Source organism: Ictalurus furcatus, chromosome 1, assembly GCF_023375685.1.
Source record: "Ictalurus furcatus strain D&B chromosome 1, Billie_1.0, whole genome shotgun sequence".
NCBI lineage: Eukaryota > Metazoa > Chordata > Actinopteri > Siluriformes > Ictaluridae > Ictalurus > Ictalurus furcatus.
This window is the reverse complement of record NC_071255.1, coordinates 14,778,211-14,850,299: the sequence shown is the minus strand read 5'-3', so window position 1 is coordinate 14,850,299 and position 72,089 is coordinate 14,778,211. Positions and strand designations below refer to the sequence as shown.

The following is a 72,089-nucleotide window of genomic DNA, read 5'->3' as shown; positions in this document are numbered from 1 at the left end:
TCCTAAATCACATGCTGAGCGTTGCGGGACTAGGCTAATTACAGCGCGGGCATGAAGCCTCTTTAAGTAGCAGCGATGACTGAGCTCTTCCGCTGAACAGACTCCAGGCTGTGTGTAAACGACACTTGCCACTTCTTAACTCCCCACCTCATCAGAGCGCCTCTTTAGAAGCCAGCAGAGAGCAGCTGCCTCTTTGTGTCTGGCCAATCATTTATTCATTCACTTTCCACGCACACGCACACCAAGAGTGACGCATAACCTACACACACCCATCCACAGCCGTGTATCGCTTTTGTTTGAAGCGTAAATCTGGACTAAATTAGCACTGAGTCATGTCTTGGGCATTATGGTTAAGATGGTAAATAATAATGTTATGTTTCAGTTGTAACAATACTCCAGGAAAACCTTGAATTTACTTGAATCGACTATGTGAGAAATAACAGGGGTAGAAATATTGAACCATTCCAGAGATTAAGTGTAAAGGTTGACAATCTCACAGCCGGTGCAGATAAAAGATTTATACAGGCTCAAGGCAAATCTGACTCATCATCAGGACCTCCAGTACAGGCCATTAATTATACACACAGACATGACAACAAAGCAATACTCATTCTTTCCCCTCCTGCACTCACACATTAATTTAGTATTTCTACTAAAACCCTGTGAGGAAAACGAGCACAAATAAAAACAAGTGTGTCCAATAACATAAAAAGGAGAAAATTAGATTTAAACCCAGATTTTCAGCGCAAAATTAAAGAACAGCACCAATGAAAAAAAATATGCAAAGCTTGACAGTATGAATGGTCTATAATTTGATGTATAGCGGAAATAATGGATTGAGGTGACAAACATCCTATTAAAGGTTAAACACAGATTAAGTGGAGCGCAGAACATGTTGCTGACACAGCTCCACAGGTCGTGGCTCTCATCTTTTCTACATCAGTGGAGACCTGAACCCCTCACAGGCCGAGCCACCGGTGTAATTACAAACTCAACTAAAGCTGACAGCTCTGGTTTGCATCTGTCACTCTGTAATTCAACCTCTCCATCCGTCACAGATAGCAGGTAGGGTTTGTGTCTTTTCAGAAAGGAAGCACCATGAGAACCATTCTAAAAATAACTGGCACAAAGCCGTGACTAAACAGTAGCAGGAGCGGCAGCGGGATGAACACAGGAGGAGCTAGTACAATGTTCCGGAAGATTAGAGCCATGTCAAAGAATCGCTGTTAAAACAAGTCGCTCAATTAGGGGTTTGAACCAAAATCTCTTTTAAACACTCCCATTTTAGGATTTTTCAGAATGTTTTTATGCTTCTGATTTTTTATTATTATTATTTTTTATTATTCAAAACAACATTTTTACATTCTACAGGGTGTCCCAAAAGGACATTGTTTTAATCTTGATGATTACGGCTAACAGCTCACAGAAATTAAAAATCCAGTATCACAAAATAATAGAATAAAGAATTTATAATACAGAAATGTCGACCTGAGAAAAGCTCTAATCAGCTAATTATCTCAAAACAGCTGCAAAGCTTTCCTGAGCCTTTAATCGCTCAGTCTGGTTCAGTACACACAACCACAGTCAGTTTTCAGATGAAAGTAAATGTTGCATTTCATTTGGAAATCAAGGTCCCAGAGTCTGGAGGAAGAGTGGAGAGACACAGAATCCAAGTTGCTTGAAGTCCAGTGTGAAGTTTCCACAGTCAGTGATGGGGGCCATGTCATCTGCTGGTGTTGCTCCACTGTGTTTTCTCAATTCGAGAGTAGATGCAGCGTTTACCAGGAGATTTTAGAGCACTTTATGCTTCCATCTGCTGATGAGCTTTATGGAGATGCTGATTTCCTTTTCCAGCAGGACTTGGTACCTGCCAAGTGTCAAAGTGCCAAAACTACTAGTAACTGGTTTGCTGACTGTGGTATTACTGTGCTTGATTGGCCAGCCAACTCGCCTGACTCGAACCCCATGGAGAATCTATGAGAGACACCAGACCCAACAATACAGATGAGCTGAAGGCCGCTATCAGAGCAACCTGGGCTTCCAGAACACCTCAGCAGTGCCACAGGCTGATTGCCTCCATGCCACGGCACATTGATGCAGTAATTCATGCAAAAGGATTAAAGCCCCGACCAAGTATTGAGTGCATAAATGAACATACTTTTCAGAAGGTCGACATTTCTCTATTATAAATCCTTTATTCTAATATTTTAAGATACTGGATTTTTGATTTCCAATCATCAAGATTAATCATCAAGATAATCATCAAGATTAAAACAAAAAAGGCTTGAAATATTTCACTTTATGTGCCATGAATCTAGAATATATGAAAGTTCCACTTTCTGAATTAAATTATGGAAAAAAACGAACTTTTCCACAATATTCTAATTTCCTGAGATGCACCTGTTTAATATAAACTAAGTGTGAAAAATTTTGTAAGTCATTTTGCTAAAAAGTGTTAATTTCCCCAATGTATAGAGACTTTTGGGACACCCTGTATTACATTAAAAGGGTTGATCATGTCTTTATTTTTGCAGAATGTTATAAATTATTGTGTATAAAATAACTGTTCCAAGACAAAAAATAATAATAATTAAAATGACCAACTCTGATTCATTCAGCCCATGCTCGAGCAGAGTGATGACTTTCTCAGTTTGTTTGTTTTGATGTCTTTCATTTACATGTTGAAAGCTTTCTTATGTACCAGGAAAAAACCCCCACAACCACTATATTTGCCTGTGTGGAGCTAAATATAACAATAGTAGTTTTATTACACGCTAGTCAAATTCACTGTCACTGTACCAAATACAGTTTACAACTTAAGCCCATAAATGAAACAGATACATCGCAAAACATTATGGTAACATAACACCACACTTGGACTACTTGTTTATGTCAGAACCTTGACCAAGATTGACAATACAATTATAGACAAATGTAATACTATTATTAATCTTATTGATAAACCATTTTTAAAACACATATACACCATTCATGTTTATCATAATGAGAACAACTGATACAATAATCTTATATATGTTGTACTATAATATCAGTGAAGTCTGAAATAGTCGTAAACCAGTAATAGTGAAAAAATGATTTCAGATGTTAGCATTGCATAAACTAGTAGACATTTATTGATGGTCAAATTTCAAATGCTAATCTGCAGAAACAGGAGTAATATCAGTCATCGTGACAAGTGAGATTGAAATGTATGCCAGCACAAATTTTCAGTGCTTCCTAGCACAATTTTGTGCAAGATGTTTGCACAGAAATGATGCTCACAAATGAATTCTGTGTAATCCTCCATGATTCAGTGACAACAGAATCCATAAGGCCAATACACACACACACACACACACACACAATTACTGATGAATAATCATATTATTACCAAGCATTTCTTGATATTGCATAAGAGTGGCTGAGAGTTTTGTAACAGATGGACCAGATGGATGGATATTTTTCATTTTTTATTTAGAATGCATGATTGCTGGAATGCAAACTTCTTCAATCTTCAACAAGAAACTTACATCAGGTCTGCCAGGATTGTGACATTTGATCTGGCTATTAATTGTCATACATGATTGAAATTAAATTATTAAGGATTTGATTGTCTTTTCTGTTGACTTTATGCCACATTTATAATATAGGTTGAAGTAGTGTAATAATGAAGCTACACAGCGATTTATTAACACTGTGCATATGAGCGCTTTTACTTCTAAGTATATGGAAGAAAATTTGCATATAAAAGAAAAGTTCATCTTTATAAAAAAAAAAAAAGCAAAGGGGCGACACGGCACAAATAATACACAAACTGGTTAACGGAAAGCAAAATAATGTACACCATCAAAAACTGCAAATAAATTCTGTACTAATGCACTGTTATCTACAACACTACAGTACATATTATTGTCTTCCATAACAAAGCATAGTTAACAATAGTTCAAACAATGAGAATTAGAATATGATTTGGTTGCAATTTGATTACATCAAGAAATTAGTTATGCATAAATGTGTTTACTGATTGCTGTCAGGTGGCAGAGATGTCATGCATGGAAATTACAAGACTACAGTAGGTTACAAGGCTTTCAGTGACGATGCTTCATTGTCATGTGACCTTTGACATCATCATAAACACAAAAATCTTAACGGGATCAACAGATTAAAGCAAGCGCACATCAGGAAATGCACATCAGGAAAGTTAACTGAATTAGTAATGTAATGTGGGTGGAGTTAACAGGCTGAGATAAATTCGTTGCCGTTAGCTTGGCTGGGTAATGCATGATAGAGATCAAACGCTGTGACAACTGTTTTTTATGTTTAAATCTTCAACAAGTTAACAATGTATTCAGGATTTGTTAAGCAAGTAATGTTCAACCAAAGTTTAATACATAAAAAGAGCTGAAGCGCTCTCTTTCGCGATTTTTTTTCTGAGCGCATCTGCACCAGTCCCGTTGCATTATGGGGCACTGACTAGCGTAGTGTCCATCGGTTGCATACTGCAAAATCTCGCTGGAAGCAATACGCCATCCAGGTATTTCTCGCCTAGTGTTTCTCGCCTACTGAGAATTCGGATGCTACCCCTCTGGCGTACTGTTTGTCGCCTACTACTAGTAGGATAGTATTTGATTTCGGACGCAGCCATAGTATAAGTATGACAATTGGGACGCAGGGTGGGTTTTTTTTTTATAGTGTGTGTGTGTGTGTTTGCATGTGTGTCCATGAGTGCGTGTGATTAAGTCCGGGTGCAAACAGTCAGTAATCAGGTGACATGGAGTGTGTGTGTGTGTGTGTGTGTGTGTGTGGGTGGGTGTGTGTGTGTTTGCGTTGGGAGGTGTAGTCCGTAGTGACCATGTTTGTAGGCCATGATGCATTTTGGGAAGCAGAGTTCAACGTCTCCTCAAATAACCAATTTAAATAATTGCATGTGACACGGTGAGTACTGTTATAATGTTATAATTAATACATTTCACAAAAACAGCACTGCTTCACTTTACTTTTATTAATTCTGATATAATATTAGGTACAGTGTACAGTGTTGATCAGAACCTCAATATGCCATGCCACCCTATTAATGCATGAAGGAAAAGGGCTGTGAGTAAGTGGAAAAGCACAAGAGAGGCAGTCCACTGCTCATTAGCTATCTCTCTTAAACAGGCTAGATAATCAGAGCGAAGAGACAGGCCGCAGTAATTGCCAATATCACAGGGCAAAATCCACCACACTAACGAGCATGTGAACAAGCAGGAGCTTGTTAGCTTATCAGTTGCGATGGTGAGCTAATAGTCTGCTGCTCGCAGGCACAAAGTGTTAATGGAGCAAAATGAATGAAATGCAGTTACGCAATCAACTGCCTCAGTGTGTCTGTACACTGAGATTGAAGACTCGATTTCTTTATTTGCTAAAGCAAATGGCCTATGGCTCTTAATTATATCTACAGATGCCATGGGTACAGTGTGGCAGTTTAGAGACTGACCTGCTAAATCTGTTTCAAACAGCCATCAGTGCTGATCTGCTGATGTGAACAGTAGCACACTTGCCCCACTAGAAAAACAGACTGTCTTTCTATTCCTCATCACAGTCAGAGTCCTGTGCTTCCTTCTACAATATTCTCACTGTTACCCCTAAACTTTATATATACGTACATATATATATCTATATATATCTATATATATAGATATATATATATATATATATATATATATATATATATATATATATATATATATATATATAAAACTTGTGGTTTAGGGGAATTTATCTGAGTCTTTAAGAAACAGAGGGAGTTGAAAATTGCTCAGTGGAAAATCCTGACAGACTTGTGGCATTATGTCATAAAACATAAAATTATGTTCCGACACAGGCTTAACAGAGAATGAAGTGTGCAGGGTTGTGGGTATTTCCTATGTTCTTATTTGTAGAATTGGGATTTCTTAATGTGGGTGAATGTGTAGGTGTTCTTTTTCTTGTTGTTTCTATTAATTTAATACAGGAAAAAACAAACTTGGCTAACTTGTGCAGTGGAGGGTCACGCTGCTTAGCAGAGCATAGTTGGCGTTTCCATTAATAACAACCGAAAACAGGGGGAAAAAAAATCCCTGCACAGAATCTGCTGGTTATCTCATCCTTCTAATCACATGGGTGTGACTCATAGCTTTTTACTCTGTTAATGACAACTTCTCCAATTGTAGCTGAGGAACAACTGTGTTTACTGAGATGACAGTGTTTAAGAGGGAGACGGTGCTGCTCCAGATGGGGAGGACATGGTGGATGACCAGGGCTTAAATTATGTTTTCTCAACCAGTCACACTGCTCAATATGATTTAACAGCAAGCTAAAAGGCTTCACCAACAATCTAGCAACAATCAGTGGTTCAACAGATTTCATAAATGGCACATCCATTCTTTCTCTGCAAACAAATTCAGAAAATATTTTCCAATCATTTATTACTGACAAATTAATCCAATAAGGTGTTGTATTTAAAAGCAATTGCTGTTTAAAAACTATGCCCCAAATATTCAGAGTGTCATGAGACATCACAATCTTGAAGACATTTCTACAATACACAATATGCATCATGATATATAGGTTTGCTAACAAACTGACAGCAAAACTGTAGTAAAATGTAAGAAAAAAAAAGTTTAATAATACTTTAATGCTAACAGATTTAAAAAAAGAAGAAGAAATAAGAAAGGATAGAAATATAAAAATATTCACAGTTTACAATTTAAAATATTTATATCAGTACAAAACAAACATCTAATCCATCTACCGGTATACATTTTCCATGCCGCTTATCTAGGGCTATCATGATAAATGATTGCATGATACACTTTGCTGAGATATCGTTGGTATGGTGATGTATTTTTATGTTTTTAATACAAATTACAAATTTGTATTAAAGGGATAGGCCACGGGAGACTGGAGCCTATCCCAGGGAACTTGGGACACGAGGAGGGGGATACCCTGGACGGGGTGCCAACCCATCACAGGGTAAAATCGCACACACATTCACACACCACAGACAATTTCGAAATGCCAATCAGCCTACAGTGCAGAAAGAAACCGGATTACCCAGCAGAAACCCCTGAAGAATGGGGAGAACATACAAGCTCTGTGCGCACAGGGAACCCCGGAAGTGAAGATATCAAGATACACAATATCTCAGAAAAGTGTCCTGAGACAATTTATCACAACACTGATATTTTACTGTCATATCGCTCAGCCCTACTGAGGAGACAGGAACTGGTGAGTGATGGAGGGATGATGAGAGGGTGAAAAAATAGGAGAAGACAGGCAGACTGGCCCTGTGGAAGTTTAACCCTCAGACTCACTGTAGATTAGCAGCGATTGATGACAACCACTCAAAAACATTCTGTCGTCAGATCGTCACAATAGAATTTATTACATTGAGAAAACTCTCTGGCAGTTTGACAAGGCTTGATGCCTGAGGACAAGACCTCATTCTGATTATGCTCAATATCATTTCTCAACAAATGGGTTTTAAAATATTAAATGTGCAGTCATTTGGGAAAGGAGTATCATTACCACTCGCTTTTAATAAGTTCATAATAGTGGTAGCAGGCATATTTCTGTGAGGACATCTCTAAAGCTGAGGTCAGTATGTTTGTTCTTTGATATTCCAGTATTTGGCTGTGCAATGTGATATCAAAATGGGCCACAATATTCGGCACTTATTAAAAATAAGCACGCTAAAAAGAACACAATTTCCAGTGATTTGCTAGAACACACAGCAATTACATTTCTGGCGAGTGTACTGTCAAATCACCATTACGCTGAATTCTCCCTCTTAGCGTGGTGAGCGCTGCTTTCATGTTGCTTTCATGTGCTTCTCTTTGTTATGCCAAGTGCTTTTGTTTAGTTTTCTGTCCTGTCTCCACCCCTGTCTTATCATTAGTTTGTTCCCCTAGTGTGCACATGTTGTAAATTCAATCCTTGGTTAGTTTGGTTGTTTATACCCTCTCCCTCATCACAAACTCTTATCATGCATTTGGTTTCACATCGAGTCCATTCCATATTTTCCAGTTACACTGTATTCTGCATTTGTTCCCGTTTCTTGACACTTGACATTATTTCTTGATCTTTGATCATATTCTGGTGTAACATTGCTTACCTGTGTTTGGACCAATGATATCAAAAGTGACTATGATTCTTGGATTTATAGACTTGCATCCTAAATTGAATTTCAATTGTTCATGGATGTGTTTTGTCATTAACATTACCACATGACAACATAATGTGCCACTTGTGTACATAGACCTCCTGTCCAACCTGTTAGGAAGACAATATGCTCTGCATATTAATACAGCTGAGCTGAAACAGCCTTTTAGTGGAATACCACAAACCCAACATGGATACTCCCATGCCTTAGGGAGAGAACACCAAAGATTAAATATGCATGATTGTCTGGGTAGCGATGTAATAAAGAGAACATCCACTGAAAAGAAAAAAAACAGAGAGAGAGAGAGAGAGAGAGAGAGAGAGAGAGAGAGATCATTGGTACTATTCATTCATCACTACAGCTTCTTTATGACCATGCAGACAAAACTCGGAATTCCGTTGCCTCTTAAAGAGCTTTTAAAAGACTAACTAAATCCTGCCAAATCCTGCCACGCATGCAACCCTGTTCCCTGAGAAGGGAACGAGACGTTGCATTTAGCATAACAGTATGGGAAGCGCCCTTGCGTGCGTGACCGGTATCTGAAGCTTGTGTAAAATCATGCCTCTACTTATAAGCCTGCCATGATCAGGTGACGTGGCAATTAAGTATGTTGCATGATATATATGGCACCTGTGAACCACGCCGCCAGCCTCTATTATCTGAAGCGAAGACGCAATTCACAGGCCTGCCCTGGTATGACAAATCTATGCAACGTCTCGGTCCCTTCTCAGGGTACAGGGTGACATGCATAACCCCGACGTTCCCTTTCAAAGGGAACTTAGATGTTGCATTTAGCATAACAGTATGGGAACGGGAATACCCACTCCGTCATACCGAGGGTACGGCCTGTTCAAAAAGACCCAAGCCCGAGGGTCACTCGAGCCCGGGGTGGAATGAATATCCAGGCTGTAATAACGAATGAATGTGTGTGGCGTAGACCATCCTGCAGCAGCACACACGTCCTGCAAGGATACCCCTTTGGACAAAGCCTTCGAGGAGGCGACTGCCCTAGTGGAATGAGCTCTTATGCCCAGAGGCATGGCGAGACAGCGCGCCTCGTAAGCCATAGAGATTGCTTCCACTATCCAATTAGAGATGCGCTGCTTTGACACAGCATCACCTTTACTGTGGCCGCCAAAGCAGACCAGCAGCTGCTCCGACTGACGCCACTGGCCGCAGTACTGGACACAGCAGGTGCATCCTCTCTTGTTCCGGTGTGAGGAACGGAGGAGGGCAGAAAGCCTGCAACACCACAGGGTGGGCAGCCGAGGTAGGCACTTTAGGAATATAATCCGGTCTAGGATACAGGAAGGCCTTGGCTAATCCAGGGGCAAAGTTAAGGCAGGAAGGGGCAACAGAGAGAGCTTGTACATCTCCCACTCGCTTGAGAGATGTCAGGGCCAGTAGAAGAGCTACCTTTAGAGTCAGAAACTTCTCAGAGGCTGACTCTAAGGGCTTAAATGGGGCCCCTGACAGACCTTCCAAGACCACAGAAAGGTCCCAGGAAGGTATGCGCGGCCTGCAGATGGGCCTCAGCCGTCTGACACCGTGCATGAACCTCGAAGTTAGAGGATGTTGCCCCACAGAGGCTCCATCAACAGGGGCGTGGCTGGCCGAAACAGCGGCCACGTAAACCCTAATTGTAGAAGGAGCCAACCCTGCTGAGAAACATTCTTGTAAGAACTCCAGGACTGTAGCTATTGCGCAGTTCACTGGGTCTAGCTGACGTTCCTCACACCACAAGACAAAAAGCCGTCACTTGAGCACATACAATTTCCTTGTGGATGGTGCTCTAGCATTTAATATGGTCTCTACAACCTCAGTTTTGAGACCAGAATCTATGAGCTGGTGCCCCTCAGGGGCCAGACCCACAGTTTCCATAGTTCTGGCTGAGGGTGATAAATCAGCCCTCCGGCTTGAGACAGTAGATCCCTGCGGATGGGAATCTCCCAAGGAGTACCGTCGAGCAGGGAAATTATCTCCGAGAACCCTATTCGAGCTGGCCAATAAGGTGCTACTAGCAGCAGACGTAGACGGTCTTGGCGAACTCTCGCTAGAACTTGTCGGAGCAGAGCGATCGGGGGAAAAGCATATAGACGTGACCTCGGCCACGTGTGCACCTTGGCGTCCAGCCCCAGTGGTGTGGGAGGAGTGAGGGCAAACCACAGCGGGTAGTGTGTTGTCTCCTCGGAGGCGGACACGTCCACTTCCACTTGTCCGAACCTCCGCCATATGGACTCCACCACTTGTGGATGGAGCCTCCAACTCCCGGGCCTCAGCCCCTGCCTCGACAAGATGTCTGCCCCTACATTCCGGCTGCCCGGAATGTACATTGCACTCACTGACAAGAACTTTCCCTCTGCCCAGAGAAGGATTAGTTGCACCTGCCTCCCTGGTGGTTGATATATGAGACCACCGCTGTGTTGTCTGACACAACTAGCACATGTTGACCTCTCAACTGAGGAAGGAAGAATTTCAGTGCTAGGAATACGGCCCGCATCTCCAGGCGATTTATATGCCACTCCAGATGAGGGCCGCTCCAAAGACCGTGAGCTGGACAGCCATTTAAGACTGCACTCCAGCCCGTGAGAGACGCGTCTGTCATTACCGGCTTGCTGTAAGGAGACGCCCCTAGAGTGTGACCCGAGGCTAGAAACTGCGGGCACCTCCAAATACTCAGAGTACGTAGGCATCGCCGCGTGACACTGATTATTCTCAGAGGTTTCATCCTCGGATCCTCGGATGAAATCCCCGACTTTTCAGCCACCACTGAAACGGTCTCATGTGCAATCGGCCCAATGGTATGACGTTGGCTGCTGCTGCCATATGGCCCAACAGTCTCTCGTAGAGACCGGAGGGGATGCCCAGGCCTAGCTTTATCTTGCTCAAAGTTGATAGGATCAATCCTACGCGTGTTGGGGATAGAAACGCCCTCATCATAGTAGAATCCCATATAACCCCTAAAAAAGTTGTCCTCTGCACTGGAGAAAGCATACTTTTCTTGACATTCAACCTGAGCCCCAAGCTCCTCATGTGGGCGAGAACAACATCTCGATGTTGAACCGCCTGTTCCCTGGATCGTGTTAGAATTAACCAGTCGTCCAGATAGTTTAGTACACAGATGCCCTGGAGTCGCAAGGGAGCCAGAGCAGCATCCATGCACTTTGTGAAGGTGCGAGGGGATAAAACTAGCCCGAAGGGAAGAACCCGAAATTGGTATGTGTTGTCTCCAAACGCAAACCTCAGGAACTTCCTGTGACTGGGCGATATTCCTATGTGGAAATATGCATCTTTCAGATCTATCGTCACAAACCAGTCCTCGGACTGAAACTGTGGCACGATAAGTTTGAGCGTCAGCATCTTGAACCTGTATGTTTGAAGAGTATGGTTCAGATGACGCAGATCTAAAATTGGCTGCATACTCCCATCTTTTTTTGCGGACCAGGAAATAACGGCTGTAAAAACCTCCCTCCCTTAGGGAACAGGGTACATGTTCTATGGCCCCTTTGTCCAAAAGGGAACTTACTTCCTGCGATAACATTGGGCTCTGCTCTGTGCTGACAACTGTGGTGAGCACACCTCTGAACCGGGGGGGTCGAGCTCTGAACTGGACCCGGTAACCCTTTTCTATGGTAGACAGAACCCATGTAGACACATTTGGCAGTAGTTTCCACGCTGCCAAATGGTCTTTCAGTGATGTTAGCTTTTCCACATTTCGTTGGAGGGAAAGCATCAGATTTCCGTCGCCCTGTGACAGCTCGCTGACCAGAGAAGGCTGAAAACGTGGGATGGCCTTGGCCAGGGCAGGCCCTACAGTAGCACTGGGGGCTATCTGCCCTGACAACCTCATGTCCCCTGATACGTCCCTCCGTGGCTCATCAGGACCATTCCTTCCTTGCCTGCTTTGCATTTATGATCATTCTTAGATCAGGCCTCTTAGCAGGCTGTGGTTGTGGCCGCCCAATCCCCCTGGCTTTCTGCGGGGGGAGGCGAGCCGCCACACTCGCCTTCTGCAAATCCTTCGCACTAGCACTGACCCGGGCTCCACTCATGGAGGCCCGGGCGAACTCGAACTGGGAAGGAAGGAACTGGCTGAACGCCGCTGTTTGCTGTTTTGCCTCGCGAAACCTGTCGGTGATGGCATTAACCGCGCCACAAAACAGGCCGGAAGGTTTAACAGGGGCGTTCAGCAAGGAGACCTTATCTTTGTCCCCCATCCCTGAGAGGTTGAGCCATAGGTGCCACTCTGCCACAACCAGGCTACCCATTGAACGGCCGATATGACGGGCCATTTGTTTGGACACCCAGAGAGATAAATCTGTGGCGCGGCGCAGCTCTGCCACTGCCTCGGGCCCAATTCCCACCCCAGTATCGAGCTCACTCAGCAGGTCTGCTTGGTAGGCCTGCAACACTGCCATTGTATGCAGTGACCCACAAGCAAGACCCGCTGCCGCATAGGCTTTGCCCACCAACGTCGAGGTGGCCTTACATGGCTTAGAAGTTAAAGTTAACCTCTCTAAATTACCTGCCGTTGATGGAGAGAGGTGGCTCGCAAGCACCTCCTCCACCTTTGGCAGCGCTAAATAGACGTGCTGCTCACTCCCCATGACGGCTGAGTAATCAGACGTCACGGGGTTATAAACATGGCTAGTGTATGGTTTTCTCCAGAAGCATGATATCTCATCATGCACTTCAGGAAAAAAGGGGAGTTTTCTGCGGTGTGAGGGAGCTTTATATTTATTTTCACTGGAGAGGAAGCGCTCATCCCGCCTGCTACAAGCCACTTCCTCTTCCCCGGGCCAGTCTATATTCAACTTTTCAACTGCCCTAGTAACTGACCTAGTGGTTCACAAGTGCCATATATATATCATGCGACGCGCTTAATTGCCACGTCACCTGATCATGGCAGGCCTATAAGTAGAGGCGTGATTTTACACAAGCTTCAGATACCGGTCACGCGTGCAAGAGCGCTTCCCATACTGTTATGCTAAATGCAACGTCTAAGTTCCCTTTGAAAGGGAACTGCAGATTAAAAAGCCTTATACACACACAACTGCAAAAAAAACACATGCAAAGCAACACAAGCGCCATAACTGCTTCAGTATATCTTCATCAAGTTTAAATGGTTTGCAGGAGACGCCCTGCAAGGGACAATTGCAAAAGATATGGAAGGTAGTCAGTACTTCTCGAGTATGACTCACTGCAGTACAGTAACACCACAGGGAATGCTCAAGGGTGAATTTGTAATGGGTCCGCAAACAAATGACTGCATAAGACCAAAGAAGCCTCGTATACAGTTCTATCTCACTGAGAATAAACATCCTGAATGAAATCTACCAGCATCGCATATTTTCTTACCATCACACAAACATTCACAAATGTTAAACTGAGATAATAATGACATTAGCAATTTTGCTTGGACTGTGAGATAAAAAAATAAGTATAGTTGTAAGTGACCTTCCTGAACTATGTTTGGAAAATGAGGTTGGAGCTGAGAGTCATCGATACAGCACTAACCCACACCCAATGAATATGACTGACCACATGAGGATCTGCCAGCATGACTCTGGGGTATATTTTCTGTTAATAATATTATACCATAGTACAGACTGGGATGTCTTTAGCAAGAAAAAGCAGTGTATCTGAATTAACTGTAATGATTTACTTAATAAGGGGCACGGTGGCCTCACACCTCTGGGGCTGGGGTTTTGATTCCCGCCTCCGTGCGCAGAGCTTGCATGTTCTCCCCGTGCTTCGGGGGTTTCCTCCAGTACTCCGGTTTCCTCCCCAGTCCAAAGACATGCGTTGTAGGCTGTTTGGCATTTCCAATTTGTCCGTTGTGTGTGTGTGTGTGTGTGCAAATGTGCCCTGCATAGGGGTTGGCACCCCATCCAGGGTGTCCCCCACCATGTGCCCTGAGTCCCTTGGGATAGACTTCCTGTGTAGGATAAGCAGTACAGAAAATGGATGGATGGATGGATAGATGGATTCACATAATAAATGTGATAACTTACTTTGTTACTGTATTAACAATACTTAAGGATTAATAATGCTGAACTTTACTGTATGTTTACAGTAATTAATGCCATAAATAATGTCAGTTAAGGAATCCTTAATGGAAAGCATTGCCATCTAATTAATAAGCTTTTTTGTACTGCTGCATAAATTGTTCACTGATTTGACAATAAATAAAACAAGATAGTCTCTGTGTTACATGCTGTTTCTATCAGTTGCAGACTTTTCCACTGAATCCAGCAGAGCGTGGAAGATTTCATATGCACTCTGCTTCTTCAAGATAAAACTAATTATCTATAAGCAGTACAGGGAATCAGAAATAATCTAACTAATCTTGATGGATGAAATTTTACTGCATCACTAATTAGTTCTCATCCTGTCAACTCATATTCTACATATTCTACATATACATATTCTACATATTCAGCCAATTACAGTGGCACGGGTATCACCAGATATTCTGTTTGATCTTTCAGTATGAAAAAAAGTGCATGCAACTTCATTAAAAAAAAACTTCAGCAAATAATGACTGTAGGCTGTAGATATCACCATGAAGATGCAAGAGAGTGTGTAAAGTTAACCTTCAAGCGTCTTTTAAAGTTGACAGCTTGATAAAAGACTGGTTAGAACATCTCACATTTAGGTCACTACACTTGAAGTGATAAATAAGGCAATTTTTATCAGGTAATTTCATTTTGTGAGGAGCGATGCATTATGCAAGCTAAAATAATAAATGTAAAAATTAATGCTGGCTCCAGTCTAATTCTAGTTAAGAACACACAAACTCACACACCCTATATTTCTTGGAAATGGTAATTCATATACCTATCCACCTGCTTCTGCAGATTTAGGCCATGATGCAACGATGCATACAAGACTCCCAAAGTAGAACAAACCTCTCACATTGTGCTCTTCTCACACACTGCTGGGCCAAGGATAATAATAGGTTATCTGAAGAGAATTTACCTTTAACTCTCAATTTCACACAGTAACTCGGGTTTCTATCAGATTTCTATTGGGTTCTATAGCTTTGCATTAAAGGATGTAATAACTGAAACATCACAATTAATATCCTATATTGCACAATTTCTCATTTCAACATTCTTTCAATATCACTTCCCTATTATTGTTTAATATTAGGGCACATCTAGTTTCACTTCCCCAATAGTGAAGATCTACACCTGATAATGTCAGGTTTTGTTCATTATATATTCACAAAATGAAAATAAAAAAACTACTTTAAACTTCAAATTGCCTGTCAATTCCATATGATTTCAGAATCAGTCAGATGCACACATGCTTTAATGAGCTTATGGCCCACCTCTGTAAGCCCATCTCGATACAGAGTCTGAAACAGCTCCACCAGTATTGCTGATTTTAATGCTGAAAAGCATCTTATAGAAATAATACTGACACTGAATCTGTCTCCATGTTATGCACCGACCATGAATGGAAATGAAAATGAAAAACAACCCTACCATTTAACAGGGCACTAAAGCATTAATGCTAAATTACAGGCCTGTAGGCATGTGCAGTGCTTCAGGCCAAATGGGCTCACTGAGAGACCAAACAGATGGGCTCAAATTCTCGCAAGATACCAAAAAGCCTGCGTCGGAGTGTCTGCCAATGCAACAGTTAGCTCAGAGAGTAAGAGCATGCTATACGTGGTCCGAAAGCCCGTTTTTATATACAGATTAAGACAAAACCTGGTTTTCATGTTTAAAGTATGGGTAGACAAACTTTAATGAAGAAGGTTGAGATCTGATTAATCAGCAGACCAACAGTCTTGAATGGGTTCCTTAAAATACTGATGCAAACATAGCAGATTATGTACATACAATGTATTGAGCAGATGGATGTTTGGCAAAATCTCCTTAACCGTCTGATTCACTTTTGGCACTACAGCAAGCGAAAGACATGTTACTAGAACACATTCTAGCACTCAAATGCTTGCTTCATGCCTTCATTTGTTTCAAAAGCAATGAGTATTCTCAGTTGGTTAAAAGCCGTGGTTATTTGTTTTGCACCAAGCAAACATCTACTCCCATGCAGTGCATCCTGTGCATTAACCACATCCTCTTTCTTCCGTATCAACACTATATGTGTGTATGGGATTCATGGTGTCTCACAATCGACCCTTCATTAACGTTCCCCAACCTGACAGCCATATCTCAACACACTCACTGATTAGAGCAGCAACGGCAACACTGCCATCTCAGCAAACCCAAAGTGCCATGTCTCCATGATGTGAAGTTAAACTTTCACCAGCTTCACCACCTGCATCCTACAGAGAGCATGCTAGCACTCTGAGACAAGAAGATATGGTCACCTGCACCAAAAATATAGAAGAGCAACGTTAGTGAAACTATTTCTTGATGGCCACAGTGGTGCTACAGAGAGGAAAGAGAGTGTTGTAAATGTGAAACAGCTGTGACTGGCTGTATGACTGTGTCTGAGCAGAAGCACTTAACTGCAAGTAAAAGTAGGAAGGCACAAGCTCGGTTTCAGTGCCCTCCCCGAGGCCATGTTACATTCATCCTGCACTGACACCCTAACAGCCTGCACAACAACTATAAAGTTAATCCACAGCCATATGTTGGCATAGAACACTATTACACCCATCTATAATATAAATGTGCCTCAATAAGAATGATGGTGGCTCTGAATGATGGTAAAAGGAAACCAGGCACTTGTTACGTATGTTAGAGGAGGTAACAGGGCTAGCCAAGTATAGTACCAGAGGTTTTGTGGTTTTGTTTCGCAGAGGAGTGGCTGCTAACCATCATTTGGTTTCCATGCAAATGTAAACTTTTGGGAAGGGTTAATGTAGCATCTGCCAGCGCTCACCAAATGCATTTATTAAGGACTGCACTGAAGTCTCACGACTTTACCCTGCAGAAATACAAGGGCTAAATTTTATTTGCATTCTCAGTGCTAACTGCTCTCACAAACAACCTCCCCGCCCATTATAATGTTTTGAAACAGTCGTCACCTCAATCTTCCTGGCCACACTTCTATGCCTATTCAAGAAGGTCAAGTTTTGTAAAATTCCTTGCTTACAAAGGTCTGGATAAGCAACTAACATGAATTAATGGTGACAACTGTTACTTTTTAATGCCTAACCATAAAAAATTTGTTTATGGCTATTAATAAGACATTTCGTGGTTAAGTTTTGTTTCATAGTCGTATTTCACATTACCACTTTTAACTAATGTCATAAATTCTAAACAGACATTTGTTTTGGATTTTCTGTTTTAGACATCAATTTTTCTTTAAACAAGCCATCATGTCAGATCTGTAATCAAACCAGAGAAGGTTAAAAAAATCAATGAATTCTGTAAACAAATAGAAGAATTAATTAATTAAAAAAATAAAACTCTCCACTTTCCAGCTAAGGTCTCAAGCCCCGTAGCCTCTAGCCTCTGGTCTTATGAGCTGCCTTCAGCTAAATCATTTACATAAATTCATGTGACTGGATAAGTTGCAACAGAGAATTTTCTACAGAAGCCACAATGGTTCATGTCCCTGAAGGGCCTGAAATGAAACGGTCTGCTGAAATGATTTGCTGGGTTTTACACCCAGACTGAGGTCCACCAGCTGACGATCCCTGATCTACTTGTTTAAAGTGCAAGAATAGACAGTACATTCTAGGGCTGCACGATTAATAGTTTTTAAACCAAAATCGCGATTTGAAAGGGCACGATTTTCAAAAAACTTGCCCACCGCGGCGCCCTCCCCCCTCCCCCCCCCCCGGTTCAGAGTTCTGAAGTTTATATTTCTAACACTCAGTTTGTGGATTTTATTTTAAATATACGAAAAAAAAAGGGTACTGAAAGTTGCCCCCATCCGATTGATCGAAAAAATAATCGGCCAACTAATTGATGATTAAAATAATCGTTAGTTGCAGCCCTAATTAATTTAAATAAATAAATGCTGTAGTTATTTGCTTGATTTGTCATGACAGATGTTTGCATCATGACAGCTTTATTTGAAAAACAAAATTGCCACAGTGTTGAAGTGGCTTTAAATAAACAGTAGCACTAGAAATTGCATCGTTTTGTTTGTTCATTGTAGTGGTAAAAGATACACTTGTGATTATGCTTGGTCTTTCCCGAATTTCTCCGTCTGGGGATTAATAAAGTATTATCTTATCTTACTATCTTTTCTTATCTTTCTTTGATGCTGTGCAAACCACAACAACAAACCTGTAGCTCTTTTTTTTTAAATAAGAGAAAATTGCATTTTAAATCGCAAATTGCATTTTAAATCGCAAATTGCAATTTTGATCAGAAAAATCGCAATTACATTTTTTCTCCAAATCGTGCAGCCCTAGTACATTCCCATTCAATTGCCTTATGCAAAGCAAGTGGGATTAGGGTTAAGCCAGGGTGTAGTCCTAAAACACAGAGCTTGTATAATGAACAACATAGGACTGAAAATGAATAGAAGTCTGAGTCCAATTGTTGTTTCTGTAAAAGTGCTACTTCTCATTTTGAGAGAATGTACATGTTTTAATATTCTTTCCTTAAAAATGTGACCAGCTCAACCCCCAGGATGTGGTCAGCAAGGCCACATGCGCTCACTTTTAAAATCCCAGAATTGCTACAGTGCTGACACTAAATATATCAACATTTATCCCTTGTGATCTGCTGTCTTGTCATGCAGAGTACACATACACATATCAACTGCATGTCTTTCAGGAACTTTCACCTAGAGGAATCCCTTACAAAATTTGAGTGACTGGTCCCAAAATCCCACTGGCTCTGAAAAATAAACACAAAAATTCTATCACTTCCTTTCTGGAGTTGTAATTTATGTGCATGTTTGTTCAAAAAGGAAAAAAAAAGTGGAGATTTGGAGACAAGATACTACACAATTCTGACTGGTGTTAAATTGCTGATTTATGATCGATTCTTCATACATTATTGATTCCTCTCACATTATAACTGGCTATTAACAGTGCTGTTCAGCGGTGGACAAATCATTAGCCCGGACTTCTGGGATGAACAGATTTTGTGTCCAGACTATTTTTTTTTTTTATTCATAGTTGCCTTTTGGACAATTAGGTTAAAAAACAAAGAAAAGAGAGAGAGAAAAAAAACCCTGTCATTTTTTTGCATTGAAAACTTTTGACTTTTGCATTTGAAACTTTTCATATGTTATATATGTTTAAATGTAATGCGTTTCATAATGCATGGCAATGATGTAGCACAACATACATATTATAGTACTGCAATACACACATCAAATGAAGCAGATCTGTTTGTCAGTATGATGGTTTTTACTAGGTGGATTAATTGGCATGCACGCATGATAGATGATCTTTTCAGGAATCAGAAATGTGCTGGTACGTGGAAACACTAGAAACTAAACAAAATAAAAAGATTAAGATAACATATCAAGAGAACATAAAGACACTCACTAGACTCGTATAGCATGTTATATGTGTGATTACATATGACTTTTAAGATTATTACTTGTTATTCTGTATGATATATTGGCCAAATTCTACAACAAACTGTGCAATAATGTGTTCTTATATAATGTCAGTTCTCCCCCACCACCCAGCTCCCCTCATACAACAGCTACCAAGTGAGGAGAGTGAAGGTTAACACGAGTTTCCTCTGAGACACATGAAGCAGTCAAGTGCATCTTTTCAAACTGCTGCTCATGCTGTATCCGAGGGTAGTGTAACACACTCTAAGGAAGGCTCTATCGGCCCTCTTCCACATACATGAGCTCACAGATACCCATGGTTGGCTACTGTTTCTGTGATTGACAGGGGTGAGAGAGTATGGCATCTGTCCAACTCAGAGAGCACAGCCAATTTTTCCTCCCTTGGCTCCTGGCCACAGATGCCATCGTCTGGTTTTGAACTCATGATCTCCTGAAGATAGGGCAAACACTTTTTCTGGGAGAAATAGCTTAACTTGGTTAACCAATAACCAATAACTTGGTTGTTGGTGAGCATGTCACATTGTACATTCTAAGACCACACACACACACACAAAAAACTTTTTTCAACGTACATTTTTTTTAAAGATCTGCAATGATACAGGGTTGATGCCAAGCCAAATATAGCTAAAATCATGTGATAACAGCACAATAGGTGAGAGTATTAATAAGACACTGATTCACTTACCAGCAAATAAAACTAGAAGAAAAACCTTAAATGTAAATGACAAGGCTTTGTAATTCAAGCTAAATGCAGGAGGCTGAAAACAGAGCTGTACCTAAATAGAAAAGAGGCAGTATCTCGTAATGGTGTGATCATTTGAAAGACAGCGCACAGAGACAAATCAGACATCACATCTGCAACATTATTATCTGGAGGTAGATGATAAGGCTGTTTGTCTCAAAGGGCAGATGCATACATGTCACACTATAGCTGACATTAAGGGGCAGGAAAACTTAGACTGGCAGAAGATCATGTCATTTGGCATCTGAGATATTATTTCCCTTTTGAATTTTTGTTTTGGAAACCAGTGAAGCTGAACAGAACATGATGTCATGTCTCATACCTTGTACCTGTGCCTATAGTTGTGTTATGACTACAAGCAGAAAGACACAAACAACAGGTATAACACCTCTAAAGCAACACACCTAACCAACATATGCTTTCTTCTGTAATGGCTGTTCATAGCTGTGTCATTTCTCTGGTCAATAAAGATATATCACTTACTGTATTCAAAGTGAGAGGAACAGAGCATGCACACATTATGAATAGTGATAGTCCTTCAGAGATATTAGACATTATAGCCAACACAACAGAAAAAAACCCTCACCTTGTTGTTTAAAATGCAAAACCTCCTCTTTTGTGGACATGGCTGACAGACAGAGACAACACCCCGCCATGGGGGAATGAGCTCAACATCTGCTCACTGAATTCAATTTCACACAGGGAACCACATGTTCACACCAGCACAGAGGAATTCAGAGGAATGAGCTACAGTGATAATAAAACACAAGTCACATTCCCAAGGTCGGTTATCTAACAACACCTTGATAATTATTTTACTCAAGGGCAATGCTGCACAAAGGATTTGTGCAAACAAATCTGGTGTTAGTGCCAAAAATGTTAGAGCACAAGAGCTGGTAGTGGAATTCTTTCTGCTCTTGAGCGAGATGCGAGATTATTTTTCATATCCTACAACAACACATCGTTCGACTGCACGCATTTGATTGGCTCATACAGTATGTAGAGATTGCCAGTGCAGAACGGCACGTCGTACATTTTGCCCACTTAGAGTTCTGTTTAATGTTATGAATTGTCCGTGAAACAAGATAGTTCCTGTTTTTAACCTGTGTTATGGCAGCTATCAACAGTCGTTTAGAAACCAGCATCTCGTCTTCTAAAAAAAACTCAACAAAACCACAACTTGTCATGTTACCGAGAAACCAGAAAGTGAAAAGTCTTCCCTTTCCCAAGTCAAAAAACTTACAGCTATACCTCCAACTGTTACAAAGTGCTGACAATAGAGACTCCTACCAAAAATGCTAAATAAACGTCGCCTGAGAGAAAACCTCACCATATCAGCAATCACACATTTTTTAAAAAACCTGTTTAAGTCTCTGTGAATTAACTGTTACTGGAAGAAGATGAAGAAGAAGTAGAAGATGATGAAAGCCTGTATTTTTCACATATACATTACGGTAAATTGAATATATTTTCTTTGCATATCCCAACTTGTTAGACAGTAAAGAAATTATTACAAATTATTAGACAAAGTGCATTAAACCTATATAACCTATATAAGTGCAGACCATTTAAACCTGTGGTTTGCACTGTAGCTGACATTAGAAAATTGATCAAAACCTTCTGACTAGCAGATTTGAGAATTCAACAGTGCTGCGGTAAATAATTTTGTTATAGACAGCTACCAGAAACTTGAACAAGTCAAATACAACGTATATGATAAGAAGTCACAGGTAGATCATTTTTACCATCATCCCTGGCTTTAAGCCATGGTGTAACCCATAAATCAGGTCATGCTGTCATACAGGTCATTGTACGTGTGCAGCCTAAAACATTATTACTATAATTCAAGGCTAAGGCTTTAATATTGTGTACATACACACTAGCTAACAACTAACAATAACAATCTGTAACTAGACCGGTACATTTCCTGAAGAAAATGTGAGTGGTGCTTAGAAAATGCATACACATAGGAGGAAAACTATGCACTGAAATACCCCATCAGTATTGATGGCTCGAATGTTTCATTCTTGTCATATTTTAGATTTGTATTTGTGAGTGCAGTGTGAAGAGCTGAGGTGGCTGTCTGGATCTTTGAGTGACCACTTTGCATAATGGGATGCTTATTGCTAGTCCAGAACCCCAGAATGTTTGTAATTATTAGTGTGTAATTACTCTTTAATATTATTACAAGACTTATTCAGCATTTTGAAACTCTGCTTATTAGTACATCTGAAACCGAGGCTTAATAACTTGAGTTACATTCCAAAGTGTACATGTACAGATAAACCTTTCTATATAAAAATAAAAAAGAAAGATTTTTTTTTTTTTACCAATAAGATTAAACAACAGATTCTCATGGCATTAGGGAGATCTATTGGTGTTTACCATAAAGTGATAGATAGTATCTGAAATCATAAAATATCTTATATATGAAAATAAAATAATTACATTATTCGGTTAAATTATCCATATAAGTATAGACTACATATCCAAATGTTTGTGGGCACCTGACCATCACACCCATATATGCTTTTTGAGTCCCACCTTTGCTGTTTTAATATCCTCCACTCTTCTGTTAAGGCTTTCCACTAGATTTTATATATTGTATAAGGTGCTTTAGAAACACTTTAGAAACTTAGATACTCTTCACACATAAGCATATAAACTAATTACCCCTAACATTTATATTTATTTATTTGGCAGAAGATTTTGTCCAGCTTTCTAGCTAACACCTACAACATTTTCATTAGATCGACACACACACACAGTGCAACTGGGATGCTAGAATATTTATAAACTGTGTAACATGGATCATTGGTGTGATCACTAGCATTATATCAGAGATCACCTCTGCTGGGAGTTCTGTAAACATCAGCATGTTTCAATGCTATCCAGATCGCTGCCATAAGGAAAATTAACATTCATTAATGCAAAGATCAGACACTTTTTTCTTAATAGTTTTATTATTGTGCCTCACTGCTTTGTGCCATGGCTGTCTCGCTCTCACACAAACACACCCTGTGAAAAAAAAGGATCTGCCTCACAACTCCTACACCAAGCGGGTACGAAGTGAGATAACAGGCAACATGTCCAATTCAAAATACAAAAAAATACATGTTTGCCATAACAGTATTTAATTGTTCTGTTGATTGATGTACTAGCCCCCAAAATAATAATGAAGGTATTTCAGTGAGCCTCAAACAGATCTTTTTTTCTTGGCATGTGACTCTACTGCACATGCATTTCACAGTCTGCTACCATGGTGACAGAGAAATATTAAAGAACATTTTCCTAGACATACAGTATATTGTGATACATCCTAAGACTACTGGAATGTAAATAGTATTATGAACTGTACTATTCCAGAGACTGGACATGCAGTAGTTCTCTAAAATGTTTGTATTACTGGACTTCAAAAAGGACAAGAACATGCACTTCAGGCAAGGAGATCTTAAAATCATGTCACTGAAAAAAGCTACAGGAGTGTAAATGATTCCTTGACCTTCTCTGCACTTGTCACTTAATACATTGTCAGGAGTGATTACCCAATTTCCAACTGAAACATTAATGCTGCTATTTAGTGCAGAGTCGTATAACTCAGATCACAGAGAGACGGAGTCCAGCACTGTTCGTTCATTTGCCTGCTTTCAGTAGTGTGTCAGAAACTGAGGTCTACATTCTATCTGCTGACTCGCAATGACAGAACATCCTACTGCCCTGCTGCACTCTGAGCATGGCCCTCAAGTAGGAATCTTAGCTATATTACAATATATACAGTGCCCTCCACTAATATTGGCACCCTTGGTAAATATGAGCAAAGAAGGCTGTGAAAAATTGTCTTTATTGTTTAACCTTTTGATATTTTGTTAAAATAATTCACAAAAATACTCTGCTCTCATGGATATCAAACAATTTCAAACACACCATGGGTTATCAAAAAAAAACCTTTGTTAAATATAGGTGTGCAACAATTACTGGCACCCCTATAAATTCATATGAGAAAAATATATTTGAAGTATATTCCCATTGATATTTGACATTTTTTAGTACACCTGGGTGACTAGGAACAGGAAATTGTTCAACCATGACTTCCTGTTTCACAGGGGTATAAATATGAGGTAACACATAGGCCAAATTCCCTTAGTCATTCATAACAATGGGTAAGACCAAGGAATATAGCTGTGATGTGAAGTAAAAGGGTGTTGAGCTTCACAAAATGGGAAGTGGCTATACGAAAATAGCACAAGTATTGAAAATGCCAATTTCCACAATCAGGGTAAGAATTAAGTTCCAGTCAACTGGAAATGTTATGAATAAACCTGTAAGAGGATGTGCATTTATATTGCACTGTGCACTGTGAAGAGGATGGTTTGAGTGGCCAACAAATCTCCAAGGATCACAGCTGGAGAATTGCAGAAGTTAGTTGCGTCTTGGGGTCAGAAAGTCTCCAAAAATACAATCTGTAGTCACCTACATCACCACAAGTTTTTTAGAAGGGTTTCAAGAAAAAATCCTCTACTCTACTCTCATCCAAAAACAACTCAAACTCAAGCGTCTTCAGTTTGCCAGACACTACTGGAACTTCAAATGGGATCGGGTTCTATGGTCAGATGAAACCAAAATAGAGCTTTTTGGCAATAAACACCAGAGGTGGTTTTGGCACACACAGAGAGGTAGCCATATGGAAAAGTACCTCATGCCCACGGTTAAATATGGTGGGGGCTCTTTAATATTTTGGGGCTGTTTTTCTCCCAGATGACCTGGACATTTTGTATGGATACATGATATCATGCAATCTATCAAATATTAAGAGATATTAAATGAAAACCTGACTGTCTCTGCCAGAAAGCTTAAAATGGGTCATGGTTGTATCTTCCAGCAGAACAATGATCCAAAACATGCATCAAAATCAACACAAAGACGTCTTACTGAACACAAAATCAAGGTCCTGCCATGGCCATCCCAGTCCCCTGACTTGAACCCCATAGAAAACCTGTGGGGTGAACTGAAGAGGAGAGTCTACCAACCTCAAAATTTGAAGTATTGACTAAAAGGGTGCCAATAATTGTTGCACACATATTTAACAAATATTTGTTCTTGGATAAACCTGCTTGTTTGCAATTGTTTGATATCCATGAGAGCAGAGTATTTTTGTGAATTTATTGAACGAAAGATCAAAAGATTAAACAATAAAGACATAATTCTTTGCTCATATTTACCAATGGTGCCAATATTAGTGGAGGGCACTGTATATGGATGATCTGTACACCCTCTAAATATTTAATGATCACTGACTAACTGACTAACATTCTGCGAGCTATTCAAGCTAATCTAAGCTCAACTGGAACACTGTGTGAAAATAATAATATTAATAATGTACAACCTAAAGTATGAGTAACTACATGAATTTGACACCTGCTTTACCTGCCTCCTTCATTTTCTTAAAGCTGAGCAATCATCCCAGAAGTCGCATCTTGAATCAAGGGTTTAAATACAATATAATGTATAAAAATATCTCAAATAAAATGATAATGAAAACTATGGCACTGGACACGTTAGTATGTTTGCCTACAATTGTACTGTATTTAGAGTAGAAGTATGTAATAGACACAATGTGTATAACGAGAATTGACAGTAGGCTAGTTAAAGGTTTAGTCACTCACTTCAGTGTTCAGCCCTCTAAAGCCATGCATTCATGAGCATACTGTCTCAATTCCTTGTCCTGATTGATTGCATGTTGGTGGCCCACATTATTTTAATCCTCTTCTATTTGCAGATATTTTATTGAAGTAGGCTAATCTCAGCTGCCAACAACTGGACATCAATTTTCCATCTATTTTCTTTTGTGCACTTTTCTGGCTACAACCTACAAGACCTTCAACATTGTAATCTGATTGGCTTTCTGTACATCCATTTAAACACATTTCCTTGTGCTGCTTTCCAATGGGAAAACAAACTCTTTAACAGTGCCATGCATTGAGTGTTTTTGTTTAACACTTAAAATTATATAATAATATGTAGTATGTACTGTGAAGTGAAGATTTTTTTTTTTTTATATTGTGAGATGATATTTTTGTCATTTACCCCTCCTAGAAACATGTGTCCTGACACCAAACCACCTTATCTTAGTGGCATGAACACTTTCATTCCAAATCAGTGCGAAACATGAAACTTATCTTTGTACCTTCTGGTCTGAATTGTCTGACTCTTTGACAAGGTTGAGTTTTATTGCTTAATTAAATGTTTTCATTCATGAGTAAACTCTTAGAAGAACCCTTAAAGATTGTCTCTTTGGGAAACGCCCAAAATGTTCCATGCAACCCAACAAACAAAGACGGTTTTCCTAACATTACCATTTGGTTCTATTTTGTTTATTTTTCTGGGTAACATTTTCATAATGTTCAGCATTGCTCTTGAAACATTCTGGGAACTTTAAAACTGGATGTTCTCTTATTATTACGATTATGGTTATTCATTCATTCTTCTTCAATAACTGCTTTATCCTGATCAGGGTCATGGTGGTTCCAGTGCCTATCCTGAGGACACCGGGTGCAGTGCTGCAGAATTCACTTTGGATGGGACGCTCAAATTGATTGCAGAGCACTATGCACACACAGTTACAACTTGGGGCAATTTAATGTAGCAAATCCACAATCAGTACCTGCATGTTTTGGACAGTGGGAGGAAACCAGAGAGCCCAGAGGAAGCCCATGCAAACACACAGAGAACATGCAAAACTCCACACAGACAGTAACCCAAACTCAGGTTTGAACCCAGGACCCTTGAGCTGTGAGGTGGAAGTACTACACCCTTTGTGATGCATCATGATTATGAATATGATTATGATTAATATTATTGTTGTTATAAGACCATGTTGTTATGTTGCTAACATATGTTGTTATGTGGGTCCTGTTGTATTGTATGCAAAATTAATGGGAACCTTATGACAACCAGCCATGTTTATATCACTATAGTAACATGTTTGTATAGGGATGGTTCAGAGAATGTTAGAGGAACCATCCCAGGTTCACCGAGAGAGTCAAGTTATTGAAAAGTTAGGGGAACGTGAGGTGAACCATAACTCACAAGGACACGTGAACGTTAAATGTTAGTAAAAAAAATTCTAGAAAACCAAATGGGAACTCAAAAAAAAGTTTTCAGAACCAATAATAAACGTTCCCAGAACATTCCGGGGACCAAAAACGTGTAAGCTGGGAACCATTTTGAGGAAAAGTTCTCCTTTATGAAGCTCGGAAATTTCATCTGACTAAAGGAAACTTAGGAAACTTTTGGATCGCTTCATTTTCTACAGCTTCACACAGGGCTACGTTTACATGGCATGACTAGTCAGGTAATGACATGCCCGGCATGCTTGGATGCTTGTATTGCCTGGCACGCAGGCGCTGCACATGATAATCACTGCTTATGATTAAAGTGTAATGCTAAACATATCACTTACCCACTTGGACCCAAGCAGAAGGGTGTATCAGTTCCGATTTCCGGCAAAGACGAAAAGTGAACTGTTCTGCGTGTCGGATGTGAGGCTTTAAGGACTCGCAGGCAGAAACATAGACACGGAGTAAACAAAGTAAAAGTAGAGTATGAACGCTACTATTTCGCTACTTTGGATTAATCAGGTAATACAGGGGGAACTATCGCAATTCTCCCCACTATCGCAATTTCTCCCCACTAAGAAGCAGAGCTCAAAATATATACTAGAGTGAACATATATTTCCGTTCTTCTGGTGAGTCTCGCTCCAGCGGATCACCTACACACTAGTAGAGGATGTCATGTCCGATGAGCGCCTACTTTCAGAAAGAGCAGACAACAATTCAGGTAGGACTGAGCGTTCAGGGAGTGATTGACAGGACACCAAGGCAATAAGAAGAAGTAGGTTGGAAGAATGGGCGGGGCTACGCCACTCTGACCACGTCGTTCCGTGACGCAGGCGCAGCATCTCCCTGAAGCAGCCGCCCATTTGAATGAACTGCAAATGTGTTCTCATAAGAGAACAGCAGGGCTTCTCCAACTTTTCACAGCCAGGGACCCCATCAGTATCAGAGTCATTATTTAAATGTCTACAGTGATGTTTTTGGCTATGTATTATAGCCATTCTGAACCTTTCACACACACAGAACACATTTTATAGAAATTTTCATTAGATTTAAGTTAACATTATTTATAAGGTTACTTGTTTTTGTGGTATTGAGGTTTTGATTGAACCTATTCAATTCAAATGACTTGTCAAATTTACTAATAACTATAAGAACTCAATGATAACTATAATATATTGATTATAAGCATTGTGATTTCCACCACTGTAACTTAATAATAATAATAAGAAGAAGAAGAAGAGAAGAAGAAGAAGAAGAAGAAGAATGAAATTACTCCTTGGCTATGCTTTACAGACACCTGGACCCACTGGCACAAAGCACTTTGAGATTCTGTAAGTAAAATGAAAATAGTTGTATAAACAAAGTTTACATTTAATGTTATTTATTGTGACCTTACATTTGTGTTTGAGATATTAGGAAGGTGTCGGCTAGTATGGAGTACTGAAGCACCTGTGAGTGTGAGATTTTGAAAATTAGAACAAGGTGTGCTTTTTATTTCTGGACTCAGATCCCTGCACACAGAACTGCCCTTCTATGCACACAGAGCTGCCCTTCTTGAACTAACTGTGTACCTGAGGTTCTCATGATTAAATCTGATTAATTAATTATGATTAAATCATGATTAAATCTGATATTAAGAAATATGACATTTTGATGGCTGGATAAGACTACTGATGTACTTAAGGTGTAACATAACATTCTGTTGATGTATAGTTTTTATTATGATCTTTAAAAAGTATAAGTTTTTCGCACAAATATTCCACTCAGTAATACACTTGCTACCATGTCTACAGTATGTCAGATCCTCTTGCTAAATGTGGTCTACATCTGCTCATTTTTACCCAGTATAGTCCCTTCATCACCATGACAACACCAATAAGAGGATAAATGTTGGGAGAGGAATGAAAGTGATACTGAATGTTTCATGCATGGATACAGATGAGTGAATTCCTCATGGAGTCACCCTTCCTTTAACAAAAATTGTCAATGTTTGTGAGGTCAAAAGGACTTCAATGAAGAAACGCAGTGGATATTTTTTTCATGTACATTCATTCCATATGATTGAAAGCATATAAAACATTCGTTAACACCTACACAGTTCCCTCAATCTTTTCAAATAAACAAGACTTCCTGCAGTATCAGAAATTTTATGAATAAGTCACGCTGTATAGATGTTCTTAGTCATGGTCCAGCATGATGTGTGTTGTGGGGGTGTGTTTGCTATGGAATGTGTATTTTTAGCACATTCCTGGGGTATTACACACTGCCTCATCACAGAAAAAGCTCAGGTGTGTCACAGGAACAAACACTCATTCATCAGAAGTGGGTATGTGTGATTATGTAAGCCTTGTGGGTTTTTACCATGCTGCAATCCTGCAACCATCTTAATATGCTTGCAACTAGTATGAATTCAGGGGGTTTATCAGAATTGAATTTATCCAGGAGGCACATGGCTGTCTCTGAGCAGCATAAATGTCACACAGAATTCAAGTGAATTCTTCCAGAAATCAAATTTGGATGTGATAAAAATGATGCTTCTGTAATAGATGAGACAGAAGTGATAAAACATGCCATGTATCACACGCCATGACATTAAAAGCTATATAAATTGTTACTTTTTGTGTAATATTCCTGTTTTACATCATTTTTATGTACAAATCGGTGAACATCAAACCTATAGGAAGGAGGTATGCTTTTCCATAAAATTCCATCACAGCACTGATATAACAGAGCTGATCTATCTGATTGAGTAGCTTGATTAGATCAGGGAGGGAACTGAATCCTGTAAGAAAATCTTCAGGGACAAGTTGAAGGACATGTGGGGAAGATGTTCAAGCCAAGAGAAACATGTGAACATGTGGGGAAGATGGCTCTCAGACCACATGCTGGTAAAAGGATAAAATAATGGTTGGTTTATGCCATCTAGTGAATATGTGTTTGCATTGCAACAAGTAAATATATATCATATATATATAAATATATATTGTATTTTTAGTCAAATCTGTTTTCGGTAATAACCGTTATTAATATACTTACGGTGTACTAATATAACTTTTTTAAATAATGACTGAAGATTTGTCTAAGTTTTTTTTCCCCTAGCAGTACTGTACAAACAAGTTAAGGGTTTACTATAGTTTTGTGATGGTTTATAGAATAATTAAGGGTTCTCAGACTTCTAAAAATTCGTTCTATTTCTACTTCCTTTCTGATAGGAAACACTTGCAGGGTTTTGCGTAGAACCGTTAAAACAATAGTCACCAACCCTGTTCCTGGAGCTCTACCTTCCAGAAGACTTCAGTTCCAAACACATCATGCCCACCTGACCATTCCTGATCAACTAAAACAGCCGTGTTAGATTTTGTTTGGAGATGAAACCTGTAGGAAGGTAGATCTCAAGGAATACCGCTGCTTTAAAGGTTTTCCCAGAGGGTGTATGACCAACCACAGGAAAAAAATAGACTATCATGCAAAAATGACAAATATTTCTACCAATGTTTAACAGTTCGATGGCAGACTTTCAGAATTCATACTGAGTACATGTGTGTGTGACCCAAGCTCAGTCTTTGTTTATGTGTTGGATTGTAACTATAGTATGACATAAGTCTGGGTAAACATAGCCTCTGATTTATCCTTGCTTTTAATATATATTTTTTAAAAATAGCATTGTAGAGGCACTGGTAAAGCAGTAGAGAAAAAAAAATCAACAACAAAAATTAACATAAATAAATAAATAAAATATAGTACATCTGACTTCAAATACTAGGTACCAAAAGCTTAGTCCAGCCTTAATGGAAAGTTTCCCATGTTCCCAAAGTTACCCCATGTTTCATGAAGGTCTTTCAGTAGAATAGATAACCAAATAAATAGCTTTCATTTTCTACAGATGAATTTGACTGCATGCAAAGAGGATGTGAATAGGAACATTCAGCATTGCAGAGTACAGCTCAGCCTGTTGAAATGCCTCAAGCTCAAGCAAGGCAGAACAAAAGCATGTGCTGTCTTCTCAAGGACACAGGCAGCAAGTTATGCCTTTCACTAGTTTGAAAGTGCTTTAATAAAAGTGGGAATAAGCAGAATATTGTTCACGGAATGGCTAAGATCAGCATAGCACTTTCCTACAGAAATGGACTGCAGATTGACAAAACTGTCATCAGGAATGCATGTAAAGTAACAGTGCTGGCTGTAAAGGCACCACAATTCTTAATTTTTAGCATAGCAATCACTGCAGATCATTTGTGACGTTTTTGAGGCAAAAGTTATATTTAAACTCACACTTACACAAATGACAATGAAGAAAATTAGGATTTAACATGCACTAGAGCCACTAATGGTGCAAAGTTACATTTATGGCATTTAGCAGACCTTTTAACCAGTTCTACCATCCCAAGCATTTATTCCACTTTCCAGCAGATTTCTATTTTAGGTTTTCAATTATGAAAATGGTAAGAGTTGAAGCCGTAGAAGAAATGCTTTTTCCCAGTGTGATTGTTGTCCCTGAGGTCTACAGTGGCATCCTGCAGGGACTCACGGAAGATTCTGTGGGCCTTTGTTTGGCTAAAAGAGTTCTGAAGCTCCAGCAGATCAGACCCCAAATCGCTGCTGCTTCTCTTTACTCCATACCCAAACTTGCCTCTGGGGAAGCGTGGACAGATGGCGGGAATAGTACAAGAACCCTGCTTCATTTTCTCCTCCTCTTCAGAATCTTTCACTGTTTGTTCAAAGCGCACATGCCTGTCAGTCTTCTCTGCACTGGGTGGTGCTGTGCACTTATGCTCAAAAGGATTATTTTCTACCACATAGTTCTGGGATCTGCTATTGGACAAATCTCTCTGGTTCATTTCCTTCTCCTGCAGCGCAGCCTGAATCATGTGTTGTGCAAAAACTGGTTCTAAGTTAGTATTCTCTGTCTCATTTACTGTCAAAGCAGGTTTGTTGATGCTTGTTTGTGGTTTATTGCCTTCTGACCCAGATAGCTTGCAGACACAATTTCTCTTACAGCACATGTCACACATGTAGGCTGTGTTGTTAAATACCTTGTTAAATACCACCTGATATGTTTGACTTGATTCGTTAACCTGGTTGGATTGGAACACCTCATCCTCAAGACTTGCACTATATGGTTTAGGCTGCATATTGCCCAGAAAAGGGATCTTCTCAGCAATAGTGTCTAGTGGTCCATGTGTTTGTGTAAAAACCATGCCTGCATCTGGAGGCTCTGGGGGAAAGGAAGGTGAGTAGGGAGTGCATGGATTCACCAGACGATGTTGGTTATGCAGGAGGCTGGCCCTGCGTCCTTCAAGAGGCCGAGCGGGCAGGACAACGGGATACGATCGCTCCCTCTGAGACAAATATCAAAGTTCAGGTTCAGTGTTCATTCAGACTACTCAATGATTAAAGCACATGTCAGGAAACAGAGGGAGGAAACAGTGATTGAAAGTAGAGAAGAAAACACTTGATGGTTGACCGGTTAAATGGAAAAGCAAGCACTGGACAAGGTGGAGTAGCATCACGTTTACCTAATTTCTGCTTCTAAATTGTGCTTCATATGTGTTTCCTACCAGCTGGGCTGTGTAAGGGTTCATTTCTCCTGTAATCAAGGCGATTGTCTTCTCGTTAAAGTCATCCAGTTTTATAGGGTTAGTGGGCCCAGTGCCTGGAAGAGAGCCCAGAACACTATTTAGTCCATTGCTATGTTGATAACATTTACCACTGAGAACATTTCGTTTTATTACGTCTTTATTTTATACAAACATTTCAGGTATATTAATTTCCATATGCATTTATTGTGGGACATCTGTATCTATTGTATTGTGGTAATAAATGAAAATAAAACCTTTTTTTGTAATTCATTTTGTCTTATTGTAACCAAAAAGAGCACAGTGAACTCTATGATAAATATCTCCCTTGGTGCATAACAGTACAGTGGCTTCCTCTGATGCGTGCGTTTGCTACTGAATCGTTTAAACAGCATGATCAAGCAGCTTAAAATTTGAACAGCTAGTTCTGCCTGACTTTCCACTTATGATTCTGCAGACAACCCTGACTGACTGGTTTCTTGCTTATATTGTTCCGAAAGAAAGGAACGCTCATCCCTGCAAATAAAAGAGCCGAATGCACTCCCACCAACACCTGTAATAGCACAATGAGTCAGTGAGGAACTTATGGTTGAATAGCAGTGCCTCATGTACATGGAACATCTGCAGTATTGAGGTCCCATTTTTTTGGTGATAAAATTTAACCCTTGGTACAGTTTATCGATATGTAATCTGATCACACCTTTGTATTTTTTATGAAATGTACTAAACCTGTGTAGTGTAGCTGATATGAAGTGAGCCACTGGGACTTCTCCAGGTTGCGCAGCACATTGGCAGTCCGCTCCAGCAGCGTGATTTTCCAGTCTCGCAGAGTCAGATTTGGACACAACGTTTTAGGAGCCTTGGGGTAAAACACCTGAGTCTCTCCCTTTACTTGTTTAACATGCTAAGGGTCAGAGAGCAAGAATGGCTGTTACAGACAAGCATCTTAGATACTATATATTTCTTGAATGAATGAGATGTAGTTTGCTGCTGTAGGCTGTACTTATACATAAAAAGTGAATCTCATAGCATTGGCTTCAGAAGTGGGACAATACAATGAATTTGGATAGACATAATTGGAAATCATTATGAATGTAATACTTGTTATCATGCTTTTCTTGGTCATCCACACCAAATAATAAAATATGTAACCCTGCTAAATGTAAAATTAGTGCTGGTATGAACATAGATCCAAGACAAAGAACAATTAAGTTCTTGTTTCAAATGTACTAAATTATTAAACGTCAGCTTTGACTTATATTGAATTATATTATGAGTTTATGATCACCTGTACATAAAATATATACATCAATGTATTCTATATAAGCAGAAATAGAAGAAATACATTAATGGTGCAAATACCGTAAATGACACAAATAAAACAAGTACAAATAAATACAACAACTAAATAAACTGTGAAATTAATCAAATAAGTATCATCTAGCTTGATGCTTGGTCTTGACAGTGATGTGGGAGGTTTTGGGCTGTGACATCAGTTATGAAACTTACAATATGGAAGCCATTTTGCCCTGGCCATGTTGCAGCATTCCGTCTGGTTTCCATGGGAATATTAAGTAGCTCATGACGATAAGGTGCACCTATGAGAAGCAAACTACATATGTCGTTAAGATCTCTCTCTCTCTCTCTCTCTCTCTCTCTCTCTCTCTCTCTCTCTCTGCCACACTTGCTCAAACACCTGTGTACTACTGTAGGCCTAACTTATAAACACCTGACATGCAAATGTAAATAAACATACACAGCTTATAAAACACAATGCTTAACCGCACAAATCAAATCTCTCACCACAATAACTAATATAAATCAATATTCTGGGTAAACATTATCATACATTCTTGTTCTTGTCATTTTTATTGTTGCATTTTCAGTTAAATAATAGTTTTGCCTTTGTGGCTAGTTCTAGAAATTTCTCCATGATCAGAATTAAAAAAAAAAAAATGTTTTATGTGTGCTCATCGGTCTACTGTTTCTTCTGTATACAACCAAATCTGTACATATTTTTTCATAATTCTTTACTTAATGCTGAAATAACAATGCACAGGCTTATTTGACCCGACTTATATGAAATGTCTCTCATATATGTGCAGTTGCACATGATCTACACATGCAACTATAATGTAACTACTGAGAATGTTACACACTTCTACAGATGGACTGCAGTAGCACATCTCATGTAACTGCACATGTACATTAACTGTTTATCTTAACAGTTAGAACTGCACCCCAAGATTCAGATGTAACAAGGAAAATAATTGGGTTTTTAAAAATTGTATAAATGGCTGATTTCCAAGTAAGATTTTCAGGAAATGTCCTCTTACTATGAACTGCAACCTCATATAGAAGTTGCATGTTAAAATATGTGAACAATTCCTGTGTAATATGTATTGTGCAGAATATCAAATTCAGATTGGTGTTAATCAATTTGATTTTCTTGGGTAAGCATGTTACAGCTATTATGTAAAAATAAGGCCTTAAAATGTCAAGATACATTTGTGTACTTGCACAAGTCAAAACTAAATGCTTATTTACATGCTTTTTTACATTCCTATGTAATCAAAGTGTAAAATAATATAACATCCTCTGTAGTTACATTATAGTTGCGTGTGTAACTACACAATTAGTAGAGACACATAATTTGTGTTGTGGACTTGGGAAATTCTTCACATGGCGAAATGTGGACATTTTATACTATAGATCGTTCTGATGAACTGGCAGGCTATTCAAATGTTTCATCCATCCAGCAATCATCCTGTTGTTTAATAATAATACATTTACTTTAAAAAGACAAGCAACATTTGTTGTATCTGATTACAGAATAAATCATTACATTCTAAAAATAAAAAATACTGCAGATTTTGCAGAGTACACAGTACATTTGCTCTTTTGGATGATGCAGGATACAACTGAGCTTAAGGTTAAGGGTCTTGCTCAAGGACCCAACCATGACAGTTTGGAAGATACAACCTTCGAATCTGTAACTCAAAGCCTTAACCACTGAGCCTTTGCAACTACTTCACCTAGCTTGCATTCATTCAGTGCAATCTTTTAGTGGAGTTAATTCAGTGGTGGAGGTGGTTGAATCAAGGCAAGTTAGTTAGTGCTAGTTGTGTTGACTCAGTAATTAAGGCTTTGAGTTATAGATCTGAAGCTTGTGTGTTAAAATCCAAAATAAATATATTTTACAGTTTTTTAATGTAAAATCTACAGTACTTTACTGACAACCCAGGTTCTACCATGTAGGCTTATGTCCATTGATCAAGGCATAATGGCATAAGTGCTCTGACCTTTAGTCTTGCTGAGCAGAGTGACCTGTGGAGCATTGGCTGGTAATAGAGGATTGATGGGGAGTTTGGATGAGGCTCGTATGCCTGTGTCTGGGTCATCTGGGCAGTGGTAGGTGGGGAACATGGCACAGTGGGATATGTGCGACTGGTATGGGTGTTTTCTCGGGATGGAGACCTTAATTTGTTTCTCACTGTAAGAACACAGACAAAGGCTGAGCTTCATATCAGTTAGAGCAAGTGAACAATCAGCTGAACTCATTTACCAACTGCATCACCAGCATGATGAGAAGGAGGGGTGTGAGGCAATCTTAGCAACCTGGTTAAATAATATAGATGTTATGAACACTGTCAAGAACTTGAGAACGGAGGAAACAAACCATTTTTATGTTCTTACCCAACATTGATATCGCTTGGCTTGGGAATTCTAAAGGGAGACAGGAGATTATAGTCTCAGTTAACATATTGTACAACCCCAATTCCAAAAAAGTTGGGACACTGTGTAAAATGTAAATAAAAACAGAATGCAATGATTTGCAAATCTCATAAACCCATATGTTATTCACAATAGAACACAGAAAACATATCAAATGTTTAAATTGAGGAAATGTACCATTTTGAGAAAAAATAAAGTAATTTTGAATTAGATGGCCGCAACACGTCTCAAAAAAGTTGGGACAAGGGCAACAAAAGGCTGGAAAAGTGTTACTAAAAAGAAATAACTGGATGTTAATTGGCAACAGGTCAGTAACATGATTGGGTATAAAAAGAGTATCTTAGAGAGGCAGAGTCTTTCGGAAGTAAAGATGGGCAGATGTTCACCCATCTGTTAAAAACTGCATCTACAATTTGCGGAACAATTTCAGAATAATGTTCCTCAACATAAAATTGTAAAAAAAAAAAAAAAAAAAAAAAAAAGAATATCTCATCATCTACAGCCCATAATATCATCAAAAGATTCCCTTGTGCGCAAGGGACAAGGGTGAAAATTAATATTGCATGCCCATGATCTTCGGGCCCTCAGGCGGCACTGCATTAAAAACAGGCACGATTCTGTAATGGAAATCACCGCTTTTTTTGTTGCAGCCATCAAATTAAAAATTACCTTATTTTTTCCTTAAAATTGTACATTTCCTCAGTTTAAATATTTTATATGTTTTCTGTGTTCTATTGTGAATAACAGATGGGTTTATGAGATTTGCAAATCATTGCATTCTGTTTATATTTACATTTTACACAGCATCCCAACTTTTTTGTAATCGGGGTTGTAAAGTGCTCAGAAAAATATAAAGTATTGGTAGGAAAAAAGCTTAACCCACATCTCATCGTTGACTCGAACATTACTTTTCTTGGATGGAGTTAGGTCATAGTATTGTTCTACAGTAATAGACCTGGAAACACAATATAAAGAAGCAATTGAACATTAAAAAAAAAAAAAAAACAATGCCAGGAAATCTGATATAGCTGAGTGTGTCAGACTCAAAACATTAACTTAATGTTTTATCATTATTAATAAATTTTCTCTTACATATTTATACATTACATTTACAAACACTAACATTACTGTTTTTATTTATTAACCTGCACTAATCCTGTTATTTTTCATTGTTGAGAACATGAAGCTGCTTACTCAGGTGACGTGGCTCCTCCGTAACTAAAGTGTCGATGTCCTTTAATGACTGCAGGCACTCTTCTGCTGTGAATATTTGATGCCATTTTGCTCCCACCTTTATTATTGATTTCGCTATGAAAACCCTTTGAGCTGACCCCACTGGGACTCCTGTGAAAAAGAAATGCTTATTCAGATCTTATTAGAGATGTTTTTTCACCTAGGTCTATAATCCACTGGTATAATCCTGTTTGTGCAAAAAAATATATGAATTATATATGCTTTTAGTTTTTCCATTTAGAATATTAATCATTTTCATATTTTGCATGACATATCAAAGCAAACACATTTTAAGCTGGAAAACCAGTGGGCAGCCATGGCCTCGAAACAACAGAGTGGGATTCACAATGATCATAGCATTCAGTATAGGTCATACTCTTACCTTGTTGTAGTCTGGTGGAAAGAGTTGCTCCTTGGATGGCTCTTGCTCTGGAGGCACTTCAACAAAGTCTCTTGTTTCATGCAATGAAAAAAGACACAGTTCTGTTGGAGGAGGTTTTTTTGGGTCAAACTGTCTTAGACGCCTGTGTACATAGGACTGGCAATCTGTTCCTGACCCCACAGGCTCAAATCCCCAAACTGGTCATGACGACGATCCTGGAAACAGCAACAAAAAACCGATGAGTGACACCCAATCCTGCCCAGAGGCCACACTATGGAAGCAGAGCTGCACGATTTTTGTATTGTCTTCAACAGCATTTAAAGGCAGTGATACAAGATCCTTATTAGCTCCGTGCCACTGAAAGATCACCATTAATCCAACTGTCAGAAGAACATAATTGAAAACAATGCAAATATCATATGAGCAAATTAAGGTGTTGGACATTCTTACTCACTGCCTTTTACCTATAAATTAACAAGACATATGAAATCTTAAATCTATGGGGAAAAAACCCCAAAAAACAATGGAGTAGGAGTAATAAATCTATAGCTCCCAGATACAATCAGAGCTCCAAATGAAAAGTGTCCTGTCAACATGGTCATTCAGGTACCACAGCTTGATCTGTGTAGTGAATGGTGAAACTGAAACCAGAGTAGACCTATCAGTAATCACCTAGACTCTGCGGAGTGAGCTATAGACCTGTGAGAGCAACGGTCAGGTTAAAGCCTGGTCAGAATTCAGTGACCTACAAACCTCACAACCTACTGTATAAGGGACTCACACAAATGTGCAAAATGTGAGGAACTTGATGCATGCTTTGCTTATATAAAATGATTTGGAATAGATATAAATAATTTTTATAAAGTCAAACGTGTGTGGAACAGTGGCATGCCCAGCATTGTCACCTTACAACTCCAGGGCCTGTGGTTTCATCCTGAGCTTGGGTTACTGTCTGTGCAGATTTGCACCAATGTTTGAGTGGGTTTCCTCTGGGTTCTCCAGTTTCCTACCACTGTCCAAATACATGCATATAGGTGGATTGGCTATGATAAATTGCCCCTAGGTGTGAATGAGTGTGAAAATATGTATGTGCAAGGTTACTTGCAAAGGACTAATATCCCATCTGGAGTGAACTCTCCCTCCTTGCGCCCAATGTTCCCCAGATTGGCTCCAGAATCCTGACTAGGATAAAGTGGTTACTAAAGAATTAATGTTAATGGTAATGTTATCGAATGAATGAGTGAATGAATGAATGAATGAATGAATGAATGAATGAAAAAATAGTCAATTGTTTGAATGAAAAGTATTTTGAAATATTAAACACTTAGTAATGTCAATTTTATTAATGAATACATTTATGCCATTTAAATTATTGAAAGGACATCTTGAACTTTTATTGTGATTAAAACCCATAGACTGCTTGAACATCCATGCTCTTTCGTTTAATGTCTTCAAAATGGACATTCTGTTCACTGAGTTAATGAAATTCCACATGAACAACCCATTACTTTGCAATTTACTGCTTGTTGAAAATATGATAGTTCTGAGTTCATCAGATGTAAGTAATTACCCATGGAAATTTGTTTTGTATTGAATTGTAAGTGTAATTATAATGATTAATTTACCAATACATTATATTTACCAGTGCAATATATAATTCTTGTGTTTTTGTAATTCATAACCATATATTTTCAATATAACAGACTTAACAACTACATGCTAGCTAGTCATTAACTATCTTATGTTTGGCATTCATACTGACAATGTAAAGGCTTGGTTATATGAGTGGCAAGTGATAAAAGAACCACAATAAAAACACAGTGACTATCAATATTTCTCTCAGATCTACTTGTAAATTACATTGTTATTACACCTCAATACTAAATCTATGGGTTTTATGGGTAAGTTACCTAGCAACAGTGTTCTTAAAACTTTAACTGACAGGTGCATAGTATGTTCATCATCACATATCATGAATAGACAACATCCTCATCTTCAAAACACTGGACCATGAACTCTGAATATCTTCTAAATAATCACAGTTAAACATCATTATACCACAGCACTGTTAAATTCTCCAATCTGATAGTGTGTATAAATTTCTATATAACAGCTCGACTCTGATAGTAGTTCTGCTTGTAATTGAAATGATGTCATTATATTATGAGCTCATTCTAATATGTTATGGTTTCTATAGTAACAGTTCATTTACAGGGACTTGTATGGTGGATGTTCCACATAATCTGAAGTTGATAATAAACATATTTTATTATAATAAACAAATGTTGATATTTAAGAAAGAAATCTATACATTATATATGTTGAAGCTATTTCTTATGAGATTTTTATTTAACATTTATGGAAGGAGTCTCAAGTGTTAATGATTTGTAAATCTCAGTGTTTTCTCCACTGGAGTCATCAGAATGGAAGACTTTGGCACCAGCCAGCTCTCCCCTGTCATATGACAGCTACCATCTGAGGAAGATGTAGGGCACAGGGCAGCGTAACACACTGGAGGAAATCACTCCATGTACATGAGCTCACAGACATATTGGCTAGTGTTGCTGTGACTCACAGGGAAGACAGAGTATGCCATCCTTCCCAACAAGAGGGGGGAGGCAGTTTTATTCTCTTGACTCCCAGGTATGGATGGCTGTGGCATTGCCGGGATTCTCACAACTCACAATCTCCCTGCAATAAGGTGAATGCTTTTCTGTTGTGACACTTGGAGCTTTTTTTGTCTTTTTTATCTTCAAGAGAAAGATATATACAGAGGCTGGTGATGATGACTGTTTGTCACTGTTTATAACATTTAGATTTATGACATTTGGCAGACACTCTTATCCAGATTGGCTTACATCGATCTCATTCATGCAACTGAGCAGTCAAGGTTTAAGTGCCCAGCAGTGGCAGATTGGCAGTACTGGGATTTGAACTCACAAACTGTTTTAGAAGCATCTAACTATCCTTGGTAATGGACCTTCATAATTGATTTCATGTCCAGCATGTTCCTTCTCCATGTCATCTTATATTTGCATATATTAATTTGGTAGATGCTTTTATTCAAAGCAATTTATAATCGAGCTGAAGAGCCTTGGCCAAAAGTGTCAGCTTGGCTGTGCCAGGAGTTGAACTCTCAACCATGAAATCAGTAGCAAAATCAGTATCCCAGAGTTTTAAACCCTAAGCTTTCACTGTGTTTCACGGCTTTACTTGCCACTTACAGAATGCTTTAATATATCAATCTCTTCTGCTTTCATATTTAAAGAATTCTTAACCATAACCCCCAACCAGTAAAAGACAAAGAAAATCCCTCCTCAACTTCTAACTTGTCAACTTGGGGTAGTCTTCTTAACCACAAGTTCCTTCCCTGTATATGGAGTGAACTCAAATCAACATGGCTGCACACAGCATCAGAAATAAACGAGGTACAGTTCTTACCTTCAAATGAGTTATGCTGTATTTGCTTTAGATCAATCAACATACAGATATATTTGTTTCTTAAATCTCAATCATTGACTATACAGTTGACTGTTTGAAGAGGAAAATGTACATCACTCATCACAGTTAGTTGGCTAGCTTGTTGCTAACAAACGATGAACATGGAGACGTCCATGTTTTTTCCACTTCACAAGTTGAACAGGCAGAGGTAAATAATGATGTCATTCCAACTTGAAAATTGACAGTTACAAGTTAAGTTGCCTTGTCTTAAAGCATAAACCTGATAGAATTAATTACTTTGGGTAAGTTTTTGGCTCACATAAACAAAGCTGCTACAAATAATATAAATCTCCATCTCTCTCATGTTCATGCACTAAAACCTCCATATGTTATTTACACTGGTGCTCCATCTCAATTGTACATACCATTTAGCATCACTGGATCATCCTTGATGTGACACAAACAAACGCCTGGCAAGCAGTGTCACTGATCTGTTTTGTAATCCTCTGTATGTAGTTTATTCTGCATCACATCCTTAAGTGGAATCCTCAGGAGATTTTGTCAGCGGATTTATTACAGACCTCGAACTTGAGTTCAGCAGTCAATTACCCTGCTTTGCCTCAGAAGAGGTGGGGATTTTGGCAGCACATTTACATCTACTGTAATCTGAATGTAAGAGAGCCTGGAGTGATTCTTTTCCCTTGGCTGCTGGGTAATACCTTGCTATTGGACATGTTTTATTAGTGCAGAACAGTCTAACTAAGTGGTTGCAGACTGTTATTGACACAGTCTCAGGACCACCTCATAGTGGCTCATTTAGCTAATGAGCTTTTAGCAAGTCTAGCTGCACAGCTTATATATTAGAGTTTTGCGGTTGTCTATATGTTCTTTATACAGCACAGGAGCTAACCATCTGATATCTAAATAGTCTGCACTTATATAGCGCTTTTATCCAAAGCGCTTTACACTGTGTCTCATTCACCCATTCACACACACTCACACACCAATGGTAGCAGAGCTGCCATGCAAGGCATTAACTTTCCATCGGGAGAAACTTGGGGTTCAGTGTCTTGCCCAAAGACACTTCAGTATGTGGAGTTATGTGGGCCGGGAATCGAACCGCCAACCGTACGATTAGTGGACAACCCACTCTACCACCTGAGCCATAGCTACCCACATAGCTCCTATCTAATTTGGTCAGTAACACCATACTATATGGCAAAGTATAACACCTAATGGTATGTATGGCAGGTTTCTTTTCTGCGCTTTGTGGTTGTAAAACCTTCCTTCTCAAAACCTTTCTTTAAAAAATTATGAATATTGATACATTGAAGTGTTTACAGAGAAAAATTTCTTTCTTAAATATCTAAATTAGGATGAAAATCTCAATTATAGCAAAGTGCAGACACAAACTAGACAACCAACAGTAAATCTGCATTCTGAAATAAAGTGAATATTTTAAATACATTTTCAAGACAACATACATACAGACATATGTACAGGATTTAAAAGGCATTGAAAAAAATTCACAATGTCATATTCAGAAGTGCCAGTTTATGATGGTTTCTGAGACAATGACAGCTTAAGAGAAAGGCTTGTGTTGGCATCAAGGGCAGTTAGATCAGACAAATAGCAACGAAATACTGATGAAATAGGCATGGCATGCATATATGGCAGTGAATACAAACTTGCCAAGAGACAATGAACACTTCAGTTTATTATTTTCTCTCTAATATAAATAGCCACATCTAAAAAGTACATAAAATACGAATAGCACTCCCAAAACCATGCCAGTAGTTTGGTTTGCTATGCTAAATCACCCATAGGTGTAAATGAGTGTGTGAATGAGTGTGTGCATGATGCTCTGAGATCCATGGTGTATATTCGCTTTAAGTCCACTGTTCACAATCTTGGTGCATAAAGGGTAAGGCCAAAAACCACTTCTGAATGTGCGTGATCTCCGATCCCTCAGACGTCACTGTCTTAAAAACCGTCTGTAATGAGTCTGTAATGGATATCCTGACATGGGCTCAGGAATACTTTGGTAAACCTTTGTTAGTCAACACCATTTGCCTCTGCATCCACAGATGCAATTTAAGGCTTTACTATACAAAGCAGAAGCCATACATCAACTCTGTCCAGAAGCGCCACGCACCAGACATGCATTGTAGGCTGATTGGCATGTCCAAAAGTGTCCGTAGTGTATGAATTTCTGTGTGATTGTGCCCTGCGATGGATTGGCACCCCGTCCAGGGTGTCCATCACCTTGCGCCCCATGCCCCCTGCGATAGCCTCCAGGTTCTCCGTGACCCAGAAAGGATAAGCGGTACAGAAAATGCATGGATGGAATATAGGACAAGATGAATTGAATTTTCAAATGATTGTATTTGTTTGGTTTTTTTGGCATTTTTCCATACAGTACCAACATTTTTCAGAATTGGGGTTGTATTTTCTATAGGGCAGAAAATGCATTGGTCATAATAAACAAACAAACAAATAAATAAAAATACATAGTTAAAGTGAAGGTGGGAATGATTATGTTATGATACATTAAATATGTAATTTAGTATAGAATACATATAACTTACCGGATATACATTTGATTTAAATGTGTTGCAAAGGAGTCCACTTGAAATGTTGAAGGTCAAGAAATCGTGTCTCTTTTTTTCTCTCACTTCTTCTCTATACACACATCCACCCACACTCTCTCAAATGCTCGCCTACCACCTATCCATACACACAAGACTATTACACACACCTTCACTCCACATCGATCACCTCTTGGCACACACACACACACACACACACACACACACAGAACACAGCACGTTTCCTAATTTGGAACATATTTACGGTGGATGGGCCCATGATGTCGAAATGACTCTTTATACTCCCGGTTAAAAAAAAAAGCACAAACTGAATAGTGCAGATAGATTTATTCTTCTTTCATGGGTTCAGCGGAGTTTGCTGGAATGTTGCTCTGAGACTTTGTTCCAAGAGAAACTTTATTCTTGTCTGACATAGCTATGGTTCATAATCTGCTTGTTGCACAACGCTTTTCTTTGACTCCACGCGCGCGACAGAGAATAGAGGTCGGTGTGTGTGTGTGTGTGTGTGTGTGAGTATGGTCACAGTGCGGTACTAGCTGCAGCACTACTAGTGAGGTGCGCATCACTATCAGTCAGACGAAACATTGGACTCGTACAACTCGTGTCTTTCTGGCTCGCAGTGCTTCAGTATAGAATTCTGCGTCTGTCTGTGAATAATGACAACTTTTGACTTCTCCGACGTGGAGGCGTTTCTGGACCGCCACCCGGAACTCTTCGAGGACTACGTGATCCGTAAGGGCGAGCGCGCATCCCTGACGGAGACACTGCCGTTCGACAGCTCCGCTCCGGAGGAGGAGCGCGAGGACGCCGACAGCGGGAAACGGCGCTCGTCGCACGCGGAGATGCGGCGTACCTTTGCGCGCTCCAAGGCGAGCGCCACGCACCACACCTACGACGAGCGCGCGAGCGTGGCGGCGCGGGAGTCACAGGCAAGCGTGAGGCGGCGCGCGCTCCTGCGCAAGGCAAGTTCACTGCCGCCAACCACGGCGCACATCCTGAGCGCGCTGCTGGAGTCGCGCGTCAACGTGCCGCGCTACGCCTCCAGCGCGCTCGACTACAAGTACACGCTCAAGGAGTCGGACGAGCGCGAGTTCTTCCTCGAGCTCGTCAAGGACATCTCCGGCGAGCTCGACATGACCAACCTGGGCTACAAGATCCTAGTTAACGTGTGCGTCATGGTGAACGCAGACCGCTGCTCGCTGTTCCTGGTAGAAGGTCCGGCGCACGAGAGGACATTAGTGTCCAAGTTTCTCGACGTGCACTCGGGGACAGTGGGGAGACCCTGCTCCAGCGCAGTTCCCGTCGCCGAGGTGCAAGTGCCGTGGGGCAAGGGTATCATCGGCTATGTGGCCGAGCACGGCGAGACGGTCAACGTCTCAAACGCGTATGAGGTGAAATACACTCACCACCGGTGGTATTTAGACGAACAGCAAGCTCAGGATTTAAAACGTGTGTCATATTTTCATATTTAACACTAATAACACACACACACACACACACACACACACACACACACACACACACACATATATATATATATATATATATATATATATATATATATATATATATATATAAATATATTTTCACCATCCACTTTATTAGAAACACCTGTACACCTGCTCATTTAAGCATTTAAGCTCATTTTTGCAATCAGCCAATCATGTGGCAGCAGCACAGTGCATGAAATCATGCAGACACAGTCAAGAGCTTCAGTTAATGTTCACATCAAACATCACGACTTTTACAGTGGCATGGTTGTTCGTGCCAGATGGGCTGGTCGATTATTTCAGAAGCTGCTGATTTCCAGGGATTTTGAAAGTGAAGAATAGAAAGCAAAGTTGAGGACAGTTGGAGGTTAGAAAGCAAAATCAACTGATATTTTTCCAGCCTTCAACTGTCCAGTTTGGGTGAGTCTCTGCCCATAACCTCAGATTCTTGTTGTTGGCTGACGTGGTTTTCAGCTGTTGTAGCTCATCTGCTTCAAGGTTCAATGTGTTGTGCATTCTGAGATGCTTTTCTGTTCACTGTGGTTGTAAAGAGTGCTTATTTGAGTTACTAAACAATACTTCCTGTCAGCTCAGATCTGTCGGGTCATTCTCCTATGATTTCTCTCATCAACAAAATGTTTCAGCCTGCAGACCCTCTGCTCACAGGATGTTTTTTTGGTTCTTTTTTGCACCATTCTGTGTAAACTATAGAGACTGTTGTGTGTGACATTCCCAGGAGAGCAGCATTTTCTGAAATACTCAAACCAACATAACAACCCTGCCACGGTTAAAGTTACAGACATGACACTTTTTCCTCATTTTGATGTTTGATGTGAACATTAACTAATCTTTACCTGTATCTGTATGATTTTATGTACCATGCTAGTGCCACATGATTGGTGGATTAGATAACAGCATAAATGAGCAGGTGTACAGGTGTTTTACAGAGGGTGAAATAAGTATTGAATGCATCAACAATTTTTTCATTAAATATATTTCCAATGAGGCTATTCACATGAAATTTGTACTAGACTTTGGTATTAATTCATGAAATCCACACATTAAAGTCCATAAATGAATGTGTAATAAAGTGGTATGACACAGGAAAAAAGTATTGAACATGCTACCTGAAATTTATTTAATACTTAGTGGAGAAGTCTTTGTTTGTAATGACAGCTTCAAGACGCTTCCTGTATGAAGAAATGGGCTGCAGTATTCAGGTGGGATTTTGGCCCATTCTTCTAAACATGTTGTCTTTAAATCTTGTTCAATTGGATTCAGGTCAGGTGATTGACTGGGCCATTCTAATACCTTGATTTTTTTCTCTGAAACCAATTGAGAGTTTCCTTTGCTGTATGCTTTGGATCGTTGTCCTGCTGGAAGGTCCACCCACGTCTCATCTTCATCATCCTGGTGGATGGCAGCAGATTCTTCTCAAGAATCTCCCGGTAAAGGGCTCCATTCATCGTTCCTTCAGTTATATGAAGTCTACCAGTACCATGCGAACAGCCCCTAACCATGATGCTTCCACCTTCAAACTTCACTGTTGGTATAGACTACAGTCTACCAGTGTTTCATAGGCTTGTCCAAATGAGTTGTAGCAAACTTTAAATAAGCTTCGACATGCCTTTTCTTTTGTAATGGAGTCTTGTGGGGTGAGTGTGATCAGTGGAGAGCATCGCCTATTGTTTTCTCTGTGACGATGGCACCTGCTGCCTCCAAGTGTTTCTGGAGCTTTTTCTGAGTGGTCCTAGGCTCTTGGGCTACTCTTCTGACTATTCTTCTGACTCCCTGGTCAGAAATCTTGCGAGAAGTTCCTGTGCGTGGCCGGTTGATGATGGAGTGATGTTGCTTCCACTTGCTGATAACGGCCCCAGTGGTGCTTACTGGATGATTCAGTAGTTTTGAAATACATCTGTATCCGATTCCATCAATATGTTTTGCAACAATAAGGTTGCGAAGGTCTTGGGAGAGCTCTTTGCTTTTATCCATCATGAGATGTTTCTTGTGTGACACCTTGGTAATTAAAAGCCTTTTTACAGACCATCAATTTACTAACCCAGCTGATATTAATTTGCACAGATAGGGGGTATAATTACTTATGGATTTCAGCTGGTTCCTTGCCTTACCTTGCCTTGGAGAACTGCTTTTTATTAGAGTGTTCAATACTTTTTCCTGTGTTATTCGACTTTATTACACATAACTTTATTTATGGACTTTAATGTGAATTCTTTATATTTGTGGATTTCTTGAGTTAATACAGATGTCTGGTGAAAATTTCATGTGAATAGCCTCATTGGAAATATATTTACTGAAACTTTTTTTGAAGCATTCAATACTTATTTCCCCCACTGTATATACACACAAACAAACACACACACACACACACACACACACACACACACACACTATTAGGAACAACTGTACACCTGCTCAATTACCTAATCCATCAGTTGTGTGGCAGCAGTAAAATGCATAAAATTATGCAGATATGGGCCAGCAGCTTAATGTTCACATCAACCATCAGAATAAGGGAAAAATGTGATCTCAGTGATTTTGACCGTGACATGATTGTTGGTGCCAGACGGGCTGGTAGGAGTATTTCTATAACTGCTGATCTCCAGTTATTTTCAACAGACAACAGTATAGCGCAGTGGTCCCCAACATGATACCTGGTAGCCCGCATGTAGTCTGTGAGTTGCCCGCCAAGTGCGTTCTATAAATAGGCTAAATTTTAATTATTGATTTTAGTTTTTTTTTTTATACTTACAAAAAAATTAAAAAGTGTTATGCTAACAGTTCATATAACATTTAAACAGCAAATAAAATCATTTAATGATGATGTCTTCTAAATATAAATATTTAGAAGTTTACGCATGTTATTGTTAAAGTACGTAACATGACGTAGGCTGTTCTGTGAGTTGAGCCGGTAGCGAGCTGACGACATAAACAAGGTGAACTCAACTATAACAAAAAAACAACAAAGGATTAAGTATGGCTGATGGTGCACCAGGTCCTGCAAAAAAAGAATAAGACATTACTTTAACAAGGAGTGGGAGACAGAATTTTTCTTCACAAATATTGAAGGCAAAAGTGTATGCCTCATCTGTGGGGCTAGCATCGGGGTATCCAAGAGGCACAACGCAGAGAGACATTTCACCACAATCCACCCGACCTTCAATAGTAGTTATCCACCAACATTAACGAGTTGAAAGCAACATTAAGCAAGCAGCAATAATTTTTTTAACCAGACCCGCTAAGAAGTTACAGGCTGCAGCTAAAGCTTCATTTAGGGTTGCTCATTTTTTGACAAAACACAAAAAAATCTTTCTTGGATGGTGAAATTGTCAAGGGAGCAATGACTGTGCAAGCAAACGCGCTGTTTAAAGATCACAAGAACAGAGATGAAATCACGTCTGCACTCTCCAATGTTCAACTCGGGGGCAAACACAAAATCTCAATACATTTTTTTTGAATATTTTCCAGGATTGATTGTTTAATAAAAAATATTAAAACAGCTTGTGAGAAATCATTAACAGTTTTTTATGCAGGATATCAAGATATTTCATGATCCCTTTGACATAACGTTGTTCATGGAAAGTTAAAAAAAATCACCATTGTGTTTATATTTATAACAAATTATATATATATATATATATATATGGGTTGTTGTTTTTTTTGGAGTATATCAAAGAAGTAGCCCTCTAGACTATTTTAATCCCTTCAGGGAGCACTCGCTCACGAAAAAGGTTGGAGACCCCTGATATAGAGTTTACTCAGAATGGTCCAATAAAGAAAAAACATCCCGTGAGTAGCATTTCTGCAGATGGAAGCATCTTGCTGATGAGAGAGCTCAACAGAGAATGGCCAGACTGGTTTGAGCTGACAGAAAGGCTACAGTAACTGAGACATCCATTCTTTACAATTGTGGTGAGCAGAAAAGCATGCTAGAATGCACAACATGTTGAACCTTGAGGCGAATGGGCTACAACAGCAGAAGACCGTGTTGGGTTCCACTTCTGTCAGTCAAGAACAGAAAGCTGACGCTGCAGTGGGCACAGGCTCACCAAAACTGGATCTTTGAATACAAGAAAAATGTAGCTTGTTCTGATGAATCTTGATTTCTAATGAGGCACACAGATGGTAGGGTCAGGATTTTGTGCCAACAGCATGAATCCATGGACACCAGCTGCCTTGTGTCAACAGTACAGGCTGGTGGAGGTGATGTAAAGGTGTGGGAAATGTTTTCTTGCCACACTTTGGGCCTGTTAATACCAATCAATCAATGCTTGAATGCCATAGAGTATCCCATCCCATACCAGTCTAGGTTAGGCTGCACAGAGTAACCAGCTTGGGATTGAATGGAATTGACCTTTAAAAATGAGGGTGCCAGGAATAACAACACAAACAGGGTTGTTCAAAAAACTTGTGGTATATTGTAACACACACACACACACACACACACACACACACACACACACACACACACACACACACACACACACACACACACACACACACAAGTATATACATATAGCTGTACAAATGAACCAAACCAGGCATAACTTCAGGGTGGGCCAAGGCCAAAATAATAAACAAAAGAATTCTATTGTTAGGTAGCTAGCTTACCTAAAAGGAAAATAACAAAGAAAATACAAATACTTCCCTAACTACCAAAGCCAAAAACAGAGACAAAAGGACCCTCTCCCAAAAGAAATGGCAGCCATACCCCTACTGCCGGTGAACCAAGTGAACATATATACAATGGTGAATAGAATACACAAACAGATACAGGGACAACCACCCTCGAAGTCAAAAACCAGGCAAGAGTCAAAACCAGAACAGCAGTCAGAAAATAGCATACAAGCAGCACAACCAAACACAATCTCTAAACACCAACATATGTGACCACCTCCAACATCCCACACCATTCTCACTCCTCTTCCTCTTTAAATATGGTCGTCAATCAGTGACGTCATCCTGGGAGGCGGGAGCAAGGCAGGCTATGGCAGGCTGGAAACTCTGGGAGGGAGTTCGACCTGCACACAAAATATGGCACAGAACACAAAAAAAAAAATTTCCCATCCCAAAGATAGCGGGTTGTAACACCCCCCACCTAAGTGTGAACCTAAAAGGGTTCACAACAACAACAAAAAAACCCACAACAACCCCTCAATAACATCAAGCTCGTGACAGTGTATCAGCGATCACAGTTTGGGCACCCTTCTTATGAGCAATCACTAAATTAAACCCTTGCACAATAAGAGATCATCGCATGAGCCTTTGATTGGTATTATGCATATGGTGTAAAAAGACTAGGGGGTTATGGTCAGTAAAGATCTGTATGGGTTTGGCACTATCACCAAGATAAACCTCAAAATGTTGGATGGCTAGTAGCAAGGCAAGAGCTTCCTTTTCAATGGTGCTATAGTTAAGCTAATGTTTTAAGAACTTCTTAGAGAAATAACAAACTGGGTGTTCTATCCCCTGATCATCATCTTGTAGAAGCACCGCTCCTGCACCCGTGCTACTGGCATCAATTTCTAACTTAAATGGTCTGCTCAGGTCCGGAGCAGACAAAACTGGAGAGCTAGTCAGGAGGAGTTTAACAGATTCAAACGCAGCCTGACACTCTGGGGACCATTTGATCACCACGTTTTTAGACAACAGGTTAGTCAAAGGTAGCACCACATCAGAGAAATTCCTACAAAAACACCAGTAGTGGCTGGCCATCCCTAAAAAGCGACGCAGGTCACGCCTCGTTGTAGGAGCGAGGAACATGCAGATCGCCTTAATTTTGGCAGTTAACGGTGTAACCACCCCTTGTCCTACCTATTTACCCAAATAGGAGACAACTCCTTTTTCAAACTCATATTTATCCAAGTTCTTTTGTTGGGCCCACTGTAACACACAACCAGGGAACACAGGAGTGCTGGTCACCAGGCTGAATATTAGCACTCACAGGTTCTGAAACTACTTCAGGTAAGGAAAAGAGTTTATTACCAGCTATATCATTCCCTAGAATGACTGAAACCCCACTGACGGGCAAAGCTCGACGAACAGCCACCTTCACCAGACCTGAGAAACCCTCGGTTTCCAAATATACCGTGTGCAGGGGCGCATGAATCACAGCCAGTTCAATGCCTTGGATTAACACATCACTGCCTGTGTAAGAAGCTTCAGAGAAGGGTAACACCTTTTCCAACACAAACGATTGAGCAGCCCCAGTGTCTCTCAGCACACGTACAGGCTTCTTTACCTCGTTAGGACCCAAGGACACGTATCCTGAATATACGAAAGGTTCAAATTCTGTCTCTATTTGACAAAGACCTTCAGAAATGTTCTGTGAAGCCGCGGCTGCATTAACCTTTTTAACCTCTGTTTGTTTCCTCGCTTGCTTTTGCTTTAATACTGGGCAATTTGTGATGTGACCCGGCTCATGACAATAAAAACAGTTATAAAACCCAGCTGAGGGTTTAGAAAAGGTACAGGTTTTACACACAGGCGTCGATGAACTTGCTGACGCATCTTTCCTAGACGGAGAACTGAACACAACTTTATGAGTCAAAACAAACTCATCTGCGAAAATAGCAGCTTTGGACAGTGTATTAATTCTCTGCTCGTTCAAATGCACCACCAGTGATTCTGGTAAACATGACTTAAATTCCTCTAACAATATCAGTTCCCTAAACTGATCAAAATTCCTTACACCACTAGCTGAACACCATTTATCACACAGCATGGTTTTCTCACAGGCAAATTCCACATAGGTTTGGTGCACGGACTTAACAGTGTTCCTAAAATTTTGCCAGTAAGCTTCTGGCACGCGCTCATATGCTCGGAGAACCGAAGCCTTAACTGTATCGTACTCCAAACTCTGTTCTAAGGTGAGGGCGGAACATGCTTCTTGTGCTTTACCAGAAAGCGTACATTGCAATAACAACGTCCACAAACTTTTTATCCAACTTAATGTTGTGGCTATTCTCTCGAACACAGCAAAATAAGCATCTACTTCATCTTCTCGAAATACAGGCACTAACCCAATGTGTCGGCTAACATCAAAGTTAGGTGGGATCACCGATGAGGACGGCACTGGAGTCGGCTGCGGGCTGGAGTGCTCTGCGTCAACGGAATACGGGGAGGTTGCTCTTGGGGAGTTAAGCTTCCATGGCAGCGGCACTGGCTTCCGCTGCTGAGCTGCCAGGTCGAGCCTTTTCCCTTCAGCATCCAGTTCCCGCTCCCGAACTCACAGTAGCTGCGTCTGGTACTCTTGCCACTTAATCTCCAACTCAAGCTCTTTTAGCACTAGTTGCCAACCGGGGTCCACTGCACCAGCCACAGGCTGTTCAGGACCTGCAACAACCTCATCCTCCGGCTCAGTCACGACCTCCGCCCTGCCGGTAACCGGAAGAGGCTGGGTAGGCTGCGTAGGCTGTGTGGCAACACCCGGAAGTGCTTCACGCTCAGGTAGGACCTGTTGAGCCACGAGAGCCTCATACAATGCCGCTTTAACTACCTTTTTGCTAGCCATACAGGGAAGTGCCACATGAAAAAAGTCTCCAATAAGGAGCAGATCATCCTTCCTACACCTATCAAAGTCCTCTAACGAAGGACACAACGTAAACATAATCAAATCAAATGCCATCCTTACAAAAGGCACAATACACCAACACAACCTGACTCCCCACACACAAAAAAAAAAAGAATCAATCCCGGATGAGCCCCCAAATCTGTTACGGCCCAATCTAGGTTAGGCTGCACAGAGTAACCAGCTCGGGATTGAATGGAACTGACCTTTAAAAATGAGGGAGCCAGGAATAACAACACAAACAGGGTTGTTCAAAAAACTTGTGGTATATTGTAACAAACACAATTATATACATATAACTGTACAAATGAACCAAACCAGGCATAACTTCAGGGTGGGCCAAGGCCAAAATAATAAACAAAAGAATTCTATTGTTAGGTAGCTAGCTTACCTAAAAGGAAAATAACAAAGAAAATACAAATACTTCCCTAACTACCTAAACCAAAAACAGAGACAAAAGGACCCTCTCCCAAAAGAAATGGCAGCCACACCCCTACTGCCGGTGAACCAAGTGAACATATATACAATGGTGAATAGAATACACAAACAGATATAGGGACAACCAAACTCGAAGTCAAAAACCAGGCAAGAGTCAAAACCAGAACAGCAGTCAGAAAATAGCATCCAAGCAGCACAACCAAACACACTCTCTAAACACCAACACATGTAACCACCTCCAACATCCCACACCATTCTCACTCCTCTTCCTCTTTAAATATGGTCGTCAATCAGTGATGTCATCCTGGGAGGTGGGAGCAAGGCAGGCTAGGGCAAGCTGGAAACTCTGGGAGGGAGTTCGACCTGCACACAAAATATGGCACAGCACACAAAAAAAAACTTCCCATCCCAAAGAAAGCGGGTTGTAACAATGACCATGTGCATTCCTTAGTGGCCACAATTTATCTATCTTCTAATGGCTACATCCAGCATAATAATGCACCATGTCACAAAGCAAAAGTCATATAAAATTGGTTTCATGAACTTGACAATGAGTTCAGTGTTCTTCAGTGGCCTTCCCAGTCACTGGATCTGAATCCAATAGAACACCTTTGGGATGAGGCAGAACAGCATGAAAGCGAACCTGAAAAATCTGCAGGAATTGTGTGATGCAATCATGTCAACATGGTCCAGAATCACTTCTTGTGGAATCCATGCCACGGAGACCTGAAGCTGTTTTGAGAGCAAAGGGAGGCCCTACCCAGTATAGGTGTAGTGTTCCTAATAAAGTGTTCAGTGAGTGTGTGTGTATAAAATACATATAATATATATTATATATTATACATATAATAGGTGAAACATCTTTCACTTTTTGTTCATTCATCTTCAGTTTTTTATCATTTTTTTCAATGTTCAAGGGCTATATACTCATTATCATAACATAAAGCATATGTACTCAACCCATAGCTTCCCAGCTCATAAAGTGGAAAAACATGAAACTTTGCAGTACAGGTCCTCAGGTTTGCAGCTGAGAGCCCCTGTCCTAAATAACACAAACCATTCTTAGTTTATCTCAGGACTCTGCGGAGCTACTGTCAGGCCAAACTAAAACCTGATTAGTTAAATTATGTCAACGTGACCGAGAAACCTAATTTTTCCGGTAGGCTTCCCGCTTATAGTTCTGTTTTTCCCTTACTGCAGTCAGGATGTAGGTCCCACTGTAGTTGAATTCTGGACATCATTATTACATGGCCGAGGGCAAGTCTTCCCCATTGGTCAGCTGCTGAACGTATTAATTCTCTGACTGCAGATCTGTCTTCTTGGCACAGAATGGGAACAGTTAGTTTCAGTGGGAGCATGCTATATAAAGAGTCTCCTGCATTTAACTTTTTTTTTTATGGACACGTCCTTAGAACATAGTTATGCTAGAACAAATGAACTTCTGTTGTCCTCGATCTGCAGCGTCCTTCATCTATGTCACCACAGAAAAAGAATTTCCCTTTTAATTGCATTGTATCTTTGTATAAATCATAGTAGTTAGTTAGTTAGTTAGTTAGTGGATAATGTGATATAAGGTAAATAATTGAATAATAAGTTGGAATTTTAAAATATTAAAATGGTGTGTGTATTTAACCATTTGTTTGATCTAGTGTAATGATAAAACACTGTCGACTCATGAATGTCGACAGGGCTTTCCTTGGATTATCAGTCACTATAGACAGCTGAGAAAGCTGCTTCAAAAACTGTACGTAAAAAAGAACTAAGTTATGCATACTTCATTCAATAGAAAAATTAAAAGGTGAATGTATAGTTCAAATAAAATGACTGCTAGATAGACCATATCAACCACTTATTGATGTTCTTTGTAGAATACACCCACTTTGAAACAGCCTCTCTAACAGAAGGATGAAAGTAACGTGATCACTTAAAATAATTTATGCATAAATCAACTGCCAAATAAAGAGGAAAAGTTACCTAAAGTAGCTCAGAGACATTAAAAGTTTGAAAAGTCATATGCTTGTCACAGCGGAGGAGGTTCTTTAGGCAGCATATTTAATAAATCATTAAACAACTTAAAAAAGCTCAATTTAATAGCAATATTTAGCAATATGTTTCCTAGTACAAAAATCAAGAAATATGTTCCTGTAATTGTTGTATATTCTGCAGGACCATCGGTTTAGTGATGAGATTGACAAGCTGACAGGTTATAAGACTCAGTCAATCCTGTGCATGGCCATCTGTAACAGTGATGGAGAGGTGATTGGAGTGGTGCAGGCCATCAACAAGAAACCCAGTGGAACTCCCTTCGCTGAGGATGATGAAAAGGTGAGCTGCATCATCCTTGCTCTTCCAGGAATATTCTCAAACTCTGAACCTGTAACTCTGTTTACTGTCATTCATGAGCTTCTCTGTGGATGAAAAAAAAAACATTTTACAGCCAACCTGGAAGGTTAAACCCACTGGTTGTTTAAAAGGTTTTGTGTGACTGTTGTGGAAGTATCATTCAATTAAAAAAGTTTGAAAATAACTGTAATTGCAAAAGAGCAATGAAAGGGGTTGCTCATATAACATATAACCACTGTACTGCAAACCCAATTCCAAAAATGTTGGGATGCTATGTAAAATGTAAATAAAAGCAGAATGCAATGATTTGCAAATCTCATAAACGCATATGTTATTCACAATAGAACATAGAAAACATATCAAATGTTTAAACTGAGGAAATTTTCCATTTTAAGAAAAAGTTTTCTTGAATGGAGTTAGGTCAAAGTATTGCTCTACAGTAACAGACCTGGGAACACAATATAAAGAAGCAATTGAACAGGTAAAAAAAAACCACGGCAGGAAATCTGATATATCAGATTTTGAGTGTGTCAAAATCAAAACATCATTATTAGTACATTTTCTCTTACATATTTACACATTACATTTACAAACACTAACATTACTGTTTTTATTTATTAACCTGCACAAATCCTGTTATTTTCCATTGTTGAGAACATGACACTTAACATATAACTTATAAGTTTATGAGATTTGCAAATTAATGCAATAGCACATTTTGGGGGGGGGGGGGGGGGAGGGTGACGTAACTTTTATCATGATGTAAATATTATTGTTTTTATTGTTTTTAAATAGGACTATTTTAGAGGTAAGCACTTTCTCCAGTTATTTGTGGAAACCTTTAATAATTTTGTGTCATTGTTATGTCATCATTTCCAGCGAATCAGCTGGAAGAACACACTTGTACCAGTTGTATTCTGGGTTAAGCAGTACATTTTCAATAGTTTTAAATGAACTAACATATCATTTTGTTGCTTGAATTCTATTTCCAAACAGTATTGTGCTACATGAAATCTGTGTAACATCTACTCTGCAATTCATTAATCATGTCAGATAAATCCCTATCGATATGTAAATCGATATTATTATGATGTTCCTTGTAGAGTTAAACTAACTGGAAGCTACTACAACCCCAATTCCAAAAAAGTTGGGACAGTATGGAAAGTGCAAAAAAAAAAAAAAATTAAAAGAGTCATTTGAAAATTCAATTCACATTGTACTATATTGAAAACATATCATTAACGCATTATTTGATGATATAACAAACGCATTATTTGACCATATAACAAAAACATCAGAGTTTGTTCCCTGAGCCTCTGGGCTGAAGCTTGTGTTGCATTCTATATACTCATTCTATAGTTGATTTCCATTGTTAGTTAGTATGACACTTACACTTACTTTGGGGGCTTTTTGTTGCTCATTTTTCTCTGAACTATATAATTCTGTAACACTCTTTATTGGGAGATTTGACTAGTACATTTTGACTGATGGGGTTTGTTTAGTTGAAGACATTTTTACCAGGTGATACAATCATTAATGTGCCTACACACTGAAAACAGTCCATAGTGTTATGCAACATTAATGAACGTGATTGTTCAAGTCAAAGCAAGTGTGCTAACAAATATTTAACACAGAATTGCTCTTCCCAAAAGCAGTTTATGCTCAAGTCTTGAGTCAGTGGATAATTTGACCTGGATACTATGATGACTTAGTTGGTTTCAAAAGTCTGAGAGCACTAATGAAAATGTTTATATTTTGCATTGTTTTCTAATTTAATACAACAATTTTCATTAAAAATTATATTATTGAAAAGTAGAATCTAAGAATTTGAGAGTTTTCTTAGTATTTGGTATGTCCCCTTATTTGCTTTAATGAGAGTACATTCGAGCTAGCATAGAGTCATAAATTTGTGCAAAAACTTATGATCCATTTTAAATCAAATCCATCAGCATGTCGTCTGAACACATGCTTCAGTAGAAGAAATCAGGCATGAGGAAAATCTGACCTTTTGTACAAAGTAGTTTATCTGGTCAATATCACACATTGGCTTACATTTAAATAGGGATCTAGAATATTACACAATATTAAATATTCAAGACATTGAACATTTACTTTCTTTGTTTAAAATATTTTAAAATTCTAAAACTTTTTTTTATTTACCATTTTAAATGAAAAAAAAATCCCAAATTTTCAATGTGGTGTCAGACATTTGGAACCCATATGTTGCATATATTGTATATTATATATAGTTGTAGAAGAGTAATGATTTATAATCCCTCTATCAGGTGTCACACAGAAGAGGATGGATTTCTTTTTTAATCTAGTTTCTCTCAAGGTTTCTTCCTCAAGTCATGTCAGGGAGTTTTTTTCTTGCCATTCGCGCCTCTGGCTTGCTCATTAAGATCTAAATCTACATTTTTTATAAAAAAATGTCTCAGAAGTGTTGCTCCTGCATCTGCTTTTTATTGATACCATGGGCTCTCTCTCTCTCTCTCTCTGTTCTCTGCTCTCTGCTTAGGTGCTACAGATGTACCTACCCTTCTGTGGTATATCGATCTCCAATGCCAAGCTCTTCTCTGAGTCCCGCAAAGAATACGATAGGAGCCGTGTGAGAGTCTAAGCTACACATTCATTCTGCTCACAGCCTGAAGAACATTGATAAATAATGCACACAGAGTTCCAGGTTGATTCTCAGTCTGGTTTCTACTGAACAGACAGATTTTCAAAATGTATTCAGTGATACGATGTGTAGTAGTAATGCACTGAAAGGTGTGTGGTAAAAAAGTAAATAGCCTGCATTTTAGCTTATTAGTGTTTTGAATATGAACACTTAGCAAACACTCTCTACAATATGTAGTATAGATTTTTCAGCTTGGTTTAAGTTCGTCCCCACATACTTTCATGCTGAATGTTTATATGCTGTAGTGCATTGAGTGAATTGCATGCATGCTGTTTCTGCAGGCCCTTCTGGAGGTGGTGAACGATTTGTTTGAGGAGCAGACAGACCTGGAGAAGATTGTGAGAAAGATCATGCAGCGAGCACTCACCTTGCTGCAGTGTGAGCGCTGCACTGTGCTGCTCCTAGAGGACATCCACTCACCTGTAAGATGTTCATTTATATTTTGGAAAATAGATTCTCATGCCTTTTTTTTTATCACCTTCTACACTTTTCAGATGAAATCTGTCTATCTACTGTACCTATAGGGAAAATTCTTGAATAGTTTCTTGTGAAACAATCGATCATGTCTTGCACCACTTTCTGTCTACTCAGATTGTTCCCCCTGTACCTCGCAGGTGGTAAAGTTCTCAAAGACATTTGAGCTCATGTCTCCATTTTGCAATGTGGACCATGACATAAGGTGAGCGCTCCATTTCACATCCTATATAAATGTTCGCAATTCATTAGGGGTATAGATCTGGTGTATGAAAGATTTTACAGTACATTATAAGCAGCCAAAAATTGAGAGATCTTATTTGGATTGAGAGATCAAATTTTTTTCCAAATTGGTCATTTGCAAATTCCCATTAATTAGCACTCCCCTATCACACAACAGTAACCAATCAGGATGAGGACTTGTACATGCTTCCACAGAGACACATGAGGCCACTGCATTGTTTCAAACAGCTGCACATGCTACATTAAAGGGCAGCTGAGCACATTCAGGAAATCTACCCTCTTCCACATACATGAGCTGACAGATACCAAGGACTAGTCAGTGACTACATTTACATGGACAGCAGTAATCTAATTATTTACCTTACTCTGATTAAGATAATAATGTGATTAAGGTGTTTACATGAGTCGCTTTTAGAATACTCCTGTCATGTTCCCGTTTTACATGTTTTAGAACATAATTAGATTAACAGCCCGCGTCATTACATCACCGCGCCACGCCGTCCGACGTCCCTCCAGAATTTCACGTATCAACATACAGTTCATCTTCGTTATGGTACCGTATACAGTTTTGGGTGTTTTTATTTAATTTTTTTACGAACGCTTTAAGTGCAGTTAATTATTTGTCATGCTGTACGTGCTAATAGACAACTGCTTGAAGCGGTGGGTGTGTCCCAAATCGCGTAGTTACCGTCTATATAGCAGCCGAGATGCATGTATTTTTCCCCACTACAGGCCTATAGTAGGAAAGTATGCGATTTGGGACACAGCCGAACTCTCTTGTTCGCCATAAAACATAAAACTGCCGTGTGTGATCGTGTCCTGTCGCAAAATGCGGTGAAAACTCCCACACGACGTTCATAATGTGATTAAGGTGTTTACATGTCACTACTACAAGTCCATAATGCGACTAAAACAGTAGTACTCCACCTGTCTTAATTAGATTATTGCTTACTTCGATTATGACCTTAATTAGATTAAGCTGTTTACATGGTAGTTTCTTAATTAGAGTATGGTCTTAATCGGATTAAGAGTGGATTATTGTTGTCCATGTAAACGCAGCTAGTGTCAGTTACACAGTTAAATCCCTAGTGTTGAATTAACACCCAGAGTGTTCATTTGAGTCCAATGGACTTATATAAACACTGTAGGGTGTAAATTCAACAGTCTGGGTGTTAAACCAACACTGGCAATTTTGCTGTGTAGCACAGATAATTTTGCTCTCTTGGCCACAGATGGCTGTGGATTCATTCAGGATTCAAAATCACGAGCTTCCAACAATAGGGCAACTGCTTTTCTGTTGCACTACTTAGGAGGCCTGAGTTTTTACGTTTTAAATTAAATTAAATTAAATTGTAATGCTACACTTGTGTGCTTGACATCCTATACAGTTGTGTGCTTCCAAGTTTGTGGCAAGAGTTTAGGGAAGAACGACATATGGGTGTGATGGTCGGGTGTCCACATACTTTTGGCCATATAGTGTAGTACAGAAGTAATAAAAAAGGAGATGTGTGTGGTATCAGTTTTAAGTGATTCAGTTCCAACTGGTACAGCTGTATCATAATTATCTAGACAGTTACACATATTCAAACTGGTGAATCCTTACAGCTTATTCCACAGATTTACCTTTTATCATTTTCATTTGCAATATATCTTCATCGCACTAGAATTTAATTTGCATTAGAAGAACTGCTATGCAACCCTGCTGTAATTCTATGTATAAACCACTGCTATACAAACATTAACTTCTTAAACTCCCAGGACCATTTGCATTCCTCACTTTTATGGCTACATACATTTCCTATTAGTTTCACTGTAGTCACTGAATAATGTATAGTAATTAATGAATAATAAACTTGAGCTGTGCACTAAATCTGCTGTTACTCTCTCTCTCTCTCTCTCTCTCTCTCTCTCTCTCTCTCTCTCTCTGTATGTGTGTGTGTGTGTGTGTGTGTGAGTGTGTCTTTATTTGATGTCAGCAGGGAGAAGGTGTCCTGTTCTGACTGGCTGATCAATAACAGCATCGCTGAGTTGGTGGCATCTACAGGCCTGCCTGTTAACATAAGCGATGTGTGTCAGGATCCCCGGTTTGATTCTGAGGTGCACGCACACACACACACACACACACACACACACACACGTACACACATACATTGCCATTTAGTATATAACTAGGATATCTGTTTTAATTGTAATTTTTTAACATGATGGTGCCACCAGTATAGCCCAATTGTACATCTTTATTAGCCAAGTCATTCTGTGTCCAAATGGTCACTCGTGTGTAGCACTGCAACAATGATATGTCTCCACATGTGTTTTGTGCATGCTATTCTATCAGTTGCCTTTAATTTAATATTACAGGGGCTTCTCACACTCTGAATGAATGAATGAGGACATTATCTGTTGTATCAAAGCCTAACCTAAATAACAAATCCACATTTTTTTTTTCCTCAAACAAGAGGAGCAAAGGCAAGAATTATTCATTTTCATTTCAATTCATTAAACACTCTCTCTCACACACACACACACACACACACTAATGCACATGCACACACACACACACACACACACACACACACACACACACACACACACGCACGCACACACAAACGTGTGTGTGTGTTTGTTCACAGGCTGACCAGGCCTCAGGCTTTCACATCAGGTCAGTGCTGTGTGTCCCCATTTGGAACAGAACCCATCAAATAATTGGTGAGTTTCCTGAATTATGATTAATACATACATGTACATATGACTGTTTATTAGGTAGACATACCTTCACCTTGCCCTTATTGGCTTTCATGTAAAAATGAAATATTAGTCAACTATGTAGGTATAAAATTGCCCTACCCTATCCATCAGTGGAAAGCAACTACCACTTGTTACAGCTAAGTTTTTCTTATGTGAAAAAAGTTAAGAAGACATACAACGAAATAATTTAAACAAACAAACAAACAAAAAAACTTTCATTCAAGGTTTTATTTATTTATTTTAAACAGTGTATGAGTGTATCAGGCAGAGAAGCAGTACTGTGGTTTTTAAATACTCTGTATCCTTACTTTATACTTCATTTATACTATCAGATACATCAACTATTCATTGTTGGTCCACTGTTGGTGCAGGTTTCAGTGAGAAACTACAATTATATTTTTGCATTAGTAGTTTATGTTAATCATCATCCAATGTCAGCTCATCATTTTCAGTGTCTGGTCATATCACTGCAGTTAGCTGGTTATGTTTGGTTGGTCTACTTTTTCTCAAGCCTGTAGTGACATTAAGGTGTTTAAAAAGCCCAGCAACCTTGCTGTACCTGATTCATTTGTACCTTCACCACATGCTACCTTTACTGTGTTAATGACAGTCCATCCCCTATAGTACACATGCAAATTGTGTAGGGTGTGTACATCTCATAAACATATGCATTTCAAATATGCGTAGGTTTGTATCAGTTGTTCCTTTTCAATAATCACACAGACAAAAGCTGTATGAATAGGAGTGCCACCTTGTGGACAATCTTTTGCCTGCCAAGCATGAGTTATTGAGTGAGTGAGCTATGAGCAGCATCCATCTAAAAACTCTCTCACATTTTCAAGGTGTTGCCCAGATTCTTAATCGCTTGGACAGGAAGACGTTTAATGATGCGGATCAAAGATTATTTGAGGTGTGAGTTTTGCTCTATTATTAATGGTTTATTTCTATAGATAATGGAGTCTTTATAATAATCCCTCATTGTGTTTGACACAGGCCTTTGTTATTTTCTGTGGTCTTGGCATCAACAATACAATGATGTACAACCAAGTGAAGAAAGCTTGGGCCAAACAGTCTGTAGCTCTGGATGTAAGCAGAATGTAATGTCTTTATACATGCTGGATCAGTGATGTCATCTGGAGTATTCATGGAGTAAAACGTTTAAAAAATATTTTTATATATACTATCTATGCCCTCAGATGCTGTCTTATCATGCTACATGCTCAAAAGCTGAAGTGGATCGACTCAAGGTAACATCACACAAAAAACACAATCAACAACAACCACACTGTTATCATCCTTTGACTGTTTTTGTATAGAATGAGTTATTACTGTACATGAAACAGAAGATTATAGTCAGTAAAGCATATTGTGAAAACATTTTGGTGGAACATAAGAAAACATCTGAACCCTACAGTAGACCACAGATTTCTGTTGTACGAATCTGTCTGTATTGTAGAAAAGCTGTAAATGCCATTTGTAAAATATTGTAATATATGAGATTTAGGAATACATCTTGCTTAAAAAGGGAGTGCAGGAGTTTATTAAATCAGCCAGATAGTGATTTAAATATGTAGTTCAAACTGATTATATAAAATTCTTGGGACTATTAGAAAGTTGTGACTGCTCATTTAGCTCATTTGACATTAGGAAGACATTAACCCCTCTCTAATTTACAATCTACAACGACTAAATTTGCACAGATGAAGTAGTAATGGGTATATTGACCTGTGTATGCATGTTTACAACATATGAGCACAGTTCTTATTCATTTCTATTACTGCTGCTTTTTATCCTGCTTTCTGCAGTAATCCAGCAGGTGGTATTTAGACTGTTGCTGCTTTTCTTTTATTTGAGGTAGAATTATGTGATTTATTATAATGAAGCTAGACACATCTTGCTAAAGCTATCATTTTGTCAAAACAATAATATAAACAGATGGTATTTATGCTGCCTGGTGATTTAGTCATGCTTCTATTTGGTGTATAGATTAGGGGTTTTTGACTGTACACTGGTGATGTACCGAGTGATGATTTAGATATAGATATTCGGCTCTGGTCTGTTATAGAAACATGAAAACCCCAAGCATTTAAAATAGTTCTGGCAGGGGGAAAAAGTAGTTAATCAAAGTATTTTTGACTGATAGGAGAAACATTCTGTTTAGTTCTGTAATGGTAAAGTCTGTCCTCAACCAAAGTTACATGACTATCATATCATAACTAACATCTAGGTGTGTGATGTTAATTTCAGGTGTATCACTATCAGGAGGTCCATCAACCTTGGGGATTAAAAATTATATAAATGTTCATAATTCAAATACACTATATATCTGGTCCTTACAGAGCCAGTGCTGCTGTTGTGTATATTTGATGTCTATTATTATTGGTTAGTTTGCCCAAAACTTTCTCTGTCTTACTCTCCCAGGCTGCTAAGATCCCCCTGAGCAGTGAGCTGGGAATCGATGAGTTCCACTTCAATGACTTTTCTCTGGACAATGACGCCATGATTACTGCCTCCCTGCGCATGTTTCTGGAGCTTAGTGTTGTGCAAAAATTTAAGATTGATTATGAGGTGAGGAGAGGAGGCATGGAAGTCATCCTCCCAGCCATAAAAGTCATCACTTACTAATGCTGCTCAAGATTTACTCAGCCCAACCTCAGCTGTATATAATATTAGCATAATATTAGCAAGACTTAGTTACACTTTCCTCCTCCGCCTACTCAGGTGTTGTGCCGCTGGCTGCTCACTGTAAGGAAGAACTACCGCACAGTGGCCTACCACAACTGGAGACATGCTTTCAATGTCTCCCAGTGTATGTTTGTCATGATAACTGTGAGTCTATATCTGATTAGAAGAGCTTGTTTAAGCCAACGATAATAAGCTAGTAGATTGAGCCATGATTTAAACAACTTGAATATAGGCAATAGATATATGCATGTTTTTCCATAGACTTATTTCTGTCCTTTGGCAGACTGCAGGATTCCAGGATGTTCTAACAGACGCAGAGATTCTAGCACTGATGGTTGGATGTCTGTGCCATGACCTGGATCATCGTGGCACCAACAATGCATTTCAAGCCAAGTGAGCCAAAAACACAAGCAAAGTTTTACACATAACAGTCCATTTAACATGCCAGCATCTATCCAAAAAAAATGGCAGCATACAGTAGTCTCATTGTTTTGTAGCCACTGTACCTGTAATTACTTGTCAGTGATTTGTACTTCTCTCTGCAGGTCAGGATCTGCACTGGCATTGCTGTATGGAACATCAGCTACTCTTGAACATCACCATTTCAACCATGCTGTTATGATCCTGCAGAGTGAGGTGACTATTTGATTTTCATTGCTTTTGAAACATCAGCACTATCCTGTACATCATATACGCCATGAGAAATGATCCACTGCCTCTTTCATAAGCTCATAAGCTTTTGCCTTTGGTATGTTTAGCAATAAGGAAAAATTTAAAAACCTGCCAGTGTTGATTAATTGGGTGCTTTAGCCCCCAGCTGTTTAATCATTACCAACCACTATATTGATTTCCTGTTGCTGTATAATAAGCTCCTTTAGCCAATTAACTCATGTAAGAAGAGATCCTCTGAGTCTGTGGCACTGAAGTAGAAAGAGGAAGAATGGTGCATAAAGGCAGGACTTGTTTAAAAAGTGTGGAAGACTGTGTCTATTTGAATAACAAAGTCTTGTGCCTATTTGTAGAACTGAACCAGCTAGGACTTACAGTATATGCACACATTGCATCAGGATTTGGTCATCCTTAGAGATGAGATTTCCTCTTTTGAAGTTCAGAGGGAAGGAATGTTCAAGGTCTACATATGCTGCTTTGTGCATATGTTGCTTTCTCTCGGTCTTTGATTAGAAATGAAGTCATCTTATAGCATTACTGCCTTACAGCAATACTTGCATCCTGTAGTAGTGATGGGTTCTTTGTGAACTATTCATGAATTTAGTCTGGTGTTTCGCAAGAATGAACAAATACAAGATATATCTTCCTCTAGATGTAAAACATGCAGTCTTACCAGCTTATTTACTGTCTTGTTTAAACTGTATGAATCTAAAGGTTCCCATCTGTAAATGTTTCATTATCTAACACATACATACCATGCAAAAACATACCATCTTCTACTTCTATGGCAGTTCCCTGTAACAGCTCAGACTTGGTGCCATATACAGTACGCACATAGCTGTCATATGCACATGTGCATGTTCACAAATCTGTTGAATTTGTTCATTACTGAACATCTGAGATGCGTTATTCTTTGAGCTTAGCGTGGAACTTAGATGTCTTCAAACTAATCTAATCTCTTGCTTAACACTGTAATCCAGAGCCATCAGAGTGAGCCTAAATTCTGAATTTATTTGTAGTCTGTCATTTTGTACATGTTGTCTGTGTTACTACCGTTCAGCATATTTGTGAATTAAAAAAAAGCTAAATCCTAAAGTGTTACTATTTTCCCCCAAAGTTCTTTTTTAGCCATAAAATTACATTGTCATGCAGACACACTTATTAAAGTGTGATCATAACTCACTAAGGTGAATCATAATAACCATCACTACATTGACCATTACTGACTTTTCATTATTTCTGGGTGAAGCCTAAACTCTAACAGAAAAACAAACATATTATTTCCAACAGGGGCACAACATTTTTGCCAATCTCAGCTCTAAAGAGTACAGCAACATGATGCAGCTTTTAAAGCAGGCCATCCTGTCTACAGATCTCAACTTGTATTTCCAGTAAGTTTTACAGACAAAGCAACAAGTACTTGTCCATAGCATTATGTTAATATTCCCTGACAAAAGAGCACAAATGCACTTAAAATTCACTACTGCATCTTTAAACACACAGTATATAAAGCATCCACAGAGGGGCGCCACTAGAACAGAGGCATGTTAGAGGACTAGTTTTCTTTGGTCAGACTTAAGTGTTGCTATAGGTATATGCATACGAATATGATTTTTTTTTTTCCTTTTCAGTTTTAAGCTTGCTCTTATGTTGTATCTTTTGTCTTACAAACACTAGCATTTCCCCTTTTTTCTTCTCCATAAAAGAAAAAGAACTAAGTTCTTTGAGTATGTTCTGGCTGGAGACTTTTGCTGGTCAATGCAGGAGCACAGAGACATTTTCAGGTCAATTATTTTCTATTTTAAAGATATATAAAGCTATTTAAGTTAAACCCTAAGCACAGACATGATGCTGCCTCCATAACAGGTCCATGCTTATGACTGCGTGTGATGTGGGTGCTGTGACGCGACCATGGGAGATCTCTAAACAGGTCCCTTTGTCTTATTTCTCCTCTGGGTTTAATTTGGTTGTTAGACAAAGCATCTGTGTGTTGCGAATGTTGATTCACTGTAGTCTCTCAATGCAGGTGGCAGAGTTGGTGACTAGTGAGTTTTTTGAGCAGGGTGACAGGGAACGATTTGAGCTGAAGCTCACGCCATCTGTAAGTGCTTTTGCTCTCTCTTGGGCCTTTAAAGTGAGTATGTGTGTCAATTTTTAAGCCAAGAATCTTTCTTAATAATGCATTATCATACTCTAATATAAGCCTGTACAATTTGTATCAAAATGTATCTATTACTGACAATAATTATAAAGATGCTGAATTATTACTATTAATCTTACTATAATGGAAATATATTGCAAAAATCCCATGGTGTCTTTTCCATTCTCTCCAAGGCCATTTTTGATCGCAATCGTAAAGATGAACTTCCGGCACTTCAACTCGAATGGATTGATGGGATTTGTAAGCCACTATATGAGGTATAAAAAAAACCAATAAACCAAATTATTATACCTTCTGGTAGTTTTGGCTCAATAGCTAATGGAGTAATTTTTTGAAAAGGCTTTGGTGAAACTGAATAGGAAACTCCAGCCAATGGTGGATGGGATACATGCCAATCGAAAAAAATGGATGGAACTCTGTTTGTCCTATAAGCAAGCACGCCAATTCTCAGAGTCGTCCAATTGGTGTCCAGAAGTGGAAGAAGAACAATCCAGTCAATGCACAGACTCCACCCTTACACAGTCATATGAACCTGCAGCAGCCAATCAGAGCACAGAGTCCACCCATAGGGTGGAGTCAAATTAGAACACAGGATCCAATCAGAAGTCAGCATTGATGGCAAATCAGGGTGAATAGGGGAGGGACACTACTTTTAGAGTAAAAATAAAAACGTTGCAATGCAAAGGCAATTTCAGTGGCTTTAAGATTTCAATAGCACAATAATTCTTGGCTTATAAGTAATAACACATTAATAACCTTGCTTATAGTCTATAAAAATCTAACGCTGATCAATCTGACCTGCTTCAGAAAAAACAGTACACTAACGTACTGCATATTATACTGTGCTGAGCTTTGGGGACTGGATTGGTTACTAATGCAATGAATTGAAAGGAGAAAATGAGCTACTTCTTAAGGTTTATACTGTGATGGCATGGTTATATCATGAAAAAAGGTCATAAGATCATATGATATTACTGCAGATTTAATTCACTGTGAATTGATATAACTGTGATATTTAGCACACAATGACATTTTTTTCATGACAACAAATAAAGACTATTCTACTTAAGGGTTCATGGTTTATTCAGACTAGTGCATTTTAGCCTGTGACTCTAAACATGGACTTTAGTGAAATTCATTAATGACACCTTTTTTGTTGTTGATTTTTTAGGTTCATTATTCACTTTCCACTAGTCCCGTAGTAGACACATTGGTATGAAAGTAAAAAAAAATTACTACATCCAACATTAATGAATGTATATTTAAACATTGTGTTTGTTTTTAGTGCCAAGTTTTATTATTAAGTTATTTATGGATTTCTGATGGTAATATAAAGACTCAAGAACCAGACTGTGGTTCTCATTCAGTGGTTGTTTGGCTTTGCTGTATATAATAGGACAAATACCTTATATGAAGATTTGCTGTGTTTTTAAAAAAAAAACTTTATATGAAGGACTGGTGACAGAATCAATAAGGCTTACCAAAGTGTCACAAACTTTACAAGCTAAATTTATAAATCAGTTTGTTTGCATGTAATTATCAGCATGTAATGTTTAATTTCACCAAACTACATCAGCAAAATTCATTTTTGAACTGCACTTAAACTGCCACAACATTTGTACCAGCACTGTGAATGCAAATGAAACCCACAGTATTGCATGCTGCAGTCTGCTGCAGTCTGCTGCTTTAAAATAGGTTCCTGCTTTCAACGGGAGTGTAAACCTTAAAGATGCGCTGCAGTTTGTTGTTAAAGTTACCAGCATGCATACTGTTGCGCTCCAAAAATAGTCTGCCTTATTGAAAAATTATTTGTGTTATTATTTTTGCACTTATATGATTCTCTAACATTTAGAAAAAATACAAGTTTTGTAAATAAAATATACCATGATGCTAAATTCTTTATGTTTTTTATTTAGTCCGATTAAGAAGTCTGTGTGTTTACTGGAGTCACAAAATAAATAACTAAATTCACTCAAAGACAAATTTAAAAATTGTTTTGAACCCATTTTGGCATAGTTGCATATTTGGATTAAAACATATAGTGGGACCAATATTTAGTTTTTATGTTTAGACATTTGAATTGATTTAAATTTAAAAAAAAACAAAAAACATACTTTTAATTCTTTGCTTGAGAAACCATTTCACTTTACCCTTTACCTGAGTCCATTCATAAACACACACACACACACACACATTATATATATATATATATATATATATATATATATATATATATATATATATATATATATATATATATAAGGTTCCCCAAAGATCCTTTAAGGTTCATTGGATAATTCCAAAAGCTTTCAAAAAGGGTTCTACTCAAAAATCATTTAAGGGTTCCCCCAGAGGGACAATCGCAGAATCATTAAGGTTCAACATTTTCTAAGCATGTACCATATATACTTCTTCAGAGTTTAAGACTGCACATAGTCAACAAAACAAGGGTTGTTGAGAATAGGAAGCGTTTGAAGTTTGAAGCTTTGAGCTGGACAGTCTCACTGCAGGGCTTAACTAAGCAAAAGCAGCCTCACACTTTATAATCTATTATTCAGTGCAGCTCCACTGCTTTTCCACAGACTTAGAAAAGAAAACAGAAAAAAAACAAGGAAGGGTGTGTTCTTTTTTTAATATAAAGTCCTATTTTTTTTTAACATACATTGTATAGCATTAACAAAATAATTAACCATGAACATTCCAATACTTTCGGAGGGGACTATATTTCCCTTTGGAACTATAGATCTATATATTTTTGCCTTTCATTATTTTCCACAGCAATGTTCTGTTTTTACGGTTATAAAAACTTATAACCTCTTTACACCTTAAGTAAAATCAACTAAACACACAAAACCCACAGCAGATCCCTTTAATTCTGTTATTATTGTAAATGTGGATGACTTAAATGTGAACAATACTGGTTTAAGAATGCATAATGTATGTATAATGCAGTTGTACATTGCAGGCAGTAATACACACTGAAGAAATGGGAATGGAGTGTTTAGTGACTAATAAGCATACTGGCACAGGCTAAATAAGAGCAATCTATCTACAGACATTGTTTACTCAAGCAAGCTTTGCTATATGAATGTTCTTATCCAGTTTAAGAAATTGCATTAATTTGGAAAGGAAGGCTTCCAACAGAGCCATAACAATGTAACTTAATAGCAATAGTGCATATGAAGCAGAGAATAAATGCAGTTGCAAAGACATTTTGTAGCTGTCTTTAGAATGGTTTTATTACATAAAATCACATTATCTCATGGTTACCACTCTGCTATCAACTATTAATAAACTAAATCAGGGAACAAATTCAGTGGACGTTGTAATCTGGTGTGAGTGACTTCATGTTGAAAATCATATCTGACATTTGTTCTTTTTATGTATAATATCACATACTGTAGTACATTTAAGTATCCATAAGAGTGTAAAAATGAAGTGTTTGGGTTTGGTGTCTATGCTTTGGCTAGAAAAGAAACATTTAAAGTGCAGAAAACAACAGCACTGCCTGTTATGTAAGAAAAAAGTTACAGTGTTTTTCTTTAAAAATGCATGTTTCCCTAGAATGAAGAACAATCTATAAATCAGGATTGGTTTATTTATTTATTTATTGTACACCACATGACCACCTACAATGCTTTCTGTGTGGGATTGTTTTCATATTTCAATACATTTTACTGAATAGCTCTTAAAGTGAAAATTCATCTACACATGAATTTGTGATACTGTTTCCTCAACACCACTTAATTACACTGTTAGATATGCACAAGTTGGAGGTTGATTATTTTACTCAGATTAACCTTTTCTCAAACAGTCTGATCCATTCATAGTGGCTGAGCCAAGAGGAGCGTGTGTGTATCTGTGTGTTTATGTGTGTAAATCTCAGTTCTTTCATGCATGCTCCTAACCCATAGCACACTTTGCTCTGTAATGAGCACTAGAGTCCAAACTTTTCAAACACTCTTCATATGTGAGAAATGTGAGCTTGAAAGTGCTCCAGTAAAGCAATGAATTAAAATTTCAGCAGGCAGACTGCACTAAAAGAGATTTCCAAGCTTTGACATGATGCTGAAAAATTCATCTGA

The 72,089-nt window shown here is 39.0% G+C and overlaps 3 protein-coding genes across 4 annotated transcripts in view; 1 reads left to right on the top strand and 2 right to left on the bottom strand.

Moving 5' to 3' along the window:
• Positions 1 to 28,591, bottom strand: part of osbpl3b (oxysterol binding protein-like 3b) — a 74,135-nt gene extending 45,544 nt beyond the window's left edge. The window contains exon 1 of one of the 2 annotated variants that reach the window (XM_053627996.1): positions 27,856 to 28,591. The gene's annotated coding sequence lies outside the window, so the exon portion shown is untranslated. The remainder of the gene's footprint in view (positions 1 to 27,855) is intronic. The other variant, XM_053628004.1, reaches the window with a different exon arrangement.
• Positions 28,592 to 36,341: 7,750 nt separating this feature from the next.
• Positions 36,342 to 38,992, bottom strand: LOC128609500 (uncharacterized). The gene is made up of 4 exons (XM_053627983.1): positions 38,439 to 38,992; positions 38,018 to 38,167; positions 37,707 to 37,778; positions 36,342 to 36,814 (listed from the first exon to the last, which is right to left on the bottom strand). Exons 1-4 carry the CDS (start codon positions 38,516 to 38,518, stop codon positions 36,781 to 36,783), a joined length of 336 nt encoding a protein of 111 aa, XP_053483958.1. The 5' UTR covers positions 38,519 to 38,992; the 3' UTR covers positions 36,342 to 36,780.
• Positions 38,993 to 45,022: 6,030 nt separating this feature from the next.
• Positions 45,023 to 69,427, top strand: pde11al (phosphodiesterase 11a, like). The gene is made up of 20 exons (XM_053627973.1): positions 45,023 to 45,879; positions 56,171 to 56,329; positions 58,866 to 58,955; positions 59,309 to 59,449; positions 59,642 to 59,706; positions 61,700 to 61,841; positions 62,375 to 62,450; positions 63,332 to 63,399; positions 63,483 to 63,575; positions 63,686 to 63,736; positions 64,911 to 65,057; positions 65,211 to 65,318; positions 65,458 to 65,567; positions 65,720 to 65,810; positions 67,134 to 67,234; positions 67,550 to 67,627; positions 67,710 to 67,773; positions 67,870 to 67,944; positions 68,178 to 68,261; positions 68,344 to 69,427. The coding sequence occupies exons 1-20, from the start codon at positions 45,145 to 45,147 to the stop codon at positions 68,587 to 68,589; spliced, it is 2,724 nt and encodes a 907-aa protein (XP_053483948.1). The 5' UTR covers positions 45,023 to 45,144; the 3' UTR covers positions 68,590 to 69,427.
• The last annotated feature ends 2,662 nt before the right edge of the window (positions 69,428 to 72,089 follow it).

Coding starts and splice junctions, on each gene's coding strand:
- LOC128609500 (XM_053627983.1), bottom strand. CDS start 38,518: ATGAAACAAGAGACTTTGTTGAAGTGCCTCCAGAGCAAGAGCCATCCA. Junction 38,168..38,438: donor TTCCACCAGACTACAACAAG/GTAAGAGTATGA, acceptor TCTTTTTCACAG/GAGTCCCAGTGGGGTCAGCT. Junction 37,779..38,017: donor GGAGGAGCCACGTCACCTGA/GTAAGCAGCTTC, acceptor TTGTGTTTCCAG/GTCTATTACTGTAGAACAAT.
- pde11al (XM_053627973.1), top strand. CDS start 45,145: ATGACAACTTTTGACTTCTCCGACGTGGAGGCGTTTCTGGACCGCCAC. Junction 67,945..68,177: donor AGCTGAAGCTCACGCCATCT/GTAAGTGCTTTT, acceptor ATTCTCTCCAAG/GCCATTTTTGATCGCAATCG. Junction 68,262..68,343: donor TTTGTAAGCCACTATATGAG/GTATAAAAAAAA, acceptor TTTTTTGAAAAG/GCTTTGGTGAAACTGAATAG.